Raw genomic sequence first — 69,546 nt, forward strand, 5'->3', positions numbered from 1 at the left:
TGTCTGGGTTACATGATAATGATCAGAGAGAGAGAGTCAGAGAGCATGTCTGGGTAACATTATAATGATCAGAGAGAGTCAGAGAGCATGTCTGGGTTACATGATAATGATCAGAGAGAGTCAGAGAGCATGTCTGGGTTACATGATAATGATCAGAGAGAGAGTCAGAGAGCATGTCTGGGTTACATGATAATGATCAGAGAGAGAGTCAGAGAGCATGTCTGGGTTACATGATAATGATCAGAGAGAGAGTCAGAGAGCATGACTGGGTTACATGATAATGATCAGAGAGAGAGTCAGAGAGCATGTCTGGGTTACATGATAATGATCAGAGAGAGAGTCAGAGAGCATGTCTGGGTTACATGATAATGATCAGAGAGAGAGTCAGAGAGCATGTCTGGGTTACATGATAATGATCAGAGAGAGAGTCAGAGAGCATGTCTGGGTTACATGATAATGATCAGAGAGAGAGTCAGAGAGCATGTCTGGGTTACATGATAATGATCAGAGAGAGAGTCAGAGAGCATGTCTGGGTTACATGATAATGATCAGAGAGAGAGTCAGAGAGCATGTCTGGGTTACATGATAATGATCAGAGAGAGAGTCAGAGAGCATGTCTGGGTTACATGATAATGATCAGAGAGAGAGTCAGAGAGCATGTCTGGGTTACATGATAATGATCAGAGAGAGAGTCAGAGAGCATGTCTGGGTTACATGATAATGATCAGAGAGAGAGTCAGAGAGCATGTCCGGGTTACATGATAATGATCAGAGAGAGAGCCAGAGAGCATGACCGGGTTACATGATAATGATCAGAGAGAATGTCAGAGAGCATGACCGGGTTACATGATAATGATCAGAGAGAGAGTCAGAGAGCATGTCTGGGTTACATTATAATGATCAGAAGAAGAATTAGTGGGATGGGTTGTGCTGGGGAGTGGAATGGAGAGAAGATGAGAGGAGAGGAACAGAGGAGAGCAGGATGTGCGGAGGAAGCTGTAGCGTGGAAGGGATTGTTGTGTGATCGTTGTGTGATGAGTCAAGCTGTTGCCTCTGAGCACAGACACACGTGCACACAAGAGGAAACTCAGGCGTTGATGACGATATGACATGCTCATACGTTCTCTCTCTTTCTCTGTCACACACACAGCTCTACCAGATATACACATGGTTGGCATAAGGTACATATGGTTGAGAGAGAAGAAGGCCAGAGGGTAAAACATCAGGTGTTCGAGGTTTGAATGATGACTAACTCACTCTGTGTGACACCAAAGACAGGACCTCAGAATAATATTGCATATTTATATGTAGTCTACTTCTCCTTTGCAGGCCATGTCCAGCATACACTCTTAGAAAAAAGGGTTCCAAAAAGGTTCTTCAGTTGTCCCCTTTTTGGTTCCAGGTAGAACTATTTTGGGTTCCATGTAGAACCCTCTGTGGAAAAGGTTTAACATGGAACCGAAAAGGGGTCCTATCTGGAATCATTATTGGGGACTGCTGCAGAAGCGGTTTAGGTTCTAGATAGCACCTTTTTTTTTGAATGGAGTTTAAACCGTCCCTGATCTGTTTCATTAAGAACATTCTAGAACACAGAACACACTCAGAGACACCCATGGGCTTTCTAACCACATACAATTAGGGATGGGCGATTTATCAAATTCATTTTAATTTATGTTTTTGCACGTTAATTAAAATGCCTGTATCGCAAGAATCTAGTTTTTACTGTTTACATTATTTTATTCTCATGTTGTCTTTTTGGTCTCGTCTCCTTCTCTCCTTTTGCTGTGACTGTGCACCTTACCGTTTACACACACGCCAAGCCTCCCCCACACGCCAAGCCCCTCCCCCATACACAGAGCCCCTCCCCTACACACAGAGCCCCTCCCCCACACTCAGAGTCCCTTTTCCCCCCACACTCAGAGCCCATTCCTCCCCCACACTCAGAGCTCCTCCCTCCCCCACACTCAGAGCCCCTCCCTCCCCCACACACCGAGCCCTTCCCCCACACTCAGAGCCCCTCCCTCCCCCACACGCCAAGCCCCTCCCCCATACACAGAGCCCCTCCCCTACACACAGAGCCCCTCCCCCACACTCAGAGCCCATTCCTCCCCCACACTCAGAGCCCCTCCCTCCCCCACACTCAGAGCCCCCCCCCCACACTCAGAGACCCTCCCTCCCCCACACACCGAACCCTTCCCCACACTCAGAGCCCCTCCCTCCCCCACACACCAAGCCCCTCCCCCACACTCGGGGCCCCTCCCTCCCCCACACTCAGAGCCCCTCCCTCCCCCACACACAGAGCCCCTGCCTCCCCCACACTCAGAGCCCCTCCCTCCCCCACACACAGAGCCCCTCACTCCCCCACACACAGAGCCCCTGCCTCCCCCACACACAGAGCCCCTCCCTCCCCCACACACAGAGCCCCTCCCTCCCCCACACACAGGGCCCCTCCCTCCCCCACACACAGAGCCCATCCCTCCCCCACACACAGAGCCCCTCCCTCCCCCACACACAGGGCCCCTCCCTCCCCCACACACAGAGCCCCCCCCACACACACAGAACCCCTGCCACTCACAACTACAAAGATGAGAGATCACTTCTTCCTCTGACAAGCAGTTTCAACCAGCTATTTACATTTCAGGTCTGGTCCAACAGAATGAGACATTGAGACATTATTTTACTGGAATAGAGGAGTTAACCTTTCTAACCATACCCTTTTTACGTCTCAACTCCTCAGATTGTGCGCAGAGCAGACACTACCAAAACAGGAGTATCAATTTGAAGTTACATTTTTAAGTTTAGTTTAATTTATTTGCACAAAGAAAACAAGTGATAAACAACCATATAGATTTTTAAAAATATTTCAAAAATACGGTTTGCAGGTGTGTTTGGAAGCCCAAGGGCTTATATGAAAACCACAGCAGAAAATACTATATACAATACATAAGTCCACAGATAAAACAGCTTTGTTAAACAGATAACAAAGCCTACTAATATACAATCCAATGAACATTGATTCTGGAAATTTCATGCTAAGTTTGTCACGCGTGGTGCCACATACCGCTAGCTGCATTTTAGCCAAAGACTGTTATACTAGCTGTCTAGTCTGTGTTTTATAAATGTGCAATAAGCATCAAACATAATTATATAAGGAATTGGCAAATCGCTCTCATTCTGAGAAATAAGGTAGGCCACTTGATTTCAACATTTGAACGAAGTGGACAGGCTCACATGCTGCTCAAACAATTGGAGACGGACAGAAGGGTGTGTTCATAACAATTCAACTGTTCTACCTTGTTAGCTAGCAAATAGATCCATGTTGGATATACTTGAAATATAAATATTAGCTGGCTACTCACTAACACGTGGGGTTGCGCATGAGAGATTGTTTCTGAGACCTGTGTTAATGTTCTATAGCCTGCTACAAGAAGTTCCCTACAAGCATCTCGCTACACTCGCATTAACATCTGCTAACCATGTGTATGTGACCAATACAATCTGATTAGAAGTTGTTCATTATTAGTGAAGGGGCATTATGCGTGGTTCTGGTTCTGGTTCTGGTTCCATTTGTAACAAAAAGGGCACTTTCATAGACAGACTTGAAAGTCAAATCAGTGGTTATTGCAAAAAAGCAGGTTAAACGAAAAGCAGGTTCAATAATTAAATTATTAGTGTGTCTTATGGTTGTGGAGGCTTGTATTTAGTATACGTATAACTTCACAGTACCTGAAATCATTAGATTATTGCAGACTGTTTGAAATGCAGTGTGTTTGACCTTTAATTGTACAACAAAGCAAATTTATATATAGTTTATTTTTATTTTTATATATATGATTTAAAAAAATCTTGTGAACTGCCCATAAGTTAAAATAAATAAATAGAGATGTGATTTTTAGGCCATATCGCCCAGCCCTACATACAATCACCAACATGACTACACCACAGCACCAGAGACCAAGTACGGGTAGGTAGACCAAATAACTCTCTTGTCTGACACCATTCCCTCACTGCCAATGACACAACAATGGTCAAGGCAAAGAAGGGCATGTTGTTGTTATGACCTAGCAGTGGTCACTTACCCAGTATAGTAGAATCGTAGCCCTGGTTAGGTCAGGGTGCTCGCTAGAGGCCAAAAATCATCTGGTCCTAAGTGTTGCTGGCCTTGCCTTTAACTCTTTCACTGACCAAGTCCCTGTTTTAGGCAGATACCTATTTAGAGAACGTTATTTTTACAGGCTCAGTAAACCCCCCCCCCCCCTCCCTTAAACAATACTGACCACATGGGAGGGTCCGGAGGGGTTTCCAGAAAGGATTGTTAGTGGGGGGACCCAGGCCCACCCATTGTTAGGTTGGCGGGGTGATCTCAATTCCTAAATAAAGAATATAATCTCACCTTGAATGTTTCCAAAAATAGAGAAGGGAGGGTGTTTGAGGATGAGAGAACATCAGTGTTTCCCCTAAGATGTTTTTCAGCAGCTGAGGTTTCTCAGATGATCTGATGTTTTTACTCTAGTGGGGGTTTTTCAGTGGCTACAAGATTTGCAGTGTATATAGGGGAAACATAGAACATCCATGGATATGATTGGAAATGTGCATTTACATGGAATCCCCAAATGGTGTCAACCACCATGGAGACCATGCTGCTCATATTATGCACTGTGAGCTATGACATCAATGGCAGAGCACAGCAGAGGCATCATTCATGTACAATCACTGGGTTGACACATGATTCTGATGTAAACAGTATTGCCGTTTTCCCTCACTCAAGCTTAGATGTTGTTATTGATGTTATGCTTGGCCAAGTGGCAGGTGGTCCTTTTCATCAATTACCCTTGAGGTCAAGGCCACTCACTAATGCATGGCCCTGAGCATCCCATTGGTTCCTGCATGACATGTGGGTGAAGGAAACTGTCTACCGGTGTACAGCTAGCTACCTTTGTCGCCCCCACCCCTTCTTCTGTTGGGTTTATTGGCGGTTGGCATCCAACGTTATTGCGCATTACTGCCACCTACTGTACTGGAATCTCCTAGTTTAAAAATGGACCAATATAAGTATAATGAGGGGTTCCTGCAGAAGCAGGAATGCCCACATGCAGGAACGCCCCGAATTGCGGCAGCAATTGCACTCTTCTCAATGATAGAGCTTTCCCAACAACGTGCCCAACGACAAATACCAGACCACCTGGCAAGTGTACACATTAGAACCCCGCATCTGGTGCAGCCACATGACCAACACTCACACAAGACTGTCAAGGGGGCAACTGCCACCCCTGTGAATGACGAACCCTCCAATAGCCAGTGTCCAGTTTAACCTCTAACAATAGTGTCGTGCTAAAACTACCAATTGGCCATTGACAATGATTATATCACGTTCCCAGAAAACCATGCAAGTATACGAATCGAATCTCTCTTGAATCACTCCCCTCCCTCTCTCGTTTATATCGATCGATACTCGAGGGTAAATCGAGGGAACGTACCTTGTGCGACGTAAACAAATCCGATGGAAACGATTGCAGAATGCACGTGTTACTTGTATAGCGGGGATGTATTGGAAAAAGTCACATTTTAGAGTTGAAGCCCTCCTGCTTCGTTTGCGTTTACACTTTCCACCCACATTCCCACGGCTGTGGATCAGCTCTGCGCCCCCGACCGAATTATTCAACCCTCTCCTGGGTTAGGAAGGTGATAAAACTGTGTTCAACCCTCTCCCGGGTTAGGAACCAGACAGAGAACACTGTATTCAACCGTACTTTTTCTCTTCTGGTAACTGTCCCGATTTGACACGCCAGAAGGGAAACGCACTCAGAATGGCAGAATTGGGTTACAGTTGTCGTTTCTCCTAAATCCTTTGTTCAATGGTGCGTTTCCCCAACGAACCCCCTTTTGTGATGAATAAATGAGGAATAATCTAAATAAATAAAAGACACGAATGCAACTTTAATATCCCCGTTGTTCACAAAATATCGTGCGTTAAATCCAGACGGATTCCCTGTCACTGCTGCGCACCTTTACACTGTTCACTGCCCGGTTCGAGGCTCAGCTCCCCCTGCTGCACATCTCGTGACTGACTGCATCAACGTGTATGACAGTTTGGAGCTCTGCAAAACATGCGTCATTTTAATCCCTCTTTGAACATCCAGCGAACATGACAGCTCTACGTGGAGCAACGGGAGAAACCACAATCTACTCACTTCACTGCACTCCGTCCTCCCTCTCTCTCTATCTCTCTCACTCTCTCCAGTCCGCTTCTGCTCTGTAGGCAGTCCTATATTCTCCCCTCCAACAAATTGGTGTGCTGCCCGCGGGTTTTCCCGTCAATTCCTCTTTAGCACCCCGTCCATACACCTTTAACCCAAATCTGTCTATTGGCCGGCGATTCAGTACACTCTATTTCGGATTCAAATTGAAATGATAATCCGTGGTTCATTTACGGTTCTTGGCATCATGTTCTTCCCTTCCACATTCGGTCTGTGGTTGTTTCGGAGCTATGAGTATAACGGTGTTGTGATGCTGGTTTCTCCTTCTGCTTGAACACGCGCGTCCTCAGCCCTTCGATTCGATCTATTCAGGGAGGCGTGAAGTGAGTGACACATAACCCGCCCGTGCCAGACCTGCGCAGCCTACTATGAGCGCAATCAACCCACTAGGATTGGGGTGTGATCTGTTGTTGTTACCCCTCTACACCGCCTGAAATTGTATCCAACTGCTTCTGCTCGGGATATTGCCTCTTCACCGATATCCCGCGTAACCAGCGGGTTCGTCAGATACCGCTGCTCTGCTTCGGAGGACAATTTGAGTAACAGTCACATTGATTTCTGTCCAGAGAGTCGAGCCTTCGTTATCCTCGTAATCACAGTCTATCTGTTAATATCCCCGTGCCATTGCCTCACAGACAGAAGATAATAGATAAACGCTGCATTCGTTAAAGCATGGAGCCTTTGTTGTCTGCTCTAATGTTCCAATGGGATTGTATTTAATCTGAGATTTGGAGTATTAGTACAGGAAACTCTTTGTCCGTCCTGACCTGGCCCCAGGCCCAATTCTTTAGCATGACCATGGAGGTGATGGACATAATGACAACACAGACACAGATCTGACACACTGACATACACACACTTAGACACCTAAATGCAGACACACTCGCACACACGGGTTTAAAGTACGTGCACACACACACACCATTAACATGTGCATTGCATGTTAAACAAATGCTCAGAGCTATAACTCACTTGAGCTCTATATGCAAACTCATATAGGCTGCTGATTCTCTCTCGCTGACTGATGTGACAATAGAGTGACCTCATTGTGTTAATGAGGCAGCCATGTGCATCACACACACACACACACACACACACACACACACACACACACACACACACACACACACACACACACACACACACACACACACACACACACACACACACACACACACACACACACACACACACACACCTTGTAAGTATGTATGCACCTTGAGGCAATCATATGGAGCTGTGGCTGAAGACAGGGGCCTAACCTGACAGGTGCAGTCTAGGAGAGTGACAGAAGGGAGGGATTGGGGGGGGGGGGGGGTAGGGGTGAGAGGTGAACGTTTCACCCCATTGAGAGGGGCTCACTGCAGCCTGAGGTGAAAAGGAGTACTCTCAGATTACAGATGTTACCCTCAGTTAAATGTCACTCATATTCATTACCATCATCTGGGGTGTATTCATTAGGCACCAAACAGAAGAAAATGGACTGAAACAGAGAGGGACTATCTGGACTTGTCCAATAAGATACGTTCCTTTTGATTTTCTGTGGCAAAACATTTTCAAACGTAAGGCACTTAACCCTAATTTGCTCCAGGGGCGCCTTACTACTACAGTATGGCTGACCCTGTAAAACAACACATTTCACTGCACCAATCCGATGTATGTGACAATCATTTTAAAATACATATAATAATAATATAAAATAAATAAATATGAACCCCTTTGTTATAGCGTTTCCTTCCAGTCAAATTACTTAAAAAATATCAAATATGATATACACTGAGTGTACAAAACATTAAGAACACCTGCTCTTTCCATGACAGACTGACCAGGTGAATCCAGGTGAAAGCTATGATCCTTTATTGATGTCACTTGGTAAATCCACTTCAATCAGTGTAGATGAAGGGGAGTAGATGGGTTAAAGAAGGATTGTTAAGCCTTGAGACAATTGAGACATGGATTGTGTATGTGTGTCATTCAGAGGGTGAATGGGCAAGACAAGAGATTGAAGTGCCTTTGAATGGGGTCTGGTAGTAGGAGCCAAGCGCACCAGTTTGAGTGTGTCAAGAACTGCATACTGCTGGGTTTTTCATGCTCAACCGTTTCCTCTGTATATCAAGAATGGTCCACCACCCAATGGACATCCAGCCAACTTGACACAACTGTGGGAAGCATTGGAGTCAACATGGGCCAGCATCCCTGTGGAACGCTGTTGACACCTTGTAGAGTCCAATCCCCACAAATTGAGTCTGTTCTGAGGGCAAAAGGGGGTGCAACTCAACATTAGGAAGGTGTTCCTCATGCTTTGTACACTCAGTGTATTATTTCATCACTTCAACATTGCAAATGAGTAAGTTTATAAATCATATAAATACAGATATTGCTCAGTGTAAGAAGATGTTGTGTAATACTGTAAAATTCTATGTGGTTCTAGGAAGTGCATGTTGCAGCAGCGTCTCGCAGGCCAGGTGTCCATATGGCTCCCTACATTAGGTGATTAAAGGTGTTAGAGTCAACAAGCTCTCACAGTCTCTCGTCAGAATTAGACTTTCATCCATTACCACTTTAAGAATCATTATTTTTTAGGCTTTGCCAATGCATTGATATTCAAATTATTATTACATTCTAAAATATGTGAGAATAACGTGGACATTGCCTGACTAAATAGATTAGACACAGGCAATTTATAAATTGTCTGTCTTGGCTGAGGAGACAGTGGATTGCGCAGTGAGATGGAACAACGTCATAGCTTTAGCCAGTGGTAAATTGTGGATTATAAAACGGGTGGGTCTAATCCTGAATGCTGATTGGTTAAAACTGCAATCCAGCTGGTGTCTATTCTCCAAGTTACCACCTTAAAATGCCTATTTCCTCTGTTCCATCTGACTGTGCAATCCATTGTCTCATCAACCTAGCCAGGCAATTTATAATCTGAGCTCCACTATAAAAAGCATCTAGACATTATCTCAGGTGAAATTGCGTCTCATTAGCTCATTGTTATGGATGTATCCAAATAAATGTCACTAGAAAACAGCTTAAACAAATGGAAATGCAGCTACTTTGCTGTTATTCTGGCTGCACTGTTTGACATGCTAAAGTTAGTGGTAGTTGGCTAGCTAGCAAACAAGGGATAATAACTTTGCCAGCCAGTATGGTAATAGAACATTTAGAACAAACCACTAGGTCACGTCAATGGATACAGAACAAAAAGACCTAACAACACCCGTGCAAATATATCCTCCAAACTGGCATTATCACTTAAAGAGACACCGGCTGGAATGCAGTTTTAACCAATCAGCGGCCAGGATCATACCCACCCATTGTATATCTTAAGGAAATAAGGGCCGACACAGTGGTTCTAGGCGGAGCCCCACCTGCCCCAAATGACCCAAAGAATGAACTCTGCGCTGTGGCTGGGGCTCAGCTCTGCCTTGTCCCGCTACGTCGGCCATTATTTGAGCCACACATTTGAGCCCCATTATTTGAGCCCCACATTTTTAACACAAAAAAATATACATCAAAATATTTTTTGGGGGTGGGGGGCTTGCCTGTTTTGCATGTTTTTGTTGTCTGTTTATATGCCTCCTTTATTTATCCTACGGTTCTGACTTACGTGTACAGGGAGAACACTGTAAGAATGTCCCATGCTCTGAATTCTGTCGCTGTACATAATGGCGCTGGAGGAGATGGCTGCTGTTTTACGGTCTCCTAACCAATTGCGATATTGTGTGAGGTTTTTTTCGATTTGTTTGTAACTTATTTTGTACATAATGTTTCTGCGACTGTCTCTTATGACCAAAAAGAGCTTCTAGATATCAGGACAGGGATTACTCACCTCTTACTGGATGAAGAATTTTTCTTTAAAGAGTCGGACATGAAGGATTTACTTCAGACATCCGACAAGGCCCAAATCCCTGTGATTCGCATGAGAAAGAGACAGAGATATCAGGGACGTAGGGCGGGGACGCTTGTAAGGTCGACGGCAAGTGGGTAATCTGCCTCTACCATCAGTCCTATTAGCCAATGTACAGTCATCGGATAACAAAATAGACAAACTACGATCACGAATATCCTACCAACGGGACATTGAAAACTGTAATATCTTCTATTTCACTGAGTCGTGGCTGAATGACGACATGAATAACATACAGCTGGCGGGTTTTATGCTGCATCGGCAAGATAGAACAGCCGCCTCCAGTAAGACAATGGGTGGCGGTTTGCAAACAACATATTTGTAAACAACAGCTGGTGCATAAAATCTAATAGTAAGGAATTCTCAAGGTTTTGCTCACCTGAGGTAGAGTATCTCATGATAAACTGTAGACCACACTATTAACCAAGAGAGTTTTCATCTATATTCTTTGTACCATCAAAAACCGATGCTGGCACTAAGACCGCACTCAATGAGCTGTATACGGCCATAAGCAAACAGGAAAACACTCATCCAGAGGTGGCGCTCCTAGTGGCCGGGGACTTTAATGCAGGGAAACTTAAATCCGTTTTACCTAATTTCTATCAGCATGTTAAATGTGAACCAGAGGGAAAAAACTCTAGACCACCTTTACTCTACACACAGAGACACGTACAAAGCTCTCCCTCACCCTCCATTTGGCAAATCTGACCATAGTTCCATCCTACAGATTCCTGCTTACCAGCAAAAACTAAAGCAGGAAGCACCAGTGACTCTGTAAATAAAGAAGTAGTCAGATGACACAGATTCTAAGCTACAGGACTGTTTTGCTAGCACAGACTGGAACATGTTCCCGGGATTCTTCCGATGGCATTGATGACACCACATCAGTACACCACATCAGTCACTGGCTTTGTCAATAAGTACATCAATGAAATCATCCCCAAAGTGACTGTACGTACATACCCCAATCATAAGCTATGGATTACAGACAACATCCACACTGAGCTAAAGGGTAGAACTGCCGCTATCAAGGAGCGGGACTCTAACCCGGAAGCTTATAAGAAATCTCGCTATACTGTCCGACAAACCATCAAACAGGCAAAGCGTCAATACAGGACTAAGATTGAATCAAACTCCACCAGCTCCGACGCTCATCAGATGTGGCAGAACTTGCAAACTATTTCAGATTACAAAGGAAAGCACAGCCGCGTGCTGCCCAGTGACACGAGCCTACCAGATGAGCTAAATTACTTCTATGCTCGCTTCGAGGCATGCAACACTGAAGAACGCATTAGAGCATCAGCTGTTCCGGACGACTGTGTGATCACGCTCTCCGTAGCTGATATGAGTAACATTGACAAGGCCACAGGACCAGACGGATTACCAGGACGTGTACTCTGAGCATGCGCTGAGCAAATGGCAAGTGTCTTCACTGACATTTTCAACCTGTCCCTGATTGAATCTGTAATACTAACATGTTTCAAGCAGACCACCACAGTTCCTGTGCCCAAGAACACTAAGGTAACCTGCCTAAATGACTACCGACCCGTAGCACTCACGTCTGTAGCCATGAAGCGATTTGAAAGGCTGGTCATGGATCACAACAACATTATTATCCCAGAAACCCTAGACCCACTCCAATCTGCATACCGCTCCAACAGATCCACAGATGACGCAATCTCTAATGCACTCCACACTACCCTTTCCCACCTGGACAAAAGGAGCACCTGTGTGAGAATGCTATTAATTGACTACAGCTCAGCGTTCAACACTATAGTGCCCTCAAAGCTCATCACTAAGCGAATTACCCCGGGACTGAAAGCCTCTCTCTGCAACTTGATCCTGGACTTCCTGACGGGCCGCTCCCAGGTGGTACGGGTAGGTAACAACACATCTGCTACGCTGATCCTCAACATGGGGGCCCTTCAGGGGTGCGTACTCAGTCCCCTCCTGTACCCCCTGTTCACTCATGACTGCATGGCCAGGCACGACTTCAACAACACCATCATTAAGTTTGCCGACGACACAAAAGTGGTAGGCCTGATTACCGACAACGACGAGACAGCCTATAGGGAGGAGGTCACAGACCTGGCCGTGTGGTGCAAGGATAACAACCTCTCCCTCAACGTGATCAAGACAAAGGAGATGATTGTGGACTACAGGAAAAGGAGGGCCGAGCACGCCCCCATTCTTATCGATGGAGCTGAAGTGGAGCAGGTTGAGAGCTTCAAGTTCCTTGGTGTCCACATCACCAACAAATTACCATGGTCCAAACACACCAAGACAGTCTTGAAGCGGGCACAACAAAGACCATTCGGGAGGTCTCTAATGCACAGATACAGGTTCAGACCGTTCAGTGTTTTGGTGTGTGTTCATTGTCATAGTGACAACTGCAAATAATATTTCAATGTATGTAGGTCTAATAAAAAATAATATAGTAACTTGTATTTAAATGTGTCAATTCAACAACACCGTTTAGCCTGCATTGCTTTTTGTAGCAAGTGATTTCCATTTTTCCAATTGACTGTCGTGTTCAACTATTTTCATTGCTTCAATGCAACAATGTTATCATATCTGGCCAAAAGTGATGCAGCAATGCACTTTCCCGAAATGAATTTTCTATGCTGTAGGTTGTATCAATAGTTTCTGCGCTTTGCCTCCATGTTTTAAAATAATTGGAAAATTAAGTGAATATGGTCTGATACACCACGGTTTTCAGCCAATCAGCATTCAGGGCTCAAACCACCCTGTTTATAAGGTCTGATACACCACGGTTTTCAGCCAATCAGCATTCAGGGCTCAAACCACCCTGTTTATAATAATAGATCTGTGATACCTGTAATCACAACATGACAGTCCCTTTACTAAAGGAAGACACCAGTATATCAGTCACACATTGAAATAACATGACATTCCCTTTACTAAAGGAAGTGTCACGGTCGATGAAAGGAGCGGACCAAGGTGCAGCGTGGTGAGCGTATATGTTCTTTAATTAACAAAAGACACACTACAAAACAAAACCGTGAAGCTTAAGGCTAAATTCCATAAAGAAAGTCAACTTCCCACAAACACAGGTGGGGAAAAGGGTACCTAAGTATGGTTCCCAATCAGAGACAACGACAGACAGCTGTCCCTGATTGAGAACCATACCCGGCCAAAACATGGAGACAGAAAATCATAGAAACACAAAACATAGAAATGCCCACCCTAACTCACACCCTGACCAAACCAAAATAGAGACATAAAAAGGATCTCCAAGGTCAGGGCGTGACAGGAAGAAACCAGTAAATTGTACTCTACAGTACATTTATGTCTTAAAGTTGATTATTCTTCCCTAACACAACGCAGACTGTATTGCAATTTAAATATAAGCACTTGTGAGCAGCATATGCCTTGTATAATATAAGCCATTTAGCAGTCATTTTTATCCTAAGCGACTTACAGTCTTGCATGCGTACATTTTGGGTTTGGGTGGCCCCGGGAATTGAACAAACAATCCTGGCATTGCAGTGCCATGCTCTACTAACCAAACCCTACCTTGTGCAGGCGCTCTTTCTTTATTCATAATATCTGTTATACATAGTCCTCTCAAAGACACTTTGGTACCTCTCATTTTAATATCCCTCTCTCTCTCTCTCACTCTCTCGCTCTCTCGCACGCTTGCTCCTCGCTCTCGTGTGAACTCTGGCTCCTCTAAGCTCATTTCCTCTGACACCTCCACCTGGCAGTCAGGGCTCTCCCCGTCACCCTGCTGTGCCCCAGACTGGCACTGCCATCCATTCCTATGCCACTCTCCAACCCCTCCCCTTGGAGGACTCCTCACCACTCCAGGGCATGGCCGGGCTTCCTCTCCCCAGGATGCTGGCTCTATCACTGTGATACACTGAGACGGTTCCTCCAGTCCTGTGTAACACGGAGACAGTTCCCTCAGTCCTGTGTAACACTGAGACAGTTCCCTCAGTTCTGTGTTACACTGAGACTGTTTCCACAGTCCTGTGTAACACTGAGACAGTTCCCCAGTCCTGTGTAACACTGAGACTGTTTCCACAGTCCTGTGTAACACTGAGACAGTTCCCTCAGTCCTGTGTAACACTGAGACTGTTTCCACAGTCCTGTGTAACACTGAGACAGTTTCCACAGTCCTGTGTTACACTGAGACTGTTTCCACAGTCCTGTGTAACACTGAGACTGTTTCCACAGTCCAGTTCTGTTTCCACAGTCCTGTGTAACACTGAGACTGTTTCCACAGTCCTGTGTAACACTGAGACTGTTTCCACAGTCCTGTAACACTGAGACTGTTTCCACAGTCCTGCAAAACACTGAGACTGTTTCCACAGTCCTGTGTTACACTGAGACTGTTTCCACAGTCCTGCAAAACACTGAGACTGTTTCCACAGTCCTGTGTAACACTGAGACGGTTCCCTCAGTCCTGTGTAACACTGAGACAGTTCCCTCAGTCCTGTGAAACACTGAGACTGTTTCCACAGTCCTGTGTTACACTGAGACGGTTCACTAGTCCTTATTTCTGTTGCTATACAGTATGTTGTCTGTGTGGTTACTATCCACTGTCAGTCCAACAACAGTTATATCACTTGGGGATAAATATAATTTATTGAATTGAACTGAATTGAACGGTTCCCTCAGTGAGACAGCCTAATTAAGGGCTACCCATGACACGTGTTCAGAGAGTCAGAGACACACAGTGAAAGGGTTATATCCAAAGGACGATAGCCAATCCTGGGTTGTATTCATTAGGTAACAAACGGAAGAAAACAGGCTGAAACAGGGAGGGATCTGATCTGGTGAGGACAGACAAGCACACCGGTCGCACGCCTGAGCTGTCCTTAATACGAATGTCAGGATGCGAGTCCATGACCTCACATAGGAAGTAATCACTATGACAGGATGCAGACCTGTAAGGCCAGCTGTACAGGAAGAGAGCTCATTTTAAGACTGAATAGTGAGTGGAAGGACACAACATCAACACTCCTAATAAAAACAGTGGAAGGACATGACATCCCCTCTCCTCCTTAACACAGTGGAAGGAGATGACATCCTCACTCCTTCTAAACACAGTGGAAGGACATGACATCACCTCTCCAAATTAACCCAGTGGAAGGACATGACATCACCTCTCCTCCTTAACACAGTGGAAGGACATTACTTCCCCACTCCTCCTTAACACAGTGGAAAGACATTACATCCTCACTCCTCCTTAACACAGTGGAAGGACATGACATCCTCATTCCTCCTTAACACAGTGGAAGGACATTACATCCTCACTCCTCCTTAACACAGTGGAAGGACATGATATTCCCTCCCCTCCTTAACACAGTGGAAGGACATGACATCTCCCCTCCTCATTAACACAGTGGAAGGACATGACATCTCCCCTCCTCATTAACACAGTGGAAGGACATGACATCCCCCCTCCTCCTTAACACAGTGGAAGGACCATCTCCCCTCCTCCTTAACACTGGAAGGACATGACATCCCCCTCCTTTAACCCAGTGGAAGGACATGACATCCCACCTCCTCCTTAACACAGTGGAAGGACATGTTCTCCACAGTCCTGTGTAACACAGTGGAAGGACATGTCCTAAACCATTGGAAGGACATCCTCCTTAACACAGTGGAAGGACTCCCCTCCTCCTAAACACAGTGGAAGGACATGACATCCCCTCCTCCTTAACACAGTGGAAGGACATGACATCCCCCTCCTCCTAAACACTGAGACATGTTTCCTTAACACAGTGGAAGGACTGACATCCCCCCTCCTGTAACACAGTGGAAGACATGATATCCCCTCCTCATTAACACAGTGGAAGGACATGACATCCCCCTCCTCCTTAACACAGTGGAAGGACATGATATCCCCCTCCTTAAACACAGTGGAAGGACATGACATCCTCCTCTTAACACTGGAAGGACATGACATTCCCCTCCTCAGTCCTGGAAGGTGACATCTCCCCTCCTCATTAACACTGAAGGACATGACATCCCCCTCCTCCTTAACACAGTGGAAGGACAGACATTCCCCTCCTCCTTGTGGAAGGACATGACATCCCCCCTCCTCCTAAACACAGTGGAAGGACATGACATCCCCAGTCCTGTTAACACAGTGGAAGACATGTTCCTTAACACAGTGGAAGGACATGACATCCTGTGTAACACAGTGAAGACATGATATTCCTCCTTAACACAGTGGAAGGACCTCCCCCTCCTGTAACACAGTGGAAGGACATGACATCCCCCTCCTCCTTAACACAGTGGAAGGACATGACATCCCCCTTAACACAGTGGAAGGACATGACATCCCCTCAGTCCTCCTTAACACAGTGGAAGGACATGACATCCCCTCTCCTCCTCAACACAGTGGAAGGACATGACATCCCCCTCCTCCTTAACACAGTGGAAGGACATGACATCCCCCTCCTCCTTAACACAGTCCTGTGTAACACTGAGACATGTTCCTCAACACCATGACAGTCCAGTGGAAGTGATATCCCCCTCCTCCTTAACACTGGAAGACATGTTAACCAGTGGAAGGACAGTCCTGTGTAACACAGTGGAAGGACATGTTCCTAAACACAGTGGAAGGACATGTAAACACAGTGGAAGGACATGACATCTCCCTCCTCATTAACACAGTGGAAGGACATGACATCTCCCCTCCTCATTAACACAGTGGAAGGTGACATCCCCCTCCTCCTTAACACAGTGGAAGGACATGACATCTCCCCTTCCTTAACACAGTGGAAGGACAGTCCTGTGTAACACTGGAAGGACATGACATCCCCCTCCTCCTTAACACAGTGGAAGGACAGTCCCCCTCCTCCGTAACACAGTGGAAGGACATGATATCCCCCTCCTCCTTAACACAGTGGAAGGACATGACATCCCCCTCCTCCTTAACACAGTGGAAGGACAGACATCCCCACTCCTCCTTAACACAGTGGAAGGACATGACATCCCCCTCCTCCTTAACACAGTGGAAGGACATGACATCCCCCTCCTCCTTAACACAGTGGAAGGACATGACATCCCCTTCCTCCTCAACACAGTGGAAGGACATGACATCCCCTCCTCCTTAACACTGAAGACATGACATCCCCTCCTCCTTAACACAGTGGAAGGACATGACATCCCCCTCCTCCTTCCAGTGGAAGGACATGACATCCCCCTCCTCCTTAACACAGTGGAAGGACACATCCCCTCCTCCGTAACACAGTGGAAGAACATGATATCCCCCCTCCTCATTAACACAGTGGAAGGACATGACATCCCCCCTCCTCCTTAACACAGTGGAAGGACATGATATCCCCCCTCCTCCTAAACACAGTGGAAGGACATGACATCAACACTCCTCTTAAACACAGTGGAAGGACATGACATCTCCCCTCCTCATTAACACAGTGGAAGGACATGACATCTCCCCTCCTCAAGTGGAAGGACATGACACTTAACACAGTGGAAGGACATGACATTTCCCCTCCTCCTTAACACAGTGGAAGGACATGATATCCCCCCTCCTCCTAAACACAGTGGAAGGACATGACATCAACACTCCTCTTAAACACAGTGGAAGGACATGACATCTCCCCTCCTCATTAACACAGTGGAAGGACATGACATCTCCCCTCCTCATTAACACAGTGGAAGGACATGACATCCCCCCTCCTCCTTAACACAGTGGAAGGACATGACATCTCCCCTCCTCCTTAACACAGTGGAAGGACATGACATCCCCCCCTCCTCCTAAACACAGTGGAAGGACATGACATCCCCCCTCCTCCTTAACACAGTGGAAGGACATGACATCCCCCCTCCTCCGTAACACAGTGGAAGGACATGATATCCCCCCTCCTCCTTAACACAGTGGAAGGACATGACATCCCCCTCCTCCTTAACACAGTGGAAGGACATGACATCCCCACTCCTCCTTAACACAGTGGAAGGACATGACATCCCCCTCCTCCTTAACACAGTGGAAGGACATGACATCCCCTCTCCTCCTTAACACAGTGGAAGGACATGACATCCCCTCTCCTCCTCAACACAGTGGAAGGACATGACATCCCCCCTCCTCCTTAACACAGTAGAAGGACATGACATCCCCCTCCTCCTTAACACAGTGGAAGGACATGACATCCCCCTCCTCCTTAACACAGTGGAAGGACATGACATCCCCCCTCCTCCTTAACACAGTGGAAGGACATGACATCCCCCCTCCTCCGTAACACAGTGGAAGAACATGATATCCCCCCTCCTCATTAACACAGTGGAAGGACATGACATCCCCCCTCCTCCTTAACACAGTGGAAGGACATGATATCCCCCCTCCTCCTAAACACAGTGGAAGGACATGACATCAACACTCCTCTTAAACACAGTGGAAGGACAGGACAGTGGAAGGACATGACATCTCCCTCCTCATTAACACAGTGGAAGGACATGACATCCCCCTCCTCCTTAACACAGTGGAAGGACATGACATTTCCCCTCCTCCTTAACACAGTGGAAGGACATCATCCCCAGTCCTCCTAAACACAGTGGAAGGACATGACATCCCCCCCTCCTCCTTAACACAGTGGAAGGACATGACATCTCCCCTCCTCCTTAACACAGTGGAAGGACATGACATCCTCCGTAACACAGTGGAAGGACATGACATCCCCCCTCCTCCTTAACACAGTGGAAGGACATGACATCCCCCTCCTCCTTAACACAGTGGAAGGACATGACATCCCCCTCCTCCTTAACACAGTGGAAGGACATGACATCCCCCTCCTCCTTAACACAGTGGAAGGACATGTGACATCCCCTCTCCTCCTCAACACAGTGGAAGGACATGACATCCCCCTCCTCCTTAACACAGTGGAAGGACATGACATCCCCCTCCTCCTTAACACAGTGGAAGGACATGACATCCCCCTCCTCCTTAATACAGTGGAAGGACATGACATCCCCTCTCCTCCTCAACACAGTGGAAGGACATGACATCCCCCTTCCTCCGTAACACAGTGGAAGAACATGATATCCCCCCTCCTCCTTAACACAGTGGAAGGACATCCCCCTCCTCCTTAACACAGTGGAAGGACATGATATCCCCCTCCTCCTAAACACAGTGGAAGGACACAGTGGAAGGACATGGAAGGACATGACATCAACACTTCTCTTAAACACAGTGGAAGGACATGACATCTCCCCTCCTCATTAACACAGTGGAAGGACATGACATCTCCCCTCCTCATTAACACAGTGGAAGGACATGACATCCCCTCCTCCTCCATGACATCTCCCCTCCTCCTTAACACAGTGGAAGGACATGACATCCCCCTCCTCCTAAACACAGTTGACATCCCCCTCCTCCTTAACACAGTGGAAGGACATGACATCCCCCCTCCTCCGTAACACAGTGGAAGGACATGATATCCCCCCTCCTCCTTAACACAGTGGAAGGACATGACATCCCCCTCCTCCTTAACACAGTGGAAGGACATGACATCCCCCTCCTCCTTAACACAGTGGAAGGACATGACATCCCCCCTCCTCCTTAACACAGTGGAAGGACATGACATCCCCTCTCCTCCTTAACACAGTGGAAGGACATGACATCTCCTCCTCAACACAGTGGAAGGACATGACATCCCCCCTCCTCCTTAACACAGTAGAAGGACATGACATCCCCCTCCTCCTTAACACAGTGGAAGGACATGACATCCCCCCTCCTCCTTAATACAGTGGAAGGACATGACATCCCCTCTCCTCCTCAACACAGTGGAAGGACATGACATCCCCCTCCTCCTTAACACATGGAAGGACATGACATCCCCCTCCTCCTTAACACAGTGGAAGGACATGACATCCCCCTCCTCCTTAATACAGTGGAAGGACATGACATCCCCTCTCCTCCTCAACACAGTGGAAGGACATGACATCCCCTTCCGTAACACAGTGGAAGAACATGACATCCCCCTCCTCCTTAACACAGTGGAAGGACATGATATCCCCCTCCTCCTTAACACAGTGGAAGACATGACATGACATGACATCCTTAACACAGTGGAAGGACATGATATCCCCCTCCTCCTAAACACAGTGGAAGGACATGACATCAACACTCCTCTTAAACACAGTGGAAGGACATGACATCTCCCCTCCTCATTAACACAGTAACACAGTGGAAGGACATGACATCCTCCTTAACACAGTGGAAGGACATGACATCTCCCCTCCTCCTTAACACAGTGGAAGGACATGACATCCCCCCCTCCTCCTAAACACAGTGGAAGGACATGACATCCCCCCCTCCTCCTTAACACAGTGGAAGGACATGACATCCCCTCCTCCTAACACAGTGGAAGGACATGATATCCCCCTCCTCCTTAACACAGTGGAAGGACATGACATCCCCCTCCTCCTTAACACAGTGGAAGGACATGACATCCCCCTCCTCCTTAACACAGTGGAAGGACATGACATCCCCCTCCTCCTTAACACAGTGGAAGGACATGACATCCCCCTCCTCCTTAACACAGTGGAAGGACATGACATCCCCTCTCCTCCTCAACACAGTGGAAGGACATGACATCCCCCCTCCTCCTTAACACAGTAGAAGGACCATCCCCCTCCTCCTTAACACAGTGGAAGGACATGACATCCCCCTCCTCCTTAACACAGTGGAAGGACATGACATCCCCCTCCTCCTTAACACAGTGGAAGGACATCCTCCTAAACACAGTGGAAGGACATGACATCAACACTCCTCTTAAACACAGTGGAAGGACATGACATCTCCCCTCCTCATTAACACAGTGGAAGGACATGACATCTCCCCTCCTCATTAACACAGTGGAAGGACATGACATCCCCCTCCTCCTTAACACAGTGGAAGGACATGACATCTCCCCTCCTCCTTAACACAGTGGAAGGACATGACATCCCCCTCCTCCTAAACACAGTGGAAGGACATGACATCCCCCTCCTCCTTAACACAGTGGAAGGACATGACATCCTCCCCATGATATCCCCCTCCTCCTTAACACAGTGGAAGGACATGACATCCCCCTCCTCCTTAACACAGTGGAAGGACATGACATCCCCCTCCTCCTTAACACAGTGGAAGGACATGACATCCCCCTCCTCCTTAACACAGTGGAAGGACATGACATCCCCCTCCTCCTTAACACAGTGGAAGGACATGACATCCCCCTCCTCCTCAACACAGTGGAAGGACATGACATCCCCCCTCCTCCTTAACACAGTGGAAGGACATGACATCCCCCTCCTCCTTAACACAGTGGAAGGACATGACATCCCCCTCCTCCTTAACACAGTGGAAGGACATGACATCCCCCTCCTCCTAACACAGTGGAAGGACATGACATCCCCCTTCCTCCTTAACACAGTGGAAGGACATGACATAACACAGTGGAAGGACATGACATCCCCCTCCTCCTTAACACAGTGGAAGGACATGACATCCCCCTCCTCCTTAACACAGTGGAAGGACATGACATCCCCCTCCTCCTTAACACAGTGGAAGGACATGACATCCCCCCTCCTCCTAAACACAGTGGAAGGACATGACATCCCCCCTCCTCCTTAACACAGTGGAAGGACATGACATCCCCCTTCCTCCTCAACACAGTGGAAGGACATGACATCCCCCTTCCTCCTTAACACAGTGGAAGGACATGGAAGATGGGCTGTTATGGCACTCTGGCAAGAAGGAAAGGTCAGTTACACACATGAACACATAAATGCATGCACACAAACACACATGTTATCGAATATAAAATAATTGTATTGTCCTTTAAGTTCCTCTTCGTAATTGATTTTACAAGCTTGTGTATTATACACACATTAGTCTCCTTCACCAGCCATATCTCTCTCTATATATGGTAGCACTTAGCCTGGGGACAAGGTTACACACACACACACACACACACACACACACACACACACACACACACACACACACACACACACACACACACACACACACACACACACACACACAAACCAACAGTGCGTCCTGTCCTGGTGTTTTCTCCTTCCCCCTGCTGGTGAAATGTGCCTACTTGCTGATTGAGGTAAGTAACGTAACCCAGGCTACAGGGTAAGAACAGGGATTATCCTGACATCAGCTGTCTCTGCAGCTCCAGCCCATTCTACAGGCCTTATTGCCATGGTGACTTAAGCCCTCCGGCTGTCGAGAGGTCATGACCTTTAGACATTTAGGGGAGGCCTGCCCTCTGATGCTAATGGCGTACACTAAAGGTCAGCTGAGCGTGACCTCATTATGTGCCAATGTACAGGTAACTACTAAAATAAAGGAAACACTTGAGTAAATGAGGGATACAAAGTATATTGAAATTAGGTGCTTCCACATAGATGTGGTTCCTGAGTTAGTTAAGGAATTAACATCCCATCATGCTAATCTTGGCTAACATGGCTAGAATAAGGGATCTCCGTAACTTTGAAAGAGGGGTATCTAAGGAGCATAAGTTTTTAAGGTGTGTGTGTGTGTGTGTCTCAGTCACCAGATCTCAACCCAGTTGAACACCAATGGGAGATTCTGGAGCGGCGCCTGAGACAGTGTTTTCCACCACCATCAACAAAACAACAAATGTTGGAATTTCTCATGGAAGAATGGTGTCGCCTGCCTCCAACAGAGTTCCAGACACTTGTAGAATCTATGTCAAGGTGCATTGAAGCTGTTCTCATGGTGGCCCAACACCCTATTAAGACACTTTATGTTGGTGTTTCCTTTATTTTGGCAGTTACCTGTAGATCTACACACAGGCAGGGAGTAACACACACACACACACGCACGCACGCACGCACGCACACACACACACACACACACACACACACACACACACACACACACACACACACACACACACACACACACACACACACACACACAACCTTAATCTGTCCCTCTTCAAAAGCAGCCACATGGACCCCATTACATTCTATCTTCCTTCACAGAGCCTTGAAGAAGGTTATCTGTTAACTGCTCAGGTTGCTCTATGGGGCTGAAGGGGGTCTTAACCCATTAACCCTTTGTGGGTTATGGACAGGTTAGCAGAACAAAGGCCAACTCAGGATTTACTGTTCAATGTCATCCAAACAGAGGTCTGGATAGGGACAGGCAACAACACTGTTTTCATATATCCTCCTGAGTGATTGGATTGCGTGCGTCATGTTAGGTAGGATCAATTATAGACTTGACTTGAATGTGATCAATCATTATATACTGAAGATCTGGGCATGTGTGTGTGTTGTGACTGTGTGACTAACCGATTGATTTATGACTAATGTAAAAGTCTAGTAGGCCTGCATAAACAACATCAATGACTGCTGTGTCTCTCTCTTTCTCTCTCTCTTTCTTTCTTTTTCTGTAAAGGAGAAGCCTTCTTCTGCTTCTGCAGTTTAAAAAATGTATACATTTTCTGTTATAAAAAAGCTATTGCGTCTGCAGTTTTGAAGTAAAAACTGTCCCCCAACCCAACCTCAGACCCAGGCGGTGACCCATGGAGGAGCAGGGTTACCTCCACACTGCTGCACAATTACCCAGCCAAGTGAAGTCTGATGTTGTCTGGCATCCTTGGGGCTCAAATGTGAGGTGGGCCTCAGCCTGCACCACCTATCTCAGTGGAGAGCATCATCTCTGGGCCAAGAGTGAGAAACCTAGGGTGGGGGCTGGGTGGTTGGTTGGAGCATGAATGGAGAGAAAGTGAGAGGTGGATATCAGATGGGGATTAAGGTATAATCATAGATATGCTATCATAGACTACTGCCCCTCCATTATATCACATGCACAATTGCGCGTGCGCACACAAATCAAATCAAATTTATTGATACAGCCCTTTGTACATCAGCTGATATCTCAAAGTGCTGTACAGAAACCAAGTCTAAAACTCCAAACAGCAAGCAATGCAGGTGTAGAAGCACGGTGGCTAGGAAAAACTCCCTAGAAAGGCCAAAACCTAGGAAGAAACCTAGAGAGGAACCAGACTATGTGGGGTGGCCAGTCCTCTTCTGGCTGTGCCGGGTGGAGATTATAACAGAACATGGCCAAGATGTTCAAATGTTCATAAATGACCAGCATGGTCAAATAATATTAATCACAGGCAGAACAGTTGAAACTGGAGCAGCAGCACAACCAGCTGGACTGGAGACAGCAAGGAGTCATCATGCCAGGTAGTCCTGAGGCATGGTCCTAGGGCTCAGGTACTCCGAGAGAGAGAAAGAAAGAGAGAATTAGAGAGAGCATACTTAAATTCACACAGGACACCGGATAGGACAGAAGAAGTACTCCAGATATAACAAACTGACCATAGCCCCCGACACATAAACTACTGCAGCATAAATACTGGAGGCTGAGACAGAAGGGGTCAGGAGACACTGTGGCCCCATCCGATGAGACCCCGGACAGGGCCAAACAGGAAGGATATAAGCACACCCACTTTGCCAAAGCACAGCCCCCACACCACTAGAGGGATATCTTCAACCACCAACCATCCTGAGACAAGGCCGAGTATAGCCCACAAAGATCTCCGCCACAGCACAACCTAAGGGGGCGCCAACCCAGACAGGAAGATCACATCAGTGACTCAACCCACTCAAGTGAAGCACCCCTCTTAGGGACGGTATGAAAGAGCACCAGTAAGCCAGTGACTCAATCCCTGTAATAGGGTTAGAGGTTGGAGAATCCCAGTGGAGGGAGGGGAACCGGCCAGGCGGAGACAGCAAGGGCGGTTCGTTGCTCCAGAGCCTTTCCGTTCACCTTCACACTCCTGGGCCAGACTGCACTCAATCATATGACCCACTGAAGAGATGAGTCTTCAGTAAAGACTGAGACCGAGTTTGCATCTCTCACATGGGTAGGCAGACCATTCCATAAAAATTGAGCTCTATAGGAGAAAGCCCTGCATCCAGCTGTTTGCTTAGAAATTCTAGGGACAATTAGGAGGCCTGCGTCTTGTGACCGTAGCATACGTGTAGGTATGTACGGCAGGACCAAATCAGAGAGATGGGTAGGAGCAAGCCCATGTAATGATTTGTAGGTTAGCAGTAAAACCTTGAAATCAGCCCTTGCTTTGACAGGAAGCCAGTGTAGGGAGGCTAGCACTGGAGTAATATGATCAATTTTTTGGTTCTAGTCAGGATTCTAGCAGCCGTATTTAGCACTAACTGAAGTTTATTTAGTGCTTTATCCGGGTAGCCAGAAAGTAGAGCATTGTAGTAGTCTAACCTGGAAGTGACAAAAGCATGGATGAATTTTTCTGCATCATTTTTAGACAGAAAGTATCTGATTGTTGCAATGTTACGTAGATGGAAAAAAGCTGTCCTTGAAACAGTCTTGATATGTTCTTCAAAAGAGAGATCAAGGTCCAGAGTAACGCCGAGGTCCTTCACAGTTTTATTTGAGACAACTGTACAACCATTAAGATTAATTGTCAGATTCAACAGAAGATCTCTTTGTTTCTTGGGACCTAGAACAAGCATCTCTGTTTTGTCCGAGTTTAAAAGTAGAAAGTTTGCAGCCATCCACTTCCTTATACAGTGCCTTGCGAAAGTATTCGGCCCCCTTGAACTTTGCGACCTTTTGCCACATTTCAGGCTTCAAACATAAAGATATAAAACTGTATTTTTTTGTGAAGAATCAACAACAAGTGGGACACAATCATGAAGTGGAACGACATTTATTGGATATTTCAAACTTTTTAACAAATCAAAAACTGAAAAATTGGGCGTGCAAAATTATTCAGCCCCCTTAAGTTAATACTTTGTAGCGCCACCTTTTGCTGCGATTACAGCTGTAAGTCGCTTGGGGTATGTCTCTATCAGTTTTGCACATCGAGAGACTGACATTTTTTCCCATTCCTCCTTGCAAAACAGCTCGAGTTCAGTGAGGTTGGATGGAGAGCATTTGTGAACAGCAGTTTTCAGTTCATTCCACAGATTCTCGTTTGGATTCAGGTCTGGACTTTGACTTTGAACCATTCCATTGTAGATTTTGCTTTATGTTTTGGATCATTGTCTTGTTGAAAGACAAATTTCCGTCCCAGTCTCAGGTCTTTTGCAGACTCCATCAGGTTTTCTTCCAGAATGGTCCTGTATTTGGCTCCATCCATCTTCCCATCAATTTTAACCATCTTCCCTGTCCCTGCTGAAGAAAAGCAGGCCCAAACCATGATGCTGCCACCACCATGTTTGACAGTGGGTATGGTGTGTTCAGGGTGATGAGCTGTGTTGCTTTTACGCCAAACATAACGTTTTGCATTGTTGCCAAAAAGTTCAATTTTGGTTTCATCTGACCAGAGCACCTTCTTCCACATGTCTGGTGTGTCTCCCAGGTGGCTTGTGGCAAACTTTAAACAACACTTTTTATGGATATCTTTAAGAAATGGCTTTCTTCTTACCACTCTTCCATAAAGGCCAGATTTGTGCAATATACGACTGATTGTTGTCCTATGGACAGAGTCTCCCACCACAGCTGTAGATCTCTGCAGTTCATCCAGAGTGATCATGGGCCTCTTGGCTGCATCTCTGATCAGTCTTCTCCTTGTATGAGCGGAAAGTTTAGAGGGACGGCCAGGTCTTGGTAGATTTGCAGTGGTCTGATACTCCTTCCATTTCAATATTATCGTTTGCACAGTGCTCCTTGGGATGTTTAAAGCTCTGGAATTTTTTTGTATCCAAATCCGGCTTTAAACTTCTTCACAGTATCTCGGACCTGCCTGGTTTGTTCCTTGTTCTTCATGATGCTCTCTGTGCTTTTAACGGACCTCTGAGACTATCACAGTGCAGGTGCATTTATACGGAGACTTGATTACACACAGGTGGATTGTATTTATCATCATTAGTCATTTAGGTCAACATTGGATCATTCAGAGATCCTCACTGAACTTCTGGAGAGAGTTTGCTGCACTGAAAGTAAAGGGGCTGAATAATTTTGCACGCCCATTTTTTCAGTTTTTGATGTGTTAAAAAAGTTTGAAATATCCAATAAATGTCGTTCCACTTCATGATTGTGTCCCACTTGTTGTTGATTCTTCACAAAAAAATACAGTTTTATATCTTTATGTTTGAAGCCTGAAATGTGGCAAAAGGTTCAAAGTTCAAGGGGGCCGAATACTTTCACAAGGCACTGTATCTGAAACACATGCTTCTAGCAAGGGCAAATTTGGGGCTTCACCATGTTTCATTGAAATGTACAGCTGTGTGTCATCGGCATTGCAGTGAAAGTTAACATTATGTTTTCGAATGACATCCCCAAGAGGTGAAATATATAGTGAAAACAATAGTGGTCCTAAAACGGAACCTTGAGGAACTCAGAAATGTACAGTTGATTTGTAAGATGACAAACCATTCACAGAGACAAACTGATATCTTTCTGACAGATAAGATTTAAACCAGGCCAGAACTTGTCTATGTAGACCAATTTGGGTTTCCAATCTCTCCAAAAGAATGTGGTGATCCATAGTATCAAAAGCATCACTAAGGTCTAGGAGCACGAGGACAGATGCAGAGCCTCGGTCCGATGCCATTAAAAGGTAATTTACCACCTTCACAAGTGCAGTCTCAGTGCTATGATGGGGTCTAAAACCAGACTGAAGCATTTCATATACATTGTTGGTCTTCAGGAAGGCAGTGAGTTGTCGCGCAACAGCCTTTTCTAAAATTTTTGAGAGGAATGGAAGATTCGATATAGGCCGATAGTTTTTTAAATATTTTCTGGGTCAAGGTTTGGCTTTTTCAAGAGAGGCTTTATTACTGCCACTTTTAGTGAGTTTGGTACACACACACACACACACACACACACACACACACACACACACACACACACACACACACACACACACACACACACACACACACATATATATGCATTTGCACGCACTCACCCGCGCCCATGCAGGCATGCACGGACACACACACACACACTTTCACTCTTTGACATATGACCTCATATACAGGCTCAGACATATTGCAGACAGATAATCCTTACAAAGACAGGGTCATTTGATGTTACCCCGAGCCCCCCAACACAAACACACACACACCATCATATCCTCAGCAGGAGACATGGTGGATTTGAGGTCACAGCATGTGGCTAGAATAGGGGGTTATGGGGTAGCTAGTGGATTACAGTTTTGTAGGGCAGCAGTCCGATTTATAGTTAAGTACACTGACAGGATAGACCACCAACCTACACATTGCCCCTAAACTCTCTCTCTCTCTGAAGATGAGTACAGCTATGTAGATACTGGCTTTGTCCTGAAATGACACCCTATTCCTTTTACAGTGCACTACTTTTACAGACCCTGGTCAAATATAGTGCACTACTTAGGGAATAGGGTGCCATTTGGGGCGTAATCACTGTTAACTATATTCCCCAGCTGTCTCTATCACATTGCAATGTTTTTTTCTGTCAGCTCAAAGTGAGAGCACTTTATATTAAGGGCCATAATCCCACTTCTCTCTGTCACATCAATAACAGACTCTCTCATGTTCCTCCATTCTCACCTTTTCATCAAACCCAGTGAGTCTCATTCCCTAAACCGCTACCTCTCGCCACCTCCTTTTTCATTCTCTACATTAGAGTTGCCATATTGGGGGAATTTTTTCCATCTTACAATTTGACTACTTTGACTACGTTTACAGCCCAATTCTGAAATTTTTTACACTAATTGGTCTTTTGACCAATCACATCAGATTTCTTTCACATCAGATCTTCTCAGAGCTAATATGATTGTTCAAAAGACCAATTAGTGAAAAAAATATCATAATTGGGCTGCCTGTGTGAATGCTGCCTTATAGTAGATTTGGTGGGAATTTTGCTCAGTTTCTGTGTGAAAGTGTCAATTACATCTGGCAACACTGCTGTGTATCCACCTGAAGTGTCCGCGTTGTTTTCTACACATTGCCCATTTCCCTGCAGGGCTGGGCAGTACTGGTGTGCTTGTCTCAGGACTGCGGTGCGAAAGGATGTGGCAGGGCCAGCACACGGGGACAGGCACAGGAAGGAAGGAGCTCCACTCAAATTCATCTCTATTGGACAGAGGCTAAAGGAGCTGGGGGCATATTTTGGAGCCAGGAGACATCTCCTAGGAGAATGCCATGGCAACCAGGGCCCCAAAGCGGCGAGGGCCCCCAGGCTTTGGCAGGGGTGTTCCGACTCCCTTTTCAAGTGCCCGATCAAAAGTGTCAGGAAAGGTTCTGTTATTGGCCATTTGGCGTCTCTCCTTTCTTTTCTTTGTCTTTCTTCCCTTGCTCTGCCTCTCTTTCTTGGGTTACACAGGAGGCTGGGAGCTGTCCCGGACCAGGCCGAGGTCGCCAAGGAGGCTGTGAGAAGATGGAGAGTAGTGTCTTTGCAATGGATTGTGGGAAAATGTTGCCAAACAACGCTAGGGGGAATGTGGCTGTGATGGCAGCTTGATATTAGACACGATAGTGAAATGATGCAGCGTCTGTAGCAGTGGGAGTAGAAGTGATCATTCTAGACTCAAATGCCAGCTATTACAGATAAGATCACCAAATCTGTCTGTGTGAGTCTCCTGCTTCTTGCTAGATTGCTCTCGGCGTGCTAGTGAAAGTCCTTTACACCACCAGGAAAAGCAGTGGTTCTGATCCATATAAGAGCTTTGAGAAGGTGCGGGAGATCAACGTAGGCTACAGTTGACGGCATTGCAGAGTTATAGACGGCTTCACTCGTCGTCATTGTGACACATTTACTTTGACGGAGATGTTCCTTAATGCGCTGCAGAACATTGACCCATATTCCTCAGTAATTCATTAAACTGACACCAGATCAGAGGTGAACTTTTATTAATACATTCTTAGTAAAGTGATTAACATTAAAAGGTATACAGTGCAATTACCAACCCTTCTCTCCAAGAAAAGAACATCAGTTAAGAGTGAGACAAGAGCAACAGAACACGCATGCTGCATTATTTAATGTTCCCCTAGTCTATCTGCAGTCAGCCAGGTACTATATTTGGCAGGACATGATACAATAGTATTTTAATGAAAGGTCCGCCACCTTGTGGGATAAACAGAGAACTACACAGATGTGGGTTGTGTTCATTAGGGCAGTGGTTCCCAACCTTTTTCGCTAACTGTACCATCAACAGAATTTTGCTTTGCCTCGAGAAGCCCTGAAATACCCCCGCATGTACATTTTACCAGTAAGCTTATGGGCTCATGAGTCTTCTCAAGTACCCCCAACTCATATACTATACGATAGGTGGAAATCAACCTATAGGCCTAATTAGAATTTTGAAAAATTAAAACGACAACGGATAATTTAAGCAAAAGACATCAGCCATATGGACAACCAGACCCTTCCAATGAAAAAGGACCTAAGATAAGAGTAAGGTATGTTACACAAACGGAATGCATCTCAATTTCCCCCATTTTCTCTGGCCCTCTCTTTACGTTGTGTTGTCCCTCCTTCATCATTGCTCCCTGTTCAGCTTTCTTCCCTCCCTCCTCTTCTCCTCCCACACGACCCCTATCCCTTTCCACCTCTATCCAATATTACCATATCCTCCCTTTATTTATTTCCTTGACAGTGTCACATCCGTTCTCCCTGTCTTGTCTTCCCTAATTCCTATCCATTTAAGCCGTTGTCCAATACCATCAACCCTCACAATTATTCTCCTAACCCCCTCAACCTCTCCCTCTCTTCCCTGTACCCTCCCTCCCCCTGATCACTACCCCTGAATCCCAAATCCCAAACCCCTAGCCCCTAGCCACAAAGCACTTACATAGATCTGAGAGGATTGGACCGGTATAAGCAATATGGTGGTAGCTCCATCTGGCCTTCTGATAGGCCAGACGGGAATTGGCGCCATATAGCTTAAAGGACATCATTCCAATCCTCTCAGATCTACCCTACTGCATAGGGGGTGGGGACTAGGGGTTGATTTGGGATTCAGAGCCCCCTTAGCGTGAGTCCATAAGGGGCTGCAGCCAGAGCAGGAAACGGGACACCTTCTGGTAGATGTAACCCTGACTACAGTCTGCCCCTGCTGGTCTGGAGACTACCCCGGTCAGATAGAACACCTCCCTGTGGAGAGATAGGATGGGACTCCCTGGCCCCAGGATGCAGTCAGCCTTGGGTCTCACCGTCGTACAGCCCATCTTGTTGGTGACCAACCCCGGGTGCCTCTCCACACACTGGGGCAAACGCTCATATGCCAGGTGGTTGAGAGTGAGCGGGCCTTGGACCTCCGTGGCGTCCACGGGGTCCTTCCAGCCAGTGACCACGGCCGGATACTCGCCAGTCATCAGGACGACCTCTGCAAAGTCACGTTCGGGCAGGCAGGCAGCGACCACATGTTTCTTATAGACGATGCGCTCGCGGAGCTCGAGGACGGCCAGGTCGTTGTCAGGGCGACCGGGTACGTAGCGGGGGTGGACGTGGACGACTTGGACATAGAGCGTCTGTTCGCCATCTTCAGATGCGGTTAGGCGCTTGCCTGGGAGGGGAGGGGGTACTCAAAATCAATGAAGGACTGCAAAGCAAATCAAAAACTCAAAATCAATGAAGGAACACATACTGTAAAGCAAATCAGGAAAAAACAGGAATACACCAGGAATGCACACACACACACACGCACACACACGCAGGAATGCACACACACGCAGGAATGCACACACACGCAGGAATGCACACACACACACACACACGCACACACACACACACACCACTTCCACAACCAGTGGAGCCTGAGCCTGTAGACTGGACATGATGCCCCATGATGAGCACTCACCGACAGCCACCTGGAAGTTGACGTATTTCTGGGCACACTGGGCTGTAGTTAGAACCAGGTTCTCCTTCAGAATGACACCACTACAGAACCCTACAGACTCTGTACTCTTCAGAATGGCCTAATGACAACACAACAGTTACAATATACAGCAGAGATGACACCGCAAAATACATGATCACAACTATGGGAATATTGGGTTCATGTGCTGCAGCTTTCATAGTGAGGGGTCGACTTCATGAGAAAAATGAATCTGAGAGCATAGTAGTGCCTGTCAGTGGACAGTGTGTACCTACTTTGAATTGTGTGTGTGTGTGTGTGTCTCATAGTGGTGTGTGTTTTCCTACCTGCCAGGGACACTCTCCAGAGTTGCAGGCTAGTCCCTCAAAGTTGCTGGCGATGTTGGTTGACTGTCTCTTTGTCCACTGGCTTAGGCTGTTCACCTTCCCACAGGGGAATGTCACTGAGAGAGGGATGGAGGGAGAATTACTGAGTATAGTTTAATATAGTACAGTTTAGTATCTAGTATAGCATAGCATTAGCCTCGTACGAACCATCCTGATCTCGCAAGCTTACATTCTGTTTCACTATCCGCTAGTGAGATCAGGATGTTGCGTATGAGGCTAGAGTATCATAGCACAGTACAGAATCACTTAACATATAGGATAGCATAATATAGTATAGCATAGTAGTATATGGTGACTGACCTGCAGGAATACACTTCACCCTCTCCTTCTCCTCTAGTTTCCAGCCACGGGCACAGGAACACTCATAGGACTGGTATCCTGGCTTACAGAACTGACTGCAGCCCTTGGTCTTGTCCAACATACACACTGTCTGATCTACAATCACACACAGAGAGAAAGACAGAGAAAGGTGGAGAGGCTTCTTCACTGTTGACGTTTTTTACAACATGAGTTCCCCACCAACTCGGTGTTGGGTCCTTCACGTCTCTCACCTGTCTCACAGTGGACTCCAAAGAAGCCTGACTTACAGACACAGTCGTATCCCCCCACGCTGTCTGAGCACATGGCTCCATTCTTACACGGCTTCTCTGCACACTGGTCCCCATCTGTACACACACAGGGTTAACAACACAGCCAGTCAAATGGTACATTCAGTAATACAAGACACGTGTTCTTGGGTGAAGCTATTTTAACTGTCACACCAAATCACATGGATTTCAACTGAGTGGTAACCCAAAATACTAAGTACTCTGATATGTTCCAAGAGAACGTCAGTCAAAATCATTACACTTACCTATGTAGACTGACCAGAAGATATCCTGAAAGATCAAAACAAAGTCCACTGTCAGTTTGATTCAAAATGTCTACAGAATCATCAGAAGTCCACTGTCAGTTTGATTCAAAATGTCTACAGAATCATCAGAAGCAAGAAGATAGATTTAAAAAAGGAGATGAGTGGAGAGAAGCAAGGAAAGGAGGAAGGTTTGGAGGTTGTTAAAGAGGATGTCTGAGGTGAGAAAAGGAAGGAATGAGCTGAAGGAGGTGAGGAAAGAAGGGAGTCTAATAGAGGGAGGTGTGAGGAAAGGAGGATGAGCTGAAGGAGGTGAGGAAAGAAGGGAGTCTAATAGAGGGAGGTGTGAGGAAAGAAATCTGTTCAGTGGGAAGAGGGAGCATTGGCCCACCGTGCGGTAGGAGTCCTGGAAGATCTCCCTGGCCTCCTCGTAGTTGCAGACCTCCTCCAGACACTCCCTCTCCAGATTGGCAGGGAGCAGGCTCTCCTCGTTGCCCACGTTGGCCCTCTTCTGGCGGGATAAGGTGATCACTTCACTGGCCTCCTGCTTGTCCAGGAACACTGGGGGGGGGGGGAGATTTTAGTTGTTGTACTTTTAATACTCTTCCACAAAAATATATATTTTTTATCTCAATGGATAGTCTATTTTTCATATAACCTGATTCCACTTAAAATTTAGGTCACACATTTGAAAATAGTTTAATACAGATTCTCGGCTGAAATCTGTCAAATCTATGTACAGTGCCTTGCGAAAGTATTCGGCCCCCTTGAACTTTGCGACCTTTTGCCACATTTCAGGCTTCAAAACATAAAGATATAAAACTGTATTTTTTTGTGAAGAATCAACAACAAGTGGGACACAATCATGAAGTGGAACGACATTTATTGGATATTTCAAACTTTTTTAACAAATCAAAAACTGAAAAATTGGGCGTGCAAAATTATTCAGCCCCTTTACTTTCAGTGCAGCAAACTCTCTCCAGAAGTTCAGTGAGGATCTCTGAATGATCCAATGTTGACCTAAATGACTAATGATGATAAATACAATCCACCTGTGTGTAATCAAGTCTCTGTATAAATGCACCTGCACTGTGATAGTCTCAGAGGTCCGTTAAAAGCGCAGAGAACATCATGAAGAACAAGGAACACACCAGGCAGGTCCGAGATACTTTTGTGAAGAAGTTTAAAGCCGGATTTGGATACAAAAAGATTTCCCAAGCTTTAAACATCCCAAGGAGCACTGTGCAAGCGATAATATTGAAATGGAAGGAGTATCAGACCACTGCAAATCTACCAAGACCTGGCCGTCCCTCTAAACTTTCCGCTCATACAAGGAGAAGACTGATCAGAGATGCAGCCAAGAGGCCCATGATCACTCTGGATGAACTGCAGAGATCTACAGCTGTGGTGGGAGACTCTGTCCATAGGACAACAATCAGTCGTATATTGCACAAATCTGGCCTTTATGGAAGAGTGGTAAGAAGAAAGCCATTTCTTAAAGATATCCATAAAAAGTGTCGTTTAAAGTTTGCCACAAGCCACCTGGGAGACACACCAAACATGTGGAAGAAGGTGCTCTGGTCAGATGAAACCAAAATTGAACTTTTTGGCAACAACGCAAAACGTTATGTTTGGCGTAAAAGCAACACAGCCCATCACCCTGAACACACCATACCCACTGTCAAACATGGTGGTGGCAGCATCATGGTTTGGGCCTGCTTTTCTTCAGCAGGGACAGGGAAGATGGTTAAAATTGATGGGAAGATGGATGGAGCCAAATACAGGACCATTCTGGAAGAAAACCTGATGGAGTCTGCAAAAGACATGAGACCTGGACGGAGATTTGTCTTCCAACAAGACAATGATCCAAAACATAAAGCAAAATCTACAATGGAATGGTTCAAAAATAAACATATCCAGGTGTTAGAATGGCCAAGTCAAAGTCCAGACCTGAATCCAAACGAGAATCTGTGGAAAGAACTGAAAACTGCTGTTCACAAATGCTCTCCATCCAACCTCACTCAGCTCGAGCTGTTTTGCAAGGAGGAATGGGAAAAAGTTTCAGTCTCTCGATGTGCAAAACTGATAGAGACATACCCCAAGCGACTTACAGCTGTAATCGCAGCAAAAGGTGGCGCTACAAAGTATTAACTTAAGGGGGCTGAATAATTTTGCAGGCACAATTTTTCAGTTTTTGATTTGTTAAAAAAGTTTGAAATATCCAATAAATGTCGTTCCACTTCATGATTGTGTCACACTTGTTGTTGATTCTTCACAAAAAAATACAGTTTTATATCTTTATGTTTGAAGCCTGAAATGTGGCAAAAGGTCGCAAAGTTCAAGGGGGCCGAATACTTTCGCAAGGCAATGTATTAGAGTACAAAAGTAACATTCTTTGTTACTAATTAACTAAGGCCTAAACCCAGTGCCAAAAAAGCACAGAACTACACCAATAAACCTAAACACTCTTCACACAGTACCTTTGACTCTACGGATCCCCACTCCCCAAAAAAGGTCTCAGATTCCATTAAGAATGTATCCTAATGCCTCCATGACAAACTATCCTTGTCTAATGTCATCCTGCCCCTTCCCATGTCCTGTCTAGTGGATAAACAGGCCCCTTCCCTGTCCTGGTGTCCTGTCTAGTGGATAAACAGGCCCCTTCCCTTCCCTGTCCTGGTGTCCTGTCTAGTGGATAAACAGGCCCCTTCCCTGTCCTGGTGTCCTGTCTAGTGGATAAACAGGCCCCTTCCCTTCCCTGTCCTGGTGTCCTGTCTAGTGGATAAACAGGTCCCCCCTTCCCTGTCCTGGTGTCCTGTCTAGTGGATAAACAGGCCCCTTCCCTGTCCTGGTGTCCTGTCTAGTGGATAAACAGTCCCCTTCCCTGTCCTGGTGTCCTGTCTAGTGGATAAACAGGCCCCTTCCCTTCCCTGTCCTGGTGTCCTGTCTAGTGGATAAACAGGCCCCTTCCCTGTCCTGGTGTCCTGTCTAGTGGATAAACAGGCCCCTTACCTGTCCTGGTGTCCTGTCTAGTGGATAAACAGGCCCCTTCCCTGTCCTGGTGTCCTGTCTAGTGGATAAACAGGCCCCTTCCCTTCCCCTGTCCTGTCTCCTGGTGTCCTGTCCTAGTGGATAAACAGGTCCCTTACCTGTCCTGGTGTCCTGTCTAGTGGATAAACAGGCCCCTTCCCTGTCCTGGTGTCCTGTCTAGTGGATAAACAGGCCCTTACCTGTCCTGGTGTCCTGTCTAGTGGATAAACAGGCCCCTTCCCTTCCCTGTCTTGGTGTCCTGTCTAGTGGATAAACAGGCCCCTTCCCTTCCCTGTCTTGGTGTCCTGTCTAGTGGATAAACAGGCCCCTTCCCTTACCTGTCCTGGTGTCCTGTCTAGTGGATAAACAGGCCCCTTCCCTGTCCTGGTGTCCTGTCTAGTGGATAAACAGGCCCCTTCCCTTCCCTGTCCTGGTGTCCTGTCTAGTGGATAAACAGGCCCCTTCCCTTCCCTGTCCTGGTGTCCTGTCTAGTGGATAAACAGGCCCCTTCCCTTACCTGTCCTGGTGTCCTGTCTAGTGGATAAACAGGCCCCTTCCCTTCCCTGTCCTGGTGTCCTGTCTAGTGGATAAACAGGCCCCTTCCCTTCCCTGTCCTGGTGTCCTGTCTAGTGGATAAACAGGCCCCTTCCCTTACCTGTCCTGGTGTCCTGTCTAGTGGATAAACAGGCCCCTCCCTTCCCTGTCCTGGTGTCCTGTCTAGTGGATAAACAGGCCCCTTCCCTTCCCTGTCCTGGTGTCCTGTCTAGTGGATAAACAGGCCCCTTCCCTTTACCTGTCCTGGTGTCCTGTCTAGTGGATAAACAGGCCCCTCCTTACCTGTCCTGGTGTCCTGTATAGTGGATAAACAGGCCCCTTCCTTCCCTGTCCTGGTGTCCTGTCTAGTGGATAAACAGGCCCCTTCCCCTGTCCTGGTGTCCTGTCTAGTGGATAAACAGGCCCCTTCCCTGTCCTGGTGTCCTGTCTAGTGGATAAACAGGCCCTTCCCTGTCCTGGTGTCCTGTCTAGTGGATAAACAGGCCCCTTCCCTGTCCTTGTGTCCTGTCTAGTGGATAAACAGGCCCATTCCCTTCCCTGTCCTGGTGTCCTGTCTAGTGGATAAACAGGCCCTTCCCTGTCCTGGTGTCCTGTCTAGTGGATAAACAGGCCCTTCCCTGTCCTGGTGTCCTGTCTAGTGGATAAACAGGCCCCTTCCCTGTCCTTGTGTCCTGTCTAGTGGATAAACAGTGCCCTTCCCTTCCCTGTCCTGGTGTCCTGTCTAGTGGATAAACAGGCCCTTCCCTGTCCTGGTGTCCTGTCTAGTGGATAAACAGGCCCTTCCCTGTCCTGGTGTCCTGTCTAGTGGATAAACAGGCCCCTTCCCTGTCCTGGTGTCCTGTCTAGTGGATAAACAGTCCCCTGGATCCCTTCCCTGTCCTGGTGTCCTGTCTAGTGGATAAACAGTCCCCTTCCCTTACCTGTCCTTGTGTCCTGTCTAGTGGATAAACAGGCCCCTTCCCTTACCTGTCCTGGTGTCCTGTCTAGTGGATAAATAGGCCATTCCCTTCCCTGTCCTGGTGTCCTGTCTAGTGGATAAACAGGCCTCTTCCCTTACCTGGTGTCCTGTCTAGTGGATAAACAGGCCCCTTCCCTGTCCTTGTGTCCTGTCTAGTGGATAAACAGGCCCTTCCCTTCCCTGTCCTGGTGTCCTGTCTAGTGGATAAACAGGCCCCTTCCCTTCCCTGTCCTGGTGTCCTGTCTAGTGGATAAACAGGCCCCTTCCCTTCCCTGTCCTGGTGTCCTGTCTAGTGGATAAACAGGCCCCTTCCCTGTCCTGGTGTCCTGTCTAGTGGATAAACAGGCCCCTTCCCTGTCCTGGTGTCCTGTCTAGTGGATAAACAGGCCCCTTCCCTTCCCTGTCCTGGTGTCTTGTCTAGTGGATAAACAGGTCCCTTACCTGTCCTGGTGTCATGTCTAGTGGATAAACAGGTCCCTTCCCTGTCCTGGTGTCCTGTCTAGTGGATAAACAGGCCCCTTCCCTGTCCTGGTGTCCTGTCTAGTGGATAAACAGGCCCCTTCCCTTCCCTGTCCTGGTGTCCTGTCTAGTGGATAAACAGGCCCCTTCCCTTCCCTGTCCTGGTGTCCTGTCTAGTGGATAAACAGGTCCCTTCCCTGTCCTGGTGTCCTGTCTAGTGGATAAACAGGCCCCTTCCCTTCCCTGTCCTGGTGTCCTGTATAGTGGATAAACAGGCCCCTTCCCTGTCCTGGTGTCCTGTCTAGTGGATAAACAGGCCCCTTCCCTTACCTGTCCTGGTGTCCTGTCTAGTGGATAAACAGTCCCCTTCCCTTCCCTGTCCTGGTGTCCTGTATAGTGGATAAACAGGCCCCTTACCTGTCCTGGTGTCATGTCTAGTGGATAAACAGGCCCCTTCCCTGTCCTGGTGTCCTGTATAGTGGATAAACAGGCCCCTTCCCTGTCCTGGTGTCCTGTCTAGTGGATAAACAGGCCCCTTCCCTGTCCTGGTGTCATGTCTAGTGGATAAACAGGTCCCTTACCTGTCCTGGTGTCCTGTCTAGTGGATAAACAGGTCCCTTACCTGTCCTGGTGTCCTGTCTAGTGGATAAACAGGCCCCTTCCCTGTCCTGGTGTCCTGTCTAGTGGATAAACAGGCCCCTTCCCTTACCTGTCCTGGTGTCCTGTCTAGTGGATAAACAGGCCCATTCCCTTCCCTGTCCTGGTGTCTTGTCTAGTGGATAAACAGGTCCCTTACCTGTCCTGGTGTCATGTCTAGTGGATAAACAGGTCCCTTACCTGTCCTGGTGTCCTGTCTAGTGGATAAACAGGCCCCTTCCCTGTCCTGGTGTCCTGTCTAGTGGATAAACAGGCCCCTTCCCTTACCTGTCCTGGTGTCCTGTCTAGTGGATAAACAGGCCCCTTCCCTTACCTGTCCTGGTGTCCTGTCTAGTGGATAAACAGGCCCCTTCCCTTCCCTGTCCTGGTGTCCTGTATAGTGGATAAACAGGCCCCTTCCCTGTCCTGGTGTCCTGTCTAGTGGATAAACAGGCCCCTTCCCTTACCTGTCCTGGTGTCCTGTCTAGTGGATAAACAGTCCCCTTCCCTTCCCTGTCCTGGTGTCCTGTCTAGTGGATAAACAGGCCCCTTCCCTGTCCTGGTGTCCTGTCTAGTGGATAAACAGGCCCCTTCCCTGTCCTGGTGTCCTGTCTAGTGGATAAACAGGCCCCTTCCCTTCCCTGTCCTGGTGTCCTGTCTAGTGGATAAACAGGCCCCTTCCCTTCCCTGTCCTGGTGTCATGTCTAGTGGATAAACAGTCCCCTTCCCTTACCTGTCCTCGTGTCCTGTCTAGTGGATAAACAGTCCCCTTCCCTGTCCTGGTGTCCTGTCTAGTGGATAAACAGGCCCCTTCCCCCTGTCCTGGTGTCCTGTCTAGTGGATAAACAGGCCCCTTCCCTGTCCTGGTGTCATGTATAGTGGATAAACAGTCCCCTTCCCTTCCCTGTCCTTGTGTCCTGTCTAGTGGATAAACACGCCCCTTCCCTTCCCTGTCCTGGTGTCCTGTCTAGTGGATAAACACGCCCCTTCCCTGTCCTGGTGTCCTGTCTAGTGGATAAACAGGCCCCTTCCCTGTCCTGGTGTCCTGTCTAGTGGATAAACAGGCCCCCCTTCCCTGTCCTGGTGTCCTGTCTAGTGGATAAACAGGCCCCTTCCCTGTCCTGGTGTCCTGTCTAGTGGATAAACAGGCCCCTTCCCTGTCCTGGTGTCATGTCTAGTGGATAAACAGGCCCCTTCCCTGTCCTGGTGTCCTGTCTAGTGGATAAACAGGCCCCTTCCCTTCCCTGTCCTGGTGTCCTGTATAGTGGATAAACAGGCCCCTTACCTGTCCTGGTGTCATGTCTAGTGGATAAACAGGCCCCTTCCCTGTCCTGGTGTCCTGTCTAGTGGATAAACAGGCCCCTTACCTGTCCTGGTGTCATGTCTAGTGGATAAACAGGCCCCTTCCCTGTCCTGGTGTCCTGTCTAGTGGATAAACAGGTCCCTTCCCTTACCTGTCCTGGTGTCATGTCTAGTGGATAAACAGGCCCCTTCCCTTACCTGTCCTGGTGTCCTGTCTAGTGGATAAACAGGTCCCTTCCCTGTCCTGGTGTCCTGTCTAGTGGATGTGAGTTCCTCCTTTCAATGTTAAGAGCTTTGGAACCCAGTGAGCCCCTAAATAATACATTTTCATTACTGGCTGGATTGGCCATACAGGGAAAATAACCATCCAAGGAAAGTCCCTCTGAGCCCTTTTGTTGGGGGCGGCAGGAAGCCTAATGGTTAAGTGCGTTGGGCCAGAATCCGAAAGGTCGCTGGTTTGAATCCCGAGCCAACTAGGTGATAAATCTGTCGAAGTGCCCTAGAGCAAGGTAAATAACCCTACTGTAATTACTCCTGCAAGTCGCTCTGGATAAGAGCATCTGCTAAATGACTCAAATGTCAAATGTGTTGCTCAGGGCCACCAGCCAGCAACATCGTGTCCCTGGTCCCTTACCTGTCTTGGTGTTTTTAGTGTCTAGTCTGGCCGTCACAGCTCCCAGTAGCAGTAAGGAAAGCAGGGTGGCAGTGGTGGCGAGGGAGCCCATGGTGGCAGCTAGAGGACAGTCTGTCTGAGTCTGTCTGGCTGTTTGTCTGTCTAATCCTGTCAGATCACCTCAGCAGAGTTCAAAGTTCACACCTAAAAACAACAAGGACCAGAGTTCAGAGATTCCCACATTCTGACATAGACATCACAGATGACATAACGTTCTGTCAGGATGAGCTTCAAAGAGGAGGGTCATTTTATGTGCAGGATCAGAGTCACCTACAAAACAAGAGGATGAAGACTAATTGTTGTGAGTGTTGTGTAAAGCCTTTGGATCTTGGGATCATCATTAACATCTTAAACTTCAGTCTTGCAGCTTCCTCTCTCTATATATAAAAATACCTCAAAATCAACCTGTTTGTTTAATAGAGTTAAGACATCAGATGATCCCATCAGAACAGTGACAATGCATTTTCTCAAGAACCCCGGACTTGGTTACAATGCTGCCATCGCGTGGTATTAAACCCAGTTTATTGTTGTTTCATCCATTTCCAATCGTAAACAACAAAGAGGGATTACATCAAACACCCAAAACAAACTAGATTCATTGGTATTAAGCCTAGTCAAATAGTTAGTTTAATAGATTGGCTGTAACAGAACAAACCAAACAGGCCTGTGTGTTATTATTTAGTCCAACATGAATATGAACTGGTTTCATGTTGTGAATGATGCTGCTGTCGGCTATAAAACAACATATGACACGATCAGACTAATCTGACATGATGCTGTAAAAGCTTGGGCTACCACAAACTGCTAAAAACATACGAATGTATGGATCTTAAACGATACTTGAAAATATAGAGGCCTATCATGCATCCACGCTATATTATGCTACCTAAATCGCAACGCGTATCCCATTATTGGAGAGATGGACCGCTATTCAGGGCGCGGCAAAACGCATGATGATTAGAACGGTAAAAAATGCACGGTATAACCTACCGCGTCGGACTTCAGCCGGGGCTTGGGCGGAATGAGAAGGATGACAGAAGCCTGTTCGGTTGGTTCTCTCTCTGGTCCCGACACGCAGTTCACCGTGTGGATCCTCGGCTCTGAGATCGCAGTAGAGGTTGACAGCATCACACTCCAATGTTGCTTTTTCAGGCCACTACGACGTGTGTAATCAACCACGTGAGGGCGGTCTTGGATACTTTATGCAAAGCCATTAATACAAATACTGTATGTAGGCTACTATACTGTATTGGTCCGTTCTACTGTAACCCGTTCTACTGTAACCCGATCATGGATTGTTGATGCTACTGTATGTACTGGCCATTGAGAGGTTTGAAGCAGCCGCCATATTGGTACTCCTGAGAAGGAGCAGTTCTCCAATGTTTCAAGGACAAAATTACATGCATTAGTATTTTTTTCTTTAGTTGGGACAGTAACATTAGTACTCTCTAAAAAAAATCTTGATTTGTATGTTTAGTTCACATAATATAATTTAAAAGTATGCATTAAGGTGTCTGTAGTAGAATATACTTGGCAAAAATGAATGTAAACTTTAATAAATGCATTTCTATAGCTTCCAAAATCTTTTTGTTTTACATTGGAGAAATACTAATTTTACACTGGAGGAGAAATACTAAAATGGCTTCGTAGTGGCTTCAAAACAGCGCCCCCTGTCAGTCATCCAGTGTTTATACACATTGTTAATATTATCCTATGGTTCTTATGTAGGCCTCTTCACTGTTGAAGTTGAGACTGGTGTTTTGTGGGTACTATTTAATGAAGCTGCCAGTTGAGGACTTGTGAGGCGTCTGTTTCTCAAACTAGACACACTAATGTACTTGTCCTCTTGCTCACTTGTGCACCGGGGCCTCCAACTCCTATTTTATTCTGGTTAGAGCCAATTTGAGCTGTTCTGTGAAGGGAGTAGCACACAGCATTTTACGAGATCTTCAGTTTCTTGACAATTTCTCGCATGGAATAGCCTTCATGTCTCTGAACAAGAATAGACTGACGAGTTTCAGAAGAAAATGCTTTGTTTCTGGCCATTTTAGCCTGTAATCAAACCCACAAATGCTGATGCTCCAGATACTAAACTAGTCTAAAGAAGGCCAGTTTAATTGCTTCTTTAATCAGCACAAAATTATAAACTTGGATTAGCTAACACAATGTGCCATTGGAACACAGGAGTGATGGTTGCTGATAATGGGCCTCTGTACCCCTATGTAGATATTCCATTAAAAAATCTGCCGTTTCCAGCTACAATAGTAATTTACAACATTAACAAAGTCTACACTGAATTTCTGATCAATTTGTTGTTATTTTAATGGACAAAAAAAATGTCAGAGACCACTATGATGACACACCAAATGCGTTAAATGAATTACTTTTGTCTCCTTCTAATATTGCCTCTTAAAGGGAAAGTAATCCAAAAGTAATCAGATTAAGTTATTGTGTTTGGGTAATCCAAGTTATGTTACTGATTACAGTTTTGAACTAGTAACTGTAATCAATTACATTTAGAAAGTAGCCCACCCAACCCTTCTCTCTATCCTCTCCCTCCCTCCCTCGCCTCTTCCTTCCTGCATCTCATAATAGATATAAACAATATCCCACTGGGGCCATTTATGCAGTGAGTGGCCCCAGCCGACTTTTTTCACTGAGTGCTAAATGGGATATATTATTATTATTATTATTATTATATATAAACAATATATGCCATTTAGCTGAGGTTTTTCACTGGGGTCATAACTCTAATCAATCCAGGATTGGTGGTCCTGTGAATCAAACCCACTATTCTGGAGTTATAAGCTCAATGCTCTATCAAATAATATAGAAAGGACATCAGGACAACTCTCCCTCTTTTCTTCCTTCTCTACCTCCCTCCCTCCCTCCCACCCTCCCTTCGTCCCATTAGTTTGCCCTCCGTGTTAGGGAGCTCCACACTACCTCTACCCCAGCCAACCCTGACCTTCTCTCCTGACTCTCCCTGGTGCCAATGATAATTCCATTTTACTTCGCCGGTGTGATCGGAATCATAATCACAGTGGCTTTGAAGTCGGGCATCAAACGAGATGGAAATCCGTCCATTATAGATCAATGTGAGAGGGCAAATGCACACAGACCCAGACAGCAGCAGCAACAACAAGAACACCAAGGGGGAGAGGAAGGGCGAGATAGAGAGGGAATAAGAGAAGAGAGGAAGAGGGAGAGGGAAGGCAGGTGGGAAAGGAAGGGAGGAAGAGGAGAGGAGGAAAGAGAGAGAGATAATATTTGAGGGAGATGTTTGATCACTTGTCAGCTTGGACAAAAATTCTAACTTAAACAGGCGACATGGCAAACAAGAATTGAATCTCAAACCAGTAGGACTTTACCTTTGTCTGTATGAGTGTGTGTGTATGCACACGTGTGTCTGCACACGTGTGAGTGTGTGTCTATGCACACGTGTGAGTGTGTGTGCGTGCACACATGTGAGTGTGTGTGTGGTGTGAGTGTGTGCAGTATTTTAGGACCTCAGGGCTGCAGACTGCAATGTTAAGTGTTGATCTATTTCCTCCAGTCCAATAACAGAGGCATTATAAAGGCCTGCTTCACCAGCTGATCCCCAGAGCTGGCCTGGTCTGCCCAGCTCGTCTAGCCCAGAGAGGGTCACTGTGGCTGGGAGAGGGAACGTGCCCCAGCCTGCTGGATCTGGAGGTGGTGGTGGATATACAAATGATCAGGATATGGAGATTTCCCATCGGACGGCGTTCTGATTAGAAATATGTATAAATAAATAACTAGTTGTAATACAATTCCAGTCAAAAGGTTGGACACACCTACTCATTGCAGGGTTTTTCTTTGTTTTTACTAGTTTCTACATTGTAGAATGTAGAAAACTATAAAATAACACATATGGAATCATGTAGTAAACAAAAAAGTGTTAAACAAATAAAAATATATTTGAGATTTGAGATTCTTCAGAGTAGCCACCCTTTGCTTTGATGACAGCTTTGCACACTCTTGGCATTCTCTCAACCATCTTCATGGGGAAGTTACCTGGAATGCATTTCAATTAACAGGTGTGCCTTTTTAAAAGTTCATTTGTGGAATTTTTTCCTTCTTAATGCATTTGAGCTAGTCAGTTGTGTTGTGAAAAGGTATGGGTGGTATACAGAATATAGCCCTATTTGGTAAAAGACCAAGAACAGCTCAAATATGGCAAGAACAGCTCAAATAAGCAAAGAGAAATGACAGTCCATCATTACTTTAAGACATGAAGGTTAGTCAATACGGAACATTTCAAGAACTTTGAAAGTTTCTTCAAGTGCAGTCGCTAAAACCATCAAGCACTATGATGAAACTGGCTCTCGTGAGGACCGCCACAGGAAAGCAAGACCCAGACTTACCTCTGCTGCAGAGAATAAGTTCATAAGAGTTACCAGCCTCAGAAATTGCAGCCAAAATAAATGCTTCACAGAGTTCAAATGACAGACACATCTCAACATCAACTGTTCATAGGAGACTGTGTGAATAAGGTCTTCATGGTTGAATTACTGCAAAGAAACCACTACTAAAGCACAGCAGTAAGAAGAAGACTTGCTTGGGCCAAGAAACACGAGCAACAGACATTAGACCGGTGGAAATCTGTCCTTTGGTCTGATGAGTCCAAATTTGAGATTTTTGGTTCCAATGGCCGTGTCTTTGTGAGACGCAGAGTAGGTGAACGGATGATCTCCGCATGTGTGGTTCCCACTGTGAAGCATGGAGGAGGTGGGATGGTGTGGGGTGCTTTGCTGGTGACACTGTCTGTGATTTATTTAACCAGCATGGCTACCACAGCATTCTGCACTGATATGCCATCCCATCTGGTTTGCACATAGTGGGACTGTCATTTGTTTTTCAAAAGGACAATGACACAACACACCTCCAGGCTGTGTAAGGGCTATTTGACCAACAAAGAGAGTGATGGAGTGCTGCATCAGATGACCTGGCCTCCACAATCACCCGACCTCAACCCAATTGAGATGGTTTAGGATGAGTTGGACCGCAGAGTGAAGGAAAAGCAGCCAACATGTGCTCAGCATATGTGGGAACTCCTTCAAAACTGTTGGAAAAGCATTCCAGGTGAAGCTGGTTGAGAGAATGCCAAGAGGGGGGGGTGTAGGTGTGTATGGGGGAGGGGTTGAGTGTGTGTGTGTGTGAGAGAGAGAGAGAGAGAGAGAGAGAGAGAGAGAGAGAGAGAGAGAGGCAGTAACACAGTAAATGGACATGACATGCAGGGTAAATGGTGTGTTTCTTCTCCATCCCTGCTTTCTGTTTCTTTAAAGATGTCCGCTCAAAGAGGGGCACCTCTCTCTCATCTTCTCTTTTGAAGAGATTGAGAAGAAAAGAGGTGGAGAGCAGGGTAAGGAGGGGAATTGAGTTGGAGGGAGGGAGGGAAGAAGGAGTGTAAGAAGAAAAACAAAGAGAGAGAATAATAGAGAGAGACCTGGGTCCCCCTGCATCAGTGAATTAAGCAGCTGATTATGCCTGCATACCAAACCAAAGGCTATTATACTGAACATCCATCATAAATACAACCTGTCGCTCACGGCAACGCTGATGGATAGAACACAACAGGCTGCAGAGGGAAGGGATCCCTGGGTCTCCCTCCATCTCTCCATCTCTCCCCCATCCCTCCATCTCACTCACATCTCACTTATTTTCCTTCTCCTATGTACCCTTCCTCCTCAAACATCATTATCATCCCTCTCGTTCCCTCTCTCCCTCTCTCCCTCCCAGACTCCTTCTTCCTCTCGTTCCCTCTCTCCCTCTCCCAGGGTCCTTCTCCCTCCCTCTCAGACTCCTTCTCCCTCTCTCCCTCTCCCAGACTCCTTCTACCTCTCCTTCCCTCTCGACTCCTTCTCCCTCTCTCCCTCTCCCAGACTCCTTCTCCCTCTCTCACAGACTCCTTCCCTCTCCCTCCCTCTCCCAGACTCCTTCTACCTCTCCTTCCCTCTCTCCCTCTCCCAGACTCCTTCTACCTCTCCTTCCCTCTCTCACAGACTCCTTCTCCCCTCTCCTTCCCTCTCTCCCTCTCCCAGACTCCTTCTCCCTCTCCTTCCCACAGACTCCTTCTCCCTCTCCTTCCCTCTCTCCCTCTCACAGACTCCTTCTCCCTCTCTCCCTCTCACAGACTCCTTCTCCCTCTCCTTCCCTCTCTCCCTCTCACAGACTCCTTCTCCCTCTCCTTCCCAGACTCCTTCTCCCTCTCCTTCACAGACTCCTCTCTCCCTCTCACAGACTCCTTCTCCCTCTCCTTCCCACTCTCCCTCTCACAGACTCCTTCTCCCTCTCTCTCTCTCACAGACTCCTTCTCCCTCTCCTTCCCACTCTCCCTCTCACAGACTCCTTCTCCCTCTCTCCCTCTCACAGACTCCTTCTCCCTTCCCATTTTGATTCCCTCACTATCACTCCTTTATTTTTTCCTGTTCCAATTGTGACAGCATTGTAAGTGTATGTTCACTATCCCATAGGAATGTGTGCACATGTGACACATGATGAGACTTGTGGTGAGTTAGGCCATAATGTTCATCCCAATCTGTGCCCGTATTAAGTACCTGAGTATACCTAGATATGGCAGTGTGCCTGGGTAAGTCTGACAGTGACACTGTGCATATATGTGTGTGTGTACCTGCGTAAGGGTATGTGTGTGTACCTCTCCTAATGGCGTGGGTAATGAGGATGTAACGGGTGTGTTAACAACACAGACAGTGGGAAGATAGATGTCACTGCAGCCCTGGGGAGACCTATCGATAGGCCAGCCTGTCAGGCAGGCAGCCAGGCAGGCTGTCACTACAGGGGCCAGAAGAGATAGTGGCAGCCGATAGGGACCACACAGTGACACAGGCTGTTAATGCCCTGTCCTGACACACCACCACCAGCCGCCACGACTGACGAGAGATACCATAATACCTCCCAGGATGCGTTGAGGTCAACGGTGTTGTAATGATACTACAACATTATTACACCCTGTGTAATAATGTGTAGTATTTTTATGCACGGTGTAATGATGTCTGTAGTATTTTTATGCAGGGTGTAATGATGTGTGTAGTATTTTTATGCAGGGTGTAATGATGTTGTAGTATTGTTATGCAGGGTGTAATGATGTGTAGTATTTTTATGCAGGGTGTAATAATGCTGTAGTATTGTTATGCAGGGTGTAATGATGTTGTAGTATTGTTATGCAGGGTGTAATAATGTGTAGTTTTTTTTATGCAGGGTGTAATGATGTTGTAGTATTTTTATGCAGGGTGTAATAATGTTGTAGTATTGTTATGCAGGGTGTAATAATGTGTAGTATTGTTATGCAGGGTGTAATGATGTTGTAGTATTGTTATGCAGGGTGTAATGATGTTGTAGTATTTTTATGCAGGGTGTAATAATGCTGTAGTATTGTTATGCAGGGTGTAATAATGTGTAGTATTGTTATGCAGGGTGTAATAATGTGTAGTATTGTTATGCAGGGTGTAATAATGTGTAGTATTGTTATGCAGGGTGTAATGATGTTGTAGTATTGTTATTCAGGGTGTAATGATGTTGTAGTATTTTTATGCAGGGTGTAATAATGTTGTAGTATTGTTATGCAGGGTGTAATAATGTGTAGTATTGTTATGCAGGGTGTAATGATGTTGTAGTATTGTTATGCAGGGTGTAATGATGTTGTAGTATTTTTATGCAGGGTGTAATAATGCTGTAGTATTGTTATGCAGGGTGTAATGATGTTGTAGTATTGTTATGCAGGGTGTAATGATGTTGTAGTATTTTTATGCAGGGTGTAATGATGTTGTAGTATTTTTATGCAGGGTGTAATAATGCTGTAGTATTGTTATGCAGGGTGTAATGATGTTGTAGTGTTGTTATGCAGGGTGTAATAATGTGTAGTTTTTTTATGCAGGGTGTAATGATGTTGTTAGTATTTTTATGCAGGGTGTAATGATGTTTGTAGTATTGTTATGCAGGGTGTAATAATGTTGTAGTATTTTTATGCAGGGTGTAATGATGTTGTAGTATTTTTATGCATGTTGGTGTGTAATAATGTTGTAGTATTTTTATGCAGGGTGTAATGATGTTGTAGTATTTTTATGCAGGGTGTAATAATGTTGTAGTATTTTTCTGCAGGGTGTAATGATGTTGTAGTATTTTTATGCAAGGTGTAATGATGTTGTAGTATTTTATGCAGGGTGTAATAATGCTGTAGTATTTTTATGCAGGGTGTAATAATGTGTAGTATTTTTATGCAGGGTGTAATGATGTTGTAGTATTTTTATGCAGGGTGTAATAATGTTGTAGTATTTTTATGCAGGGTGTACTAATGTTGTAGTATTTTTATGCAGGGTGTAATGATGTGTGTAGTATTTTTCTGCAGGGTGTAATGATGTGTGTAGTATTTTTATGCAGGGTGTAATAATGTGTAGTATTTTTATGCAGGGTGTAATGATGTTGTAGTATTTTTATGCAGGGTGTAATGATGTTGTAGTATTTTTATGCAGGGTGTAATGATGTTGTAGTATTTTTATGCAGGGTGTAATGATGTAGTATTTTTATGCAAGGTGTAATGATGTTGTAGTATTTTATGCAGGGTGTAATAATGTTGTAGTATTTTTATGCAGGGTGTAATGATGTGTATAGTATTTTTATGCAGGGTGTAATGATGTGTGTAGTATTTTTATGCAGGGTGTAATATATATCCCATTTAGCAGACGCTTTTGTCCAAAGCGACTTACAAGTCGGCTGGGGCCACTACTTTTACATATGGGTGGTCCCAGCGGGAATCGAACCCACGACGCTTGGCGTTGCAAGCGCCATGCTCTACCGACTGAGCCACAATGTTGTAGTATTTTTCTGCAGGGTGTAATGATGTGTGTAGTATTTTTATGCAGGGTGTAATGATGTCGTAGTATTTTTATGCAGGGTGTAATGATGTAGTATTTTTATGCAAGGTGTAATGATGTTGTAGTATTTTATGCAGGGTGTAATAATGTTGTAGTATTTTTATGCAGGGTGTAATGATGTGTGTAGTATTTTTCTGCAGGGTGTAATAATGTTGTATTATTTTTCTGCTGGGTGTAATGATGTGTGTAGTATTTTTATGCAGGGTGTAATGATGTTGTAGTATTTTTATGCAGGGTGTAATGATGTGTGTAGTATTGTTATGCAGGGTGTAATAATGTGTAGTATTGTTATGCAGGGTGTAATAATGTGTAGTATTGTTATGCAGGGTGTAATAATGTGTAGTATTGTTATGCAGGGTGTAATGATGTTGTAGTATTGTTATGCAGGGTGTAATGATGTTGTAGTATTTTTATGCAGGGTGTAATAATGTTGTAGTATTGTTATGCAGGGTGTAATAATGTGTAGTATTGTTATGCAGGGTGTAATGATGTTGTAGGATTGTTATGCAGGGTGTAATGATGTAGTAGTATTTTTATGCAGGGTGTAATAATGCTGTAGTATTGTTATGCAGGGTGTAATGATGTTGTAGTATTGTTATGCAGGGTGTAATGATGTTGTAGTATTTTTATGCAGGGTGTAATGATGTTGTAGTATTTTTATGCAGGGTGTAATAATGTTGTAGTATTTTTATGCAGGGTGTAATGATGTGTGTAGTATTTTTCTGCAGGGTGTAATGATGTGTGTAGTATTTTTATGCAGGGTGTAATGATGTTGTAGTATTGTTATGAAGGGTGTAATAATGTGTAGTTTTTTTATGCAGGGTGTAATGATGTTGTAGTATTTTTATGCAGGGTGTAATAATGTTGTAGTATTGTTATGCAGGGTGTAATAATGTGTAGTATTTTTATGCAGGGTGTAATGATGTTGTAGTATTTTTATGCAGGGTGTAATAATGTTGTAGTATTTTTATGCAGGGTGTAATGATGTTGTAGTATTTTTATGCAGGGTGTAATAATGTTGTAGTATTTTTCTGCAGGGTGTAATGATGTTGTAGTATTTTTATGCAAGGTGTAATGATGTTGTAGTATTTTATGCAGGGTGTAATAATGTTGTAGTATTTTTATGCAGGGTGTAATGATGTTGTAGTATTTTTATGCAGGGTGTAATGATGTTGTAGTATTTTTATGCAGGGTGTAATAATGTTGTAGTATTTTTATGCAGGGTGTAATAATGTTGTAGTATTTTTATGCAGGGTGTAATGATGTTGTAGTATTTTTATGCAGGGTGTAATGATGTTGTAGTATTTTTATGCAGGGTGTAATGATGTTGTAGTATTTTTATGCAGGGTGTAATGATGTTGTAGTATTTTTATGCAGGGTGTAATGATGTAGTATTTTGCAGGGTGTAATGATGTTGTAGTATTTTTATGCAAGGTGTAATGATGTTGTAGTATTTTATGCAGGGTGTAATAATGTTGTAGTATTTTTATGCAGGGTGTAATGATGTGTATAGTATTTTTATGCAGGGTGTAATGATGTGTGTAGTATTTTTATGCAGGGTGTAATAATGTTGTAGTATTTTTCTGCAGGGTGTAATGATGTGTGTAGTATTTTTATGCAGGGTGTAATGATGTGTTGTAGTATTTTTATGCAGGGTGTAATGATGTAGTATTTTTATGCAAGGTGTAATGATGTAGTATTTTATGCAGGGTGTAATAATGTTGTAGTATTTTTATGCAGGGTGTAATGATGTGTGTAGTATTTTTCTGCAGGGTGTAATGATGTTGTAGTATTTTTCTGCTGGGTGTAATGATGTGTGTAGTATTTTTATGCAGGGTGTAATGATGTTGTAGTATTTTTATGCAGGGTGTAATGATGTGTGTAGTATTTTTCTGCAGGGTGTAATGATGTGTGTAGTATTTTTATGCAGGGTGTTGCAGGGTGTAATGATGTGTGTAGTATTTTATGCAGGGTGTTAATGATGTGTGTAGTATTTTTATGCAGGGTGTAATGATGTTGTAGTGTTTTTATGCAGGGTGTAATGATGTGTAGTATTTTTATGCAGGGTGTAATGATGTTGTAGTATTTTTATGCAGGGTGTAATGATGTGTGTAGTATTTTTATGCAGGGTGTAATGATGTTGTAGTATTTTTATGCAGGGTGTAATGATGTTGTAGTATTTTTATGCAGGGTGTAATGATGTGTGTAGTATTTTTATGCAGGGTGTAATGATGTGTATAGTTTTTTTATGCAGGGTGTAATGATGTTGTAGTATTTTTATGCAGGGTGTAATAATGTTGTAGTATTTTTATGCAGGGTGTAATGATGTGTATAGTATTTTTATGCAGGGTGTAATGATGTGTGTAGTATTTTTATGCAGGGTGTAATGATGTGTGTAGTATTTTTATGCAGGGTGTAATGATGTTGTAGTATTTTTATGCAGGGTGTAATGATGTGTGTAGTATTTTTATGCAGGGTGTAATGATGTGTATAGTATTTTTATGCAGGGTGTAATGATGTTGTAGTATTTTTATGCAGGGTGTAATGATGTGTGTAGTATTTTTATGCAGGGTGTAATGATGTGTATAGTATTGTTATGCAGGGTGTAATGATGTTGTAGTATTTTTATGCAGTGTGTAATGATCTTGTAGTATTTTTATGCAGGGTGTAATGATGTTGTAGTATTTTTCTGCAGGGTGTAATGATGTGTGTAGTATTTTTATGCAGGGTGTAATGATGTGTGTAGCATTTTTATGCAGGTTGTAATGGACGTTGCACTGCTTTCCAAGTTGTACCACTTCGTCCTGCTCCAGCTCACAGCAGGACTAGAACCTGGGACCACTGCCTCGCAAGCACACCTGACTGGCGCCCTGAAAGGTTCTTACCCAGTTGCACCACAGAAAAGCTAGCAATTTGGCTCTTTGGGTGAAGACATTTCAGGCTGATAGGGTTGAGTGTGTAATGACAATGTTTTTAACACTATAGACCAGAGTGCTCCTGACCCTCTGGCTGTTCCAGAGCTCTGCTCGCTGCTGGGAGTCTAATCGTCTAATACATTACCTTCCTCTCCCCATCCACCTTCTCTCTCTCTCTCTCTCTCTCTCTCTCTCTCTCTCTCTCTCTCTCTCTCTCTCTCTCTCCCTCTCCATCGTTCTCCATGATCAATTAACATCTTCTAGTGTATATTTTATTTAACGTTTCATTGTGCTGTTGGTGCAGCCCCCTCCCTAACTCCTCCTGCCTTTGTAAATGTTCCATGTTGGAGAAGAGAATTAAGGGCATTTGAACCACACTCCTTCTCTTCTTCAATCTATTTATCTCTTATCCATCCCTCCATCCTCCCTTTCTCCATCCCTTCATTATTATAAATCAGCTGATTATGCTGGCATACCAAACAAACAGCCTGGCTATTACACTGAACATCCATAATTAATACAACCTTTCACTCAGTGCAAATCTGATGGATAGAACACAACAGGCTGCAGCATGGGATCCCTGGTCTTCCCACACCTCTCCATCTCTCCCTCCATCTCTCCGTTCATCCCTCACTCCATCCCTCCCTGATTCCTACCATGTTCCTTTTTCCTTCAGCCTCTAATCATCTGTGCTGAGTCCCGCTCCAAACATCATCCTCTCTCTCCCGTTCTCTCTCTCCCGTTCTCACTCTCTCTCTCTCTCCCGTTCTCTCTCTCTCTCTCTCTTTCACTTTCGCTCTCTTTCTCTTTCTCATTCTCTCTCTTCTTCTCTCTCTCCCTGTCTTTACCCCTCCCACTCATCTCTCCTTCTCTCTCTCCTTCTCCTCCCGCTCTTCTCTCTCTCTGCACCTCCCTCCCTCCTAAACCCCCCCTCCTCTCTCTCCTTCCTTCCCTCTCTCCCCTGCCCATAGGTTCCATTCTGTGAAAGCTTGGCAGGTGAGTGAGTGTTATATTTTATTCAGCAGTGAGCCAGCCTCCCCCTGTATAATACCTGTGTCCCAAATTACACCCTATTCACTACATAGTGCACTACTTGACCAGGACCCATAGGAACATAGGGTGCCAATACGGTGTTATCCATTTAATCAGGTCAGTGGGGGCCTAACCCTAGCACCCGAAACCACTTTTGTGCAAAGTCACACCTGATATCACTGAACATTGATTTTATGTCCACACCTGCAACTACAGTGAATATATTATATTATGTTTGTCATATGTTCTGTATGTATTCAGTTCAGCTGACAACAATGTGAATCGTTTGTATTCTGTAATTCATATGTACACATTGTTATGAATCACATTTTCACTATTCACTCACGATGTAGGATCTGTAAACAATGTAGTGCTAAGATGTTATTCAAATGTAGAGAAAGAGGATTTGTATGCAGAAGATTGAGCATAGAAATGGAATGAAGAGATTGTATTTCTATGGATCGAAGTAGGGCAGTGGAGTCATGTGTGTTATGAACAAACAGTTTGACCATCCTGTAATTGTAGAGACAGAGGATTTCTATGCAGAGGATTAAGCAAATAAATAGAATGAATAGATTGTATTTCTATGGAATCAAGCAAATAAATAGAATGAATAGATTCTATTTCTATGCAGAGGATTAAGCATAGAAATAGAATTAATATATTGTCTATGGAATCGAGCAAAGGTATGAAGTAGGGCAATACATATGTGTTATGAATAAACAAATACCACTCAGACACGCAAACAAATAGGACCCTGGTTCAAAATGTTATTCAATGTAGAGACACAGGATTTATGCACTAGATTAAGCATAGAAATAGAATGACACAGATTACCTCATAGTTTACACTGTAGACAATCAGGATATCTAGTTAACTATGCGCACAGGTGTTCCCACACATGTACACAACACGTGTACACACGCATGACCATTGAACTTGTTGGCACATGAGCAATCACACACAATCACACACGAAATGACAGATGGGAGTTCAGTGGTGCGTGTGTACATGTGTTGTGTACATGTGTGAGCACACACAACCATTGAACTTGTTGGCACACAAGCAATCACACACAATCACACAAACGCACACACACACACACACACACACACACACACACACACACACACACACACACACACACACACACACACACACACACACACACACACACACACACACACACACACACACACACACACACACACACACACACACACACACACACACACACACACACTTCCCCCATCTGTCATCTCATCGTCCCTCCAATTTGATATGTCCTTTGTGTAGACTATACTATGTACTATACTATACAAGGGAAACATAACCACTCCTCCTCCTTCCTCCGCTCCCTCACTCTCACTGCCTTCCTGTCTTCTCCTCACTCACACATATCCAAATCATCTTTATCCCTCTCTCCTCTCCTTCCTGTCTGCTTTTCCCTCTTTTGCTCCCTCACTTCTCCTTACTCACTCCTCTAGTGTGCCCTGGCTCTCTCTCTACCCCTCCCTCCTGTCTCACTCACTCCATCTCTCTCTCTCTGTCTTAACCCCCTCCCTCTCTAAATCTCTTTTTCTCTCTCTCCATCCTCTCTGTCTCTGTCTTTCTCTCGGTTCATTCTGATTCTCTCTCAGTCACACATGCATGCAGCATATTCCCTCCCCACTTACTTTCTCTCTCAACTCTCCTCCTCCTCTCTCCCTCCTCCTCTCTCCCTCTGTCACACACACATATCATCTCTTATCTTCCCGTCTGTGTCGTCTGTGTCTCAACATCTGTCTCTCTCACACAGACACTTACAGCCTCTTCTCCCCCCTCCGTCTCCCTCTCTCTTCTTCTCTCTCACTCAGACACGCAGAAACGCTCGCGCAACCCCAGCTTCAACACATACCTCACACTTATGCCGACTGGCACCCAAGGACAGAGCACCCTCTCTCTCTCTCTCTCTCCTCTCCTCCCTCCCTCCCTCTCTATCTCTCTCCCTCTCTCCCTCTTTCTCTCCCTTTCTCTGTCTCAGTCCTGCTGTCTGGGTCTGTGAGAGTGTGTGTGTTTCTGGGCTTCCCCGACTCCGAGCCGAGCTGAGCTCACACACTCCTGAGCATTTAAGGACGAGGACCAGGAGGAAGAGGAGGGCCATGGAGCACAGCCACATCTTCACCCTCCTTCCCCCCCCAACAGCAGTGCCTGGAGCCCGGGGCAGCAGCCGGCCGACACTCCCCAGGGTTGCCCCCTCGGACCACTACCCGTCATCTACTACAGCGCCCTGCTCTGCCTTGGCCTGCCCGGTAAGAGGGACAGGGGGGAGAGGATAGATTAGAGAGAGAGAGTGTGTGTGACTGTGTGTGCATTGTTTGTGTGCGTGTGTGTGTTGTGCCTGTCTTACTACGTATATGTATTTTGTGTGAATATGTATTTGTTTGTGTTTGTATGACAGTGTGTGTGTTTGTTATACTCTAAGTTAGTTTTTGTTTTGAAGTCTGTGTTTTGTACTCAGCTGCTCTAGTCATTAATTTATATCTCACATTGACCTTGTCTTATCTGTGTGCTCGAGTGTGTGTGCATGTGTCTGTGCCAGTGTGTGTGTGCCCATGCCGCACACACAAACACAGAACTACTTGCGTGTGTGTGCCTGTGCGAGTGTGTGTGCGCCCGCACGTCGGTCTGTTGGATCAACAGAGATAAAAAGCCAGACAAATGAAAAAAGGGATGAAATGTTATTTTCTGTTACTCAGCTCAAATTTCACCTCTTTTAAATTATCCGGCTTCTGTTCACCCAGTGAATTATAATGAAGCAGAAAGAGAGACCTGAAGGATTTATCCAGGTGATGACTGGTTCTGAAATATGACTATTTCCTACGGAGACGTGACCTCTAGGACATAATGTGGGACTGTCTTTCCTGCGTAGCCGTCAACTCTAGGACATCGTTTGGGACTGTCTTTCCTACACAGATGCCACCTCTAGGACATCATTTGGGATGGTCTTTGCTTCACAGACACGGCTCTCTGACCTCTAGGACATACTGTGTGTTACCCGGCTCTCTGACCTCTAGGACATACTGTGTGTTACCCGGCTCTCTGACCTCTGAAAGATATTGATGCATTCCAGTCATGTCTGATCCAAAGACGTATGGGTCAGTTCAGACCTGGGCTGATCGCTTGACTGTAATATGTGTCTGGAGTAGAACACATTGTGCCTAGAGAACTACGTCTGTGTTATAGCTGCAGGTAGACACACTTAAATGAACACACTGTACCATTAGTCTGTACTGAGACTGCCGTGGCTTTCAGGTGTATAGCCTACAAGCCATCGTGTTGTTGGGTTACTTACAGTGCTTCATCATTTCTGGAAAGACTTATTGGTGAGTTCATTCACAAGACAGATGTTATGTGTCTGCTTCCCTACTGTGTGGTCTATGGATGGACACTTACCCAGTCTGGGCAACAGGGTCTCATTAGAATGTGTCAAAATAGAGACATTTAACCACTGTAATTACAGTGCATTCAGGAAGTATTCAGACCCCTTGACTTTTTCCACATTTTGTTACGTTACAGCCTTATTCTAAAATGGATTTTTTTGTTAATCCTCATTCATTTACTCACAATACCCCGTATTGACAAAGAAAAAGCATTGTTTAAGAAATGTTTGCAAACGTATTTAAATAAGTATTCAGACCCTTCCCTCAGTACTTTGTTAAAGCACCTTTGGCAGCGATTACAGCCTCAAGTCTTTTTCGGCATGAAGCTAAAAGCTCGGCACACCTGTATTTGGGGAGTTTCTCCCATTCTTCTTTGCAGATCCTCTCAAGCTCTGTCAGGTTGGATGAGGAGCGTCGCTGCACAGCTATTTTCAGGCCTTTCCAGAGATGTTCGATCCGGTTCAAGTCCGGGCTCTGGCTGGGTCACTCAAGGACATTCAGAGACTTGTTCCGAAGACCATTCCTGCGTAGTCTTGGCTGTGTCCTTAGGGTCGTTGTCCTGTTGGAATGTGAACCTTCGCCCTAGTCTGAGGTCCTGAGAGTTCCGGAGCAGGTTTTCATCTGTACTTTGCTCTGCTGAAAAACACCCCCACAGCATGATGCTGCCACCACCATGCATCACCGTAGGGATGGTGCCAGGTTTCCTCCAGATGTGACACTTGACATTCATGCTAAAGAGTTCAATCTTGGTTTCATCAGACCAGAGAATCGTGTTTCTGAATAGGGTCTGAATACTTATGTAAATAAGGTATTTTGTTTTTTATTTTTAATACATTTGCAACAATTTCTAAAAACCTGTTTTCGCTTCATCATTATGGGGTATTGTGTGTAGATCGATGAGGGACATTTTTTTGAGAGTAAGGCCGTAACGAAAAAAAATCTGGAAAAAGTCAAGGGGTCTGAATACTTTCCGAATGCACTGTATATGTCAAATATTACCTCTGGTCTTGTTCAATGTGTTGTGGTGGCTAGAGAGTGAGAGGGAGAGAGAGGCTAGGGGTCAGGACAAATGCTGATGTCCAATCTATGATTAAAGTCTATGTTCTGCCCTTGAGGCTATAGCAGATATATTCACTCTGCTTCAGCTCCAGACCAGAACTTCACCTCAATTTGTTTCAAGAGGGAAAAAAGATTGTAACCCTCAATTCTAAAGCTATTACCCTACGTTCTTTAATGTATTATACTCCAGTTTTATTTTCAACATTGCATGTTTTAAATGCGTTCACTTAAAGAGGTTATTGCACTCAATGCTAGTTTTAAGTAGAGTGTGGAGTGAATTGACTGGCCCTTATTCTGAGCAGTAATACTGTGTTGTGTGTTTGATAAGAGTTTCATAAGGGATGTCCTACTTTCTATTACAATGGATCAGGAGTAAGAGATTTCAAGATGTACACTCTGTTCTCAATAAGGGAACCTGCAATTCAAGGTAATAGAAGTGCTTTGTATGCCAAACTATCATAAAACTGTTTCCTGCACGTCGCCTGCTGTCTTGAAGAAAGAAAGCCCCTTTAACCTCCTCAGGCTCCATTTTTCTGTTGGAAGGTAAATCTATACTATAGTAGCTGACCACAATCAATTATGTTTGCAGCCCTGAATGCTGAATCCTTGGAAGATGGAAGGAGTTTGAATCTTCTGATTTTTAAATGGTTGATTTTACTTGTTCTACTACAGTAGTTTTGCTGACATATCATTCCACCTGACCTGGACTGATAGCTTGACTGTAATGTTCATTTGGAGTAATAATATTGCTGCCTAGATACCTATTTGTTTGTGTTGTAGCTTGGAGTTAGTCACACTCCCACTGGGCACAGACGTCAATTCAATGTCTATTCCACATTGGTTCAATGTCATTTTGTTGAACTGACATGGAAACAATATTGATTCAACCAGTGTTTGCCAAGTGGGATGTAATTAACACACTGTGCCATTAGTCTGTTCTGAGACTGCTGTGGGCATTGGGTACGTATGTAAATCATCTTGTCTTTAGGTTACTTACAGTGACCTCGATGTAGAATGACATAAAGAGAGAGGGATGGATAGATGTGAAGATGGAGGTAGAGAGGGTGCATGATGAGAGGATGTGAGAAAGAATGTTATTTCTAGGACAAAGATAAGAGGTGTTGAGAAAAAGATGTGCAACAGACTTGAGGGTGAAAAGTGAAACTGAGAATGAGAGAGATAACGAGGAAGAAGTTTAAATAGAGAGGAAGATCAGGAGAGAAAGAGAGGTGAGAATGAAGAGAGAGCTGTATCAAAGAGAGAGGTGCAGAGCCAAAGAAGGAGAGAGAGAAAGAGAAAGAGAGAGATGAAGAAGGAGAGAGAGGTGAAGTTGGAGGGAAAGAGAGAGAAAGGGGTGAAGAGGGAGAGGGAGAACGACAGAGCGAGAGAACGACAGAGCGATAGAAGACGGTGTGATAGAACGACAGAGCAAGAGAGGTGAACATGGAGAAAAAGAGAGAAGTGAAAAAAATGGATAGAGAAATTAGAAGAGAAGAGAGAGGTGAAGAGAGAGAACGACAACGAGAGGGAGAGAGATTAATAACAGCAGAGTCAGTGAAGTGGCACCCTGAGACCTGAGTGAGGAAGCCAGACGACAGAGCTATGACGAATTGCCACCTATTTAATTAATCGCTCACCCGTTCTTAACGGGCGCTCTCTCTCTCTGCCTCACGAGGCTGCTGCTCTATGGGAACCAAACCAGCGTGTTCAGGCAGCAGCAAACATCACAGTACCCTACAGTACCACAACACTGGACCTGGGAAGTGTTATAGTCTGTGTCTATGCTTATGTGTGACTAACAGGAATTCAACATTTCCGTTGTTGTATTGAAGTTATGGTTTGTAGCCTAGGCAAAGCAATGAAACACAAGTATAAGTTTAGGTACTGATACAGCAGAGTTAGGTGTCATAAAAATGATTGAGGACTTTTATGTGGTGGTTGTGGAAATGAAATAATGTCTTGTTATACCATAGATAGTTTGACTGTAACCCTGTTGCATGTTATTGGGAGGACATCCTTTTGAGGGATTCTTGTTTATGGTTGGTGTTACCTAGTCTGGCTAGACCACACAAAAGTACAATGTTCAGTCCTGGTGTAGCCAGGCTAGGTCATACCATGAGGAATATCTGAAACAGTGTTGAGTCATGGTGTAGCCAGGCTAGGTCATACCATGAGGAATATCTGAAACAGTGTTCAGTCCTGGTGTAGCCAGGCTAGGTCATACCATGAGGAATATCTGAAACAGTGTTCAGTCCTGGTGTAGCCAGGCTAGGTCATACCATGAGGAATATCTGAAACAGTGTTGAGTCCTGGTGTAGCCAGGCTAGGTCATACCATGAGGAATATCTGAAACAGTGTTGAGTCCTGGTGTAGCCAGGCTAGGTCATACCATGAGGAATATCTGAAACAGTGTTCAGTCCTGGTGTAGCCAGGCTAGGTCATACCATGAGGAATATCTGAAACAGTGTTCAGTCCTGGTGTAGCCAGGCTAGGTCATACCATGAGGAATATCTGAAACAGTGTTGAGTCCTGGTGTAGCCAGGCTAGGTCATACCATGAGGAATATCTGAAACAGTGTTCAGTCCTGGTGTAGCCAGGCTAGGTCATACCATGAGGAATATCTGAAACAGTGCTATACTAGGTCCTACAGCTATACACTCTTAGAAGAAAGGGTTCCAAGAGGGTTCTTCAGCTGTCCCCATAGGAGAACCCTTTTTGGCTCCAGGTACAACTCTTTTTGGATCCAGGTAGAACATTTTTGGTGACATGTAGAACCCTCTGTAGAAAGGGTTCTACATGCAACCCAAAAGGGTTCTACCTGGAACTAAAAGGGTTCTTCAAAGGGTTATTCTGTGGGGACAGCTGAAGAACCCTTTAAGAGTTAATGCGTGCGCCATTGTAGCTGTTCTACTGCTGTTGATCCCTGTCAATAACTCTCTGTACCTTTTAATTCACAACCAATTAACCAACGTCTCACCAGGGTGCAGCTCCTGATGAGCTGTCCTGATGCATGAGTGTAGTCACTAGTTAGGTTTCCAATAGGCTTGTATACTGTATGTATACTGTATGTGGTCAGGGAGTTTAGTGTATGTATACTGTATGTGGTCAGGGAGTTTGGTGTATGTATACTGTATGTAGTCAGGGAGTTTGGTGTATGTATACTGTATGTGGTCAGGGAGTTTGGTGTATGTATACTGTATGTAGTCAGGGAGTTTGGTGTATGTATACTGTATGTGGTCAGGGAGTTTGGTGTATGTATACTGTATGTAGTCAGGGAGTTTGGTGTATGTATACTGTATGTGGTCAGGGTGTTTGGTGTATGTATACTGTATGTGGTCAGGGAGTTTGGTGTATGTATACTGTATGTAGTCAGGGAGTTTGGTGTATGTATACTGTATGTGGTCAGGGAGTTTGGTGTGTGTATACTGTATGTAGTCAGGGAGTTTGGTGTATGTATACTGTATGTAGTCAGGGAGTTTGGTGTATGTATACTGTATGTAGTCAGGGAGTTTGGTGTATGTATACTGTATGTATACTGTATGTGGTCTGGGAGTTTGGTGTATGTATACTGTATGTGGTCTGGGAGTTTAGTGTATGTATACTGTATGTAGTCATGGAGTTTGGTGTATGTATACTGTATGTAGTCAGGGAGTTTGGTGTATGTATACTGTATGTAGTCAGGGAGTTTGGTGTATGTATACTGTACGTAGTCAGGGAGATTTGTGTGTGTATACTGTACGTAGTCAGGGAGTTTTGTGTATGTATACTGTATGTTTTCAGGGAGTGTGGTTAACATACTTATCTTTAATAAAGATATTTTATATTTGGGTCATTGATCTGCTTGCCTCACTGGGGAGGTGTGCGTTGTTTGTGTGTGCTTGTGTGCGTGGGTGTGCGTTTTTATTTATGTGTGTGTCTGTGTGTGCATGACTGTGTGTGTGTCAGGGGAGAGAGGAGGATAGGATGGAGAGGATAGAGAGGAGGAGGAGGATGGAGGGAGAGAGGAGGATAGGATGGAGGGAGAGCGGAGGATAGGATGGAGGGAGAGCAGAGGATAGGATGGAGGGAGAGAGAGAGGAGGATAGGATGGAGGGAGAGAGAGAGAAGGATCGGATGGAGGGAGAGAGGAGGATAGGATGGAGGGAGAGAGGAGGATAGGATGGAGGGAGAGAGGAGGATAGGATGGAGGGAGAGAGGAGGATAGGATGGAGGGAGAGAGGAGGATAGGATGGAGGGAGAGAGTAGGATAGGATGTAGGGGAGAGAGAAGGATGGAGGATGGAGGGAGGAGATGGAGGGAGAGAGGAGGATGGATGGAGGGAGAGAGGAGGATAGGATGAGGGAGAGAGAGGATAGGATGGAGGGAGGATAGGATGGAGGGAGAGAGGAGGATAGGATGGAGGGAGAGCAGAGGATAGAGGTGGATGGGGAGAGAGAATAGGATGGAGGGAGAGATAGAAGATAGGATGGGAGGGATAGAGTATGGATGGAGGGAGAATTTGGAGAAAGAGATGAGGATAGGATGGAGTATGGTAGAGAAAGGAGGATAGGATGGAGGGAGAGCAGAGGATAGGGTGGAGGGAGAAGAATAGGATGGAGGGGAGAAGATAGATAGAAGATAGAAGATAGGAGGGGAGCGACTTCATTGTGGATGAAGAACAAGGGGAAGGAAAAGTGACAGAAGGGATATCAGACAGAAGGGAGAAGATTCTCTTGTGTACTGCTGAAAAAAGAGAATGGAGGGAAGGAGGAGGAAAGGAGGATGTAGGGACCGGAGTTGACAGAGGGAAGGGACAGTGGCTTTGGGGTCAGTCTCAGCAAGGGAGGCAAAGCGGAGGATGCTCTCCTCCTTCTAAAGTGTGGCATTGTCTGGGGAAATGATGGAGGAAGCGAAGGAGGAAATGCCCAGTGTTATATCCACCAGGCAGCGGCCTGTCGGGGAGGAGATGAGCCAGAGATGACAGGGGAGGAGGGAGGAGGGAGAGAGGGTAGAAAGAGGTGGGAAGATAGGTGTTTTTAAAGCTGTTGACACAGTGACAGTTCTGACTGGTGTTGAAAGTGTATCCGTTACCCACATAAAAACCAACTAGGCAGTGTGAAGCTGTAAGAAAACACAGAGGAAGGTGTACAGTATCCTCAATACCACACAGCACTGTTTAAAGGAGGACTTAGATCTCATGTCAATGTTTATGGGTTAGAACTAATCATTATTGCCAGCAGCATACCACCCTGCATTACACTGCTGGCTTGCTTCTGAAGCTAACCAGGGTTGGTTCTGGTTGGTCCCTGGATGGGAGACCAGATGCTGCTGGAAGCGATGTTGGAGGGCCAGTAGGAGGCACTCTTTCCTCTGGTCTAAAAAATATTCAAATTCCCCAGGGCAGTGATTGGGGACACTGCTCTGTGTAGGGTGCCGTCTTTCGGATGTGACTGACTCTCTGAGATCATTAAAGATCCCATGGCATTTATTGTAAGAGTAGGGTGTTCACCCCGGTGTCCTGGCTAATTTCTCAATCTGGCCCTCAAACCATCACGGTCACCTAATAATCCCCAGCTTACAATTAGTGCATTCATCCCCCTCCTCTCCCCTGTAACTATTCCCCAGGTCGTTGCTGTAAATGAGAATGTGTTCTCAGTCAACTTACCTGGTAAAAGAACAGTTAAATAAATACAAAAATGTAGGTAGTTGTGGAAAAGCTCTCAGGAACTGACATTCATCTGCCGGCCATCCTCCTCCTCCATCCCCCTCCTTGTTATCTCATCCTACTCCTCCTTGTTATCCTCTCTTTACATCGTCCCCCTCCTCTCATCCTACTCCTCCCCTTGTTATCCTCTCTTTACATCGTTCCCCTCCTCTCATCCTACTCCTCCCCTTGTTATCCTCTCTTTACATCGTTCCCTCCTCTCATCCTACTCCTCCCCTTGTTATCCTCTCTTTACATCGTTCCTCTCCTCTCATCCTACTCCTCCCCTTGTTATCCTCTCTTTACATCGTTCCCCTCCTCTCATCCTACTCCTCCCCTTGTTATCCTCTCTTTACATCGTTCCTCTCCTCTCATCCTACTCCTCCCCTTGTTATCCTCTCTTTACATCGTCCCCTCCTCTCATCCTACTCCTCCCCTTGTTATCCTCTCTTTACATCGTCCCCTCCTCTCATCCTACTCCTCCCCTTGTTATCCTCTCTTTACATCGTTCCCCTCCTCTCATCCTACTCCTCCCCTTGTTATCCTCTCTTTACATCGTTCCCCTCCTCTCATCCTACTCCTCCCCTTGTTATCCTCTCTTTACATCGTTCCTCTCCTCTCATCCTACTCCTCCCCTTGTTATCCTCTCTTTACATCGTTCCTCTCCTCTCATCCTACTCCTCCCCTTGTTATCCTCTCTTTACATCGTTCCCCTCCTCTCATCCTACTCCTCCCCTTGTTATCCTCTCTTTACATCGTTCCCCTCCTCTCATCCTACTCCTCCCCTTGTTATCCTCTCTTTACATCGTTCCTCTCCTCTCATCCTACTCCTCCCCTTGTTATCCTCTCTTTACATCGTTCCCCTCCTCTCATCCTACTCCTCCCCTTGTTATCCTCTCTTTACATCGTTCCTCTCCTCTCATCCTACTCCTCCCCTTGTTATCCTCTCTTTACATCGTTCCTCTCCTCTCATCCTACTCCTCCCCTTGTTATCCTCTCTTTACATCGTTCCTCTCCTCTCATCCTACTCCTCCCCTTGTTATCCTCTCTTTACATCGTCCCCCTCCTCTCATCCTACTCCTCCCCTTGTTATCCTCTCTTTACATCGTTCCCCTCCTCTCATCCTACTCCTCCCCTTGTTATCCTCTCTTTACATCGTTCCCCTCCTCTCATCCTACTCCTCCCCTTGTTATCCTCTCTTTACATCGTTCCCCTCCTCTCATCCTACTCCTCCCCTTGTTATCCTCTCTTTACATCGTTCCTCTCCTCTCATCCTACTCCTCCCCTTGTTATCCTCTCTTTACATCGTTCCTCTCCTCTCATCCTACTCCTCCCCTTGTTATCCTCTCTTTACATCGTTCCCCTCCTCTCATCCTACTCCTCCCCTTGTTATCCTCTCTTTACATCGTTCCCCTCCTCTCATCCTACTCCTCCCTTGTTATCCTCTCTTTACATCGTTCCTCTCCTCTCATCCTACTCCTCCCCTTGTTATCCTCTCTTTACATCGTTCCCTCCTCTCATCCTACTCCTCCCCTTGTTATCCTCTCTTTACATCGTTCCCCTCCTCTCATCCTACTCCTCCCCTTGTTATCCTCTCTTTACATCGTTCCTCTCCTCTCATCCTACTCCTCCCCTTGTTATCCTCTCTTTACATCGTTCCTCTCCTCTCATCCTACTCCTCCCCTTGTTATCCTCTCTTTACATCGTTCCCCTCCTCTCATCCTACTCCTCCCCTTGTTATCCTCTCTTTACATCGTTCCTCTCCTCTCATCCTACTCCTCCCCTTGTTATCCTCTCTTTACATCGTCCCCCTCCTCTCATCCTACTCCTCCCCTTGTTATCCTCTCTTTACATCGTTCCTCTCCTCTCATCCTACTCCTCCCTTGTTATCCTCTCTTTACATCGTTCCCCTCCTCTCATCCTACTCCTCCCTTGTTATCCTCTCTTTACATCGTTCCTCTCCCCCCTCTTCTTGTTGTTTACTTCCTGGTCTCTCCCTCATCCTCCTCTACAAAACTCTGTCTCCCTCTCTGGTTCTTTCATCTCCTATCCATCTTCTTGGTCTCTCTCTCTCTCTCTCTCTCTCTCTCTCTCTCTCTCTCTCTCTCTCCTCATCCCCAGGTTTCTATATAGCTTCTATAGGCAGTGGGAGCAGAGCAGGAGTTGAACAACAAGGTTTGGTTCAATAGACAGTGTGCTCTGAGGAATCAACAGGTCTCATCAGGCAGTAGCACAACACTGCAGTGGCATCAATACAAACCTGGCCCGGCATCTCTTTCTCTATCCACTCTCTCCTCTTCTCTCTTATTTGCTTTCTCTCTGTTTCTCTCTGTCTCTCTACAATTATTCTTAGCATTTTATCTCACTCTCTCTGCCTCTATTATCACCCCCCTCTCTCTCTTTCTAACTATCCTATCTCTCTCTCTCTAACTATCCTCTCTCTCTCTCTCTAACTATCCCAGCCCTCTCTCTCTCTTTGTAGTTTGCCCTCTCTATCTCTACCTCTATTGTCACTCTCTCTTTTTCATTCAGTATCTCTAACTGTCTTCACCCTCTCTCTCCTACTCTAAAATATTTATATTCTCCACCTCCATATCTCTCTTTTGGAATGTATTGATCTATGAAAGCACACAGCAGTGTATGGTTAAGTGTAAGTTCACAGAAAACGAGATGAATTAAGAAATAAACTCAAAATCTGTCTTTGTAGAGAGGGTACAAAGAATATTCTTAGAAAAAGGGTTGTACCTGGAACCAGGTACAGGGACAGCCGAAGAGCCGCAGAACCCTTTTTTTCTAAGTGTATAGACAAGTGGATTGGTTGCTCGGTCTAATCAGACTATTTGATAAGACAAAAGGGCAAATGTATGTCATAAGGTTCAAAGTGCGTGTGACCTTTGAAACTGCCTTTTGATGTTTCAATCATCCCTCTCTTTTCCTCCCACTCCCCTAGCTCATCCACCACTACCTCTCTTTTCCTACCACTTCCCTACCTCCTCCATCACTACATCTTTGTCCTCCCACTCCCTTACCTCCTCCATCTCTACCTCTCTTTTCATCCCACTCACTTACCTCCTCCATCACTACCTCTCTTTGTCCTCCCACTCCCTTACCTCCTCCATCACTACCTCTCTTTCCTCCTCCCACTCCCCTACCTCCTCCATCACAACCTCTCTTGTCCTCCCACTCCCTTACCTCCTCCATCACTTTCCTCTCCTTTCACTCCGTTACCTCCTCCATCACTACCTCTCTTTTCCTCCCACTCCCACCTCCTCCATCAACCTCTCTTGTCCTCCCACTCCCTTACCTCCTCCATCACTACCTCTCAATTTCTCCCACTCCAATACCTCTCCTCCATCACTACCTCTCTTTTCCTCCTACTCCCCTTACCTCCTCCATCACTACCTCTCTTTTCCTCCCTTATCCCCTACCTCCTCCATCACTACCTCTCTTTTCCTCCCTTATCCTTTACCTCTTCCATCACTACCTCTCTGTCCTCCCACTCCCCTACCCCTGCATCACTACCTCTCTTGTCCTTTACTCCCTACCTCCTCCATCACTACCTCTCTTTTTCTCCCACTCCTCCATCACTACCTCCTCCATCACTCCACCTCTCTCTTTTCCTCTCCTACTCCCATCACTACCCTCCTCCATCACACGACTCTCTTGTCCTCCCTTATCCTTTACCTCTTCCATCACTACCTCTCTTGTCCTCCCTTTACCTCCTCCATCACTACCTCCTTGTCCTCCCATCTTTACTCCATCATCTCTTGTCCTCCCACTCTCCTACCTCCATCCATCACTACCTCCTCCATCACTACCTCTCTTGTCCCATCACTACCTCTCTTGTCCTCCCACCTTACCTCCTCCATCACTACCTCTATTGTCCTCCCACTCTTATCACTTACCTCCTCCATCACTCCCACTCCCCTTACCTCCTCCATCACTACCTCTCATGTCCTCCCACTCCCCCACCTCCTCCATCACTACCTCTCTTGTCCTCCCACTGCCTTACCTCCTCCATCACTACCTCTCTTGTCCTCCCACTACCCTACCTCTCCATCATTACCTCTCTTGATCTCCCACTCCCTTACCTCCTCCATCACTACATCTCTTATCCTCCCACTCCCCTACCTCCTCCATCCCTACCTCTCTTGTCCTCCCACTCCCCTACCTCTCCATCATTACCTCTCTTGATCTCCCACTGCTTTACCTCCTCCATCACTACCTCTCTTGTCCTCCCACTCCCTTACCTCTTCCATCACTACCTCTCTTGTCCTCCCACTCCCTTACCTCCTCCATCACTACCTCTCTTGTCCTCCCACTCCCTTACCTCCTCCATCATTACCTCTCTTGATCTCCAACTCCCTTACCTCCTCCATCACTACCTCTCTTTTCCTCACTTATCCCTTACCTCCTCCATCACTACCTCTCTTGTGGTCCCACTCCCTTACCTCTTCCATCACTACCTCTCTTTTCCTCCCACTCCCCTACCTCCTCCATTACTATCTCTCTTGTTCTCCCACTCCCTTACCTCCTACATCACTACCTCTCTTGTCCTCACACTCCCTTACGTCCTCCATCACTACCTCTCTTGTCCTCCCACTGCCTTACCTCCCCTTACGTCCTCCATCACTACCTCTCTTGTCCTCCCACTGCCCCCAACCTCCTCCATCACTACCTCTCTTGTCCTCCCACTCCCCAACCTCCTCCATCACTACCTCTCTTGATCTGCCACTGCTTTACCTCCTCCATCACTACCTCTCTTTTCCTCCCTTATCCCTTACCTCCTCCATCACTACCTCTCTTGTGGTCCCACTCCCTTACCTCCTCCATCACTACCTCTCTTTTCCTCCCTTATCCCTTACCTTCTCCATCACTATCTCTCTTGTGGTCCCACTCCCCTACCTCCTCCATTACTACCTCTCTTGTCCTCCCACTCCCTTACCTCCTACATCACTACCTCTCTTGTCCTCACACTCCCTTACGTCCTCCATCACTACCTCTCTTGTCCTAAAACTGCCCCCAACCTCCTCCATCACTACCTCTCTTGTCCTCCCACTCACTTACCTCCTCCATCCCTACTTCTCTTGTCCTCCCTTATCCCTTACCTCCTCCATCACTACTTCTCTTGTCCTCCCACTCCCTTACCACCTCCATCCCTACCTCTCTTGTCCTCCCTTATCCCTTACCTCCTACATCACTACCTCTCTTGTCCTCACACTCCCTTACCTCCTCCATCACTACCTCTCTTTTCCTCCCACTCCCCCACCTCCTCCATCACAACCTCTCTTGTCCTCCCACTCCCTTACCTCCTCCATCCCTACCTCTCTTGTCCTCCCTTATCCCTTACCTCCTCCATCCCTACCTCTCTTGTCCTCCCACTTCCTTACCTCCTCCATCACTACCTCTCTTTTCCTCCCACTACCCCACCTCCTCCATCACAACCTCTCTTGTCCTCACACTCCCTTACCTCCTCCATCCCTACCTCTCTTGTCCTCCCTTATCCCTTTCCTACTCCATCACTACCTCTATTTTCCTAAAACTGCCCCCAACCTCCTCCATCACTACCTCTCTTGTCCTCCCACTCCATTACCTCCTCCATCACTACCTCTCGTTTCCTCCCTTATCCCTTACCTCCTCCATCACTACCTCTCGTTTCCTCCCTTATCCCTTACCTCCTCCATCACTA

At 45.8% G+C, this 69,546-nt stretch overlaps 1 protein-coding gene across 1 annotated transcript; it reads right to left on the reverse strand.

Moving 5' to 3' along the window:
* Positions 1-30,001: 30,001 nt before the first annotated feature.
* Positions 30,002-42,017, reverse strand: LOC135538473 (coagulation factor X-like). Its single transcript, XM_064964362.1, has 9 exons — positions 41,825-42,017; positions 40,796-40,978; positions 33,613-33,782; positions 33,225-33,249; positions 32,923-33,036; positions 32,672-32,806; positions 32,312-32,427; positions 31,968-32,085; positions 30,002-31,673 (listed from the first exon to the last, which is right to left on the reverse strand). Exons 2-9 carry the CDS (start codon positions 40,884-40,886, stop codon positions 31,138-31,140), a joined length of 1,305 nt encoding a protein of 434 aa, XP_064820434.1. The 5' UTR covers positions 40,887-40,978; positions 41,825-42,017; the 3' UTR covers positions 30,002-31,137.
* Positions 42,018-69,546: the final 27,529 nt, after the last annotated feature.

Source organism: Oncorhynchus masou, unplaced genomic scaffold, assembly GCF_036934945.1.
Source record: "Oncorhynchus masou masou isolate Uvic2021 unplaced genomic scaffold, UVic_Omas_1.1 unplaced_scaffold_971, whole genome shotgun sequence".
In the NCBI taxonomy this organism is placed as follows: Eukaryota; Metazoa; Chordata; class Actinopteri; order Salmoniformes; family Salmonidae; genus Oncorhynchus; species Oncorhynchus masou.

Coding starts and splice junctions, on each gene's coding strand:
- LOC135538473 (XM_064964362.1), bottom strand. CDS start 40,886: ATGGGCTCCCTCGCCACCACTGCCACCCTGCTTTCCTTACTGCTACTG. Junction 32,428..32,671: donor GGTGAAGTGTATTCCTGCAG/GTCAGTCACCAT, acceptor TCCCTCTCTCAG/TGACATTCCCCTGTGGGAAG. Junction 32,086..32,311: donor CTGGAGAGTGTCCCTGGCAG/GTAGGAAAACAC, acceptor TGTTGTCATTAG/GCCATTCTGAAGAGTACAGA.